The sequence below is a fragment of the Contarinia nasturtii genome, unplaced genomic scaffold (genome assembly GCF_009176525.2).
Source record: "Contarinia nasturtii isolate CC-2019 unplaced genomic scaffold, AAFC_CNas_1.1 Cnas_scaffold_78, whole genome shotgun sequence".
NCBI classification, from domain to species: domain Eukaryota; kingdom Metazoa; phylum Arthropoda; class Insecta; order Diptera; family Cecidomyiidae; genus Contarinia; species Contarinia nasturtii.
Window position 1 is genome coordinate 572,470 of NW_022197436.1, and position 54,123 is coordinate 626,592.

Genomic DNA, 54,123 nt, shown 5'->3' on the forward strand with positions numbered 1-54,123 from the left:
TGGATATTACTGAAAAGTAGACCTAGTATGCTTCCCGTTCAGATCCAATAATCCAACTACCAATTACAATTGAGTCCATGTAGTTCTATTTTCAATCTGGGTCCTTACTACATAAAGAATGAATCAATATTTTCGATGAATTATGACTGAGTATTATATATATGTATTAGTATTGGGCATGTGGAATTCAAAAATACATGAGTTTTGAGCAAAAAACATTGACGGAAGCATATGTTTTGGATGACTTTTTTGAAAATCGATGGGCGAAAAAAAATGTTGTCACAAAAATGTTTGTCAGCAAATCTAAAATGTATTTTTGTGATGAGTATATCTTATAGAGCTCCTCTAACAATAATAAAATCAATTGGCTGTCATACAAATTTATTGAAAAAAATTCATTTGAAAAATGTCAAACTTCAAATTGAGCGGGGTGAAAATAGGGAGAGTGTTGGGCAAAGTGCCAGAACAAAATTGTTACTCTCGACCAGGTCTACAAAAGTCGCACTAGCCGTTTCTTTAATTTTCTAAAAATAAAAATCGATGCACCCTCATATGTATACAATCATTTTCAATATTGAGGCTGACCAATCATCTTATAAAATCAAATTTTGATTTAAGTTTTTGTTGAATAAGTTTTTTATTCATTTTTTATGTTGTTGACCATTTACTCTTTCTGGTGACCATTCCTTTATTTTGGTAACATTTTTATTTAAATCGGAGTCAATTACATTTCTTTTGGATCAAACTGGATTTCTTTGGAGACAATTTTACATTACATTTTTTTGAGGCCAAAAGACTTTTTTTCCATTTTTTTAAGTACCATTTTCCATTTTTTTTGCCGGTCATTTTTTTAACGTTTGGAGGCCAAATAGTTTTTTCGGAGGCCACTGTTCCCCTTTTGGAGGCCACTTTTCCCTTTTTTTGATGACTTTTTTGCATTTTTTTGGCGACCATTTTCTATTTTTTTGACGGTCACTTGTTCTCTTTTGGAGATTTTTACTGTTTTTTGGAGGCCAAAACAGTAAATTTGGTTACCATTCGATTAAAAAAAACTATCAAAAACCCAGGATCCTATTTTGAATATTTGTTTGCACTCTTAAATGTGTATAACAAATGTTTCTTTTTTTCTGTCTGAATCATCTAATTGGTATCAATAGAAAAGCCGTCTCGGTCTTATTCTAGAGGTGAACACAAATTTATATTATACGAAACTAAGAGCAAACTAGAAGCTGCTAGAAGATTATTTGTGAAAAAATGTTTACGTCGATTCATGCATATGAAAAGTATTGGCAATACATTTTGTATGGAAGAAATCCGTTGTAAGAATACGTTGGCAGTGTATTCTTTATGGTAAATTTCATTCATACAAACTACATTGCCAATACATTTCTTATTTATATATTTATTTATTCAATTTTAAAGTCTACTATAAAGCCGACTACATAGTGAACTTTTAGTTTTAGATTAGTTTTGCTTGGAAAAGAGGGATGACGGGATTAACGGTACATTTTTGTAAAAAAAAATATTTTTGATCAGTAAGAACAATGGATTCTATTGTATTTCGTATGGATGAAGAATACATTGGCAATGCAATGCGTTCAGCTCAATACCAGAAATACTAGAAGAATATTTTCATTTTTATTTGTATACTAAAAAAAACTAGAAGAAACTAAAAGAAACTAAATATATATTAAATGAAACTAAGTATACTAAAATTGGTGTCTACCCCCTAGGTCTTATTTGTCCCATATAAAATAAATAAATTTGTTCAACCAATAAATGTCGATTTTCTAGTTTAAAGAATATAGATTCTCAATTACTTCAATGCTTGAATACAAAATAACAGTTCAAATAATGACAAACGAAAATTTCCATTGTTTACCCTATGAATTTTACAGTTATGTAAACTCTTTGTCGCCAACTCATCGTTTTATATTTTGAACCTCCTTACTATACATTTACTGCCTATCAATTATATTGTCAAATCATATGAAAGGTCTGAATAAAGTATGAATTTTTGAATAGAGTATTGGACTTTGTGTACGAGCAGTTGACTCTCACTGTTCATGTGAGCATTCTGACCTAATCCTTTCTGATTAGCGCTGTTCATATATTGACTAATAAAGTTGCCAACGAATCATTTGTTCAAAGTTCGGTAGCCTACATTTTACATGGGCGAACAATCAAGAAAAAACAATGTTTGAATGACCGTGTATTTTTCATGATTTACAGTGAATGATCATTTTCTTGTTTTACATCATCCACGGAATGAAATTTGGGTGTGTTACAAACACCAAAAACAATATCAATTTTCGGAATTTTCGAGAATTATTATTCGATTGGTTTTACTTTCCAAAGAAACAATGCATGAAACAACGAGAATTTTTTTTGTTCAAGTAATATTATGTCTATAATTTCAGATAAGTTAGGTATGTGAAAAAATGCTTTTTTGGCATATGGTTTGAAACAATGAAAATTTTTATTTTTACTCTCAGTTTATAATTTGCTCCTCCGATATAAGATAAAATAAAATCAATTATGAAAAAATGGAGGCCGTTTCAAGAAAAACTCGGGATATTGAGTGCGTTAAATTGCATTATTGATCATCATAACCCAGTTGATGAACAACAACCGGTTCATGTGGACCATCTGCGCCCTTTAACTTGCAAATTGTTGTGTGTATATCGATGCAAACTCTCTGAATAAACTCTTTTGCAATATTCGACATTTCTCTGTAAAAGAAATAAAATTAAATGATTATGATATCATAATAACATGATTATGTCATACGGATTGTTATCGCAGCGTTGCCTTAACTCATCTCCAATTTGTTCAAGTGCGCCAATATCACTGAAATTCAAAATAAAGATTGAATATTTGTTAAAAGTCGATTTGCAAAATCACCAACGAACTCATAAACTAAGCGCAGGAGATAGTGGTCCGGATAAACTGCATCGAAATCATCTATTACACTATTTACTCGTTCAATAATGGGATTTAAGAAAGAAAAAAAACCTCTGAAATGGAATTTAATTTGAAATTAAGTCATTTTGACAAGTGGCAATGTTTTTCTTCAAAGATGAATTTACTCGTCTTGAGGATTCACTGGGGGTCCATTAAATCTTTTGAACACTTTTGAATAGTTTGGAATTTTCATGCCACAGCATCTGAAAGTGTTGAGATCGACAAACTAAATAGGTACAACGATTAAAAATCAATATGTCCGGGTTCACCTTTCCATCCATGTAGTGCCATTGTATTCGCTTGCAGCTTTACCAATATTTTCAATGCCAATGTCTGTTGTCATCTCTCTAATCTTTCCACTTAAGGATGATACTGGGAAAAAAGGCTGTGAAGCCGATATGACGTTCCCACCTAAAAATTTTCAAACGTTTTAAAACACAAAAATGTCGTTGAATCGAAACCAGCGGGAACCTCATCTTACTTTTATGTTTGCGATTAGGGGAGCTGCCAGGCGAAGCACAGATCTCCTATTAAATAGATCATTTTTGTGCATAATAAAATATGTTTATCTATAAATTAATTCAAATTAAGAGTGCGATTTTCCTAGAGGCTTTTATGCTCAAACGTATACTACTTTTAAGGCAAATATTGAAATATAATGCCGCATATCTAGAATATGCGCAAATAAATGTGTATAGCTGCACATATTTGGCGTATATTTTGCATATATCTCGTATATATTTCTTATCGTATGGCATATTTTTTCGTTCTCTTTTGTGCGGTATTATTCGGTGCAGATTTATGCCGTATATATTTGCATATATAATGAATAAGACGCGTATATTGTGAATATTTGTGAATATTGTGTATATTTTGAATCATGAAAGCCCCTGGCGATTTTCTGAACGCTAAAAATCTGTTTAAATTATTGGTGGACGGACAGACAAAATTTACTTTTTTCGAACACGTACGTCTATTTCTGATTCTAATTTGAAAGCTCTTGAAAATGCTTTAAGATCTGTTGGCTAAATTACAATTGTAATCCATGGACTTATGGAATTTTAAATAATTCCCCAAATTATTAGACCTTACTACAAATATCGAACAATATTCTAAGCCTACTCACCAAAGTAATAAAACACAAAACAATGAATAATTTCATCTTCAAATTCAAAACACTCTTTCGTTTGTTTAACATTTTAATATTATCAAATTTTAGCTGATGTACTACAATTTATATTAAAAAACCAGCATTGCAAATTTAATTTAAATTTTATTAAATTAGTATTTGTTGAATATGAAATATTTAAAATTTTTCTTTTTAAATTTTGGGTCCATCAAATAGAGTATTAAATTGCACGTGTGAAGCAATTGACGTATTAAATTGACGTAGTTTCTAAAACAAATACACAACTCATACGTATAAGAAGTTTACCATAGCTCTCCATGAACGTTCGTTCGTTCGTTTGTAGAATATTTTTTTGGTCTTTTTGTTCGTTCGTTCGTAGAAAATGAATTGTTCGGATTGTTCGTTCGTAGGTTCGTAAGAACAACCAACACGTTCGTTCGTTCGTAATTTTTGGAAATTTATTTTCTCAATGTATACAAATATTGCGATAATAAATGTAAATTGGGAAAACTTTAAATCGATTTTTCCCACCTTAGAAAAAACTACATAGTCTGCATAATTTCAAATGTGTTGCGTGAATTTATGTTAGAGTCTTGAACTGTGTATATGTGGAATGAGAGATTGAATGAAAAAAAACATATACATATAGGCTCGCGAGCGTTCCTGTTAAGGTTCGCGTTCGCTCCCTTATCATATTCGTTTATTTCATGCAATTTCGGACTGAGAGCAAAACACTTACCCAATTTCCACGCTTGCCTCTGCCTCTGTATTATATCACTTTAAGATTTTGCGACGCAAAAAAATATTTTTTTGAAAAATTTACTATAGAAAAAACTATAATATCGTTTTTGGAATTTGTGACGTATAAAATTATTTTTTTGAAAATTGTCGATTTGGCAGAGGGGCATTTGCAATTGAAATCATATTAGTTCGAAAGGTATTTATATGAAGGTTCAGCCAATTCTACGTACTAAAAGTCAAGATTGAAAGTTATACAAATGAGTGGTTACACTGAGATGCCAGCGAGAGTGCTCTGTAATAACACAAAACCTTCGAGAGTTTGGAAAAATATTGAAGTTTTTAAAATAATAAATATTTCGAACGGATTGATCGATTTTAACGTTTGAGGTATCGTTGGAAAGGTAATGACCTCTAGAATCATCGATATATCAGGGGACAACGACTTCATTTAGTGCTATGGCCGAATTTTGACCCTTTTCTTGAAAGAACCATATTTTGAAGACAGGTGGACCGATTTTCAAATTTTGATATTTTTTCTTGATGCGGCTTTTGTAGACCTGGTCGAGAGTAACAATTTTTGTTCTGGCACTTTGACCAACACCCCCCCTAATTTCACCCCGCTCAATTTGAAGTTTGAAATTGTTCAAATGAATTTTTTTCAATGAATTTGTATGACAGCCAATTGAGTTTATTATTGTTGTAGATAGACTCTTTTGAAAATCGATGGGCGAAAAAAAAATGTTGTCACAAATTTTTTTGTCAGCAAATCTAAAATGTATTTTTGTGATGAGTCTATCTTATAGAGCTCCTCTATCTTCAACAATAATAAAATCAATTGGCTGTCATACAAATTTATTGAAAAAATTCATTTGAAAAATGTCAAACTTCAAATTGAGCGGGGTGAAAATAGGGAGGGTGTTGGTCAAAGTGCCAGAACAAATATTGTTACTCTCGACCAGGTTTACAAAAGCCGCACTAGACGGTTTTTTAATTTTCAAAAACTAAAAATCGATGCACCCTAATGTGTATGTTGATTTTCCATCACTCTGGGACTGACACTTACAAGAAAAGTTTCCGCACTTCTGCGGTGCCTATAACAGCTCTGGGACTGCCATACCCTGTGATTTTATCGAACACGGGGAAAAATTAAAGCTCGACTATTGTGGATGAGCCTCAAATGAATAAACGAAATTCTGAATAGAATGTTTTATTCAACGATTGGAAACGCTGCAGTTCAGTGAGTAATTGAGTAGGGCGGCGCCACCGTCTATACATATAAATGTCCATTTAAATCAGCGCCATCTACGCTGACATACTTTTGGTTGAAAATAAAACGCCATCATATTCCGACATTGGTTTTATTTTTAACAACATTTCAAGAATCCACAAAATAAAACTGTTCTGATTTTTGTTTTTTATATTTTCTTACAATTTTACAATTGGAACATGTAAGATTCATTCAAACGGTCATACATTTTACACATATTTATACCTAGTAGTGTCACAGCATGTCAACAAAGCTTAATAACACAAATTCACTTGCGTAGATTACGTCAATTACAGGTGTAGTTTTCCACTTACAGATATCGCCGCTTCACCGCCAATTCTAACCTGTAAAGTATCGTGCACTTGTTCCCAGGATGCATGAATTTCACCATCACGTCCTATTTCAATGCCCTGTTCCGCGACATAGGCGCCAGTCTTTTCGTTGGCGTGCTTATATCGAACAATATACGCTAGTACTGATCCATTGCCAGATCCACAGACCGGATCTTCAGCGATGCCTTCACCTAAATTTTAAAATAATATTCACAAACTCTGGGGCTTATTCGAATAGTACAAAGAGAATTTTACCTGGAGCAAAGGTTCGCACCCGAATCCGAGGTCTATCGCCACTGGATCGATCCACGAATACGGTAACTCCGACCGCCTTTAGAGCTTTGCATTGCTGTGTGATGAGCCCAAGATCTGGATTCAAATCTGAAATGGTCGCAAAGTGCGTAAGTTCAACAATAAGCCAAGGTACACCCGTTGAAACCACTTCAAAAGGATGCTCGCCAAGATCTCTCTCTGCACAGCCCAGCATCATTGCCATTGTGTCGCGCGATAAATTTACCGAACGATATTCGGGTGTTCCTTGAGTCATTCGAAGTAAAGTACCTGAATCCGAGCGGATCACCTCAACAGGTACTATACCAATTCCACACTCTTGACGAAGTAGTTTGGTCGATGATTTCTCAGAGAATCGCGCCAAAACGGAATGAGCGGCGGCGACCGTGGGATGGCCGGCAAAGGGAAGTTCATTTTTCGGGGTGAAAATTCGCACTCGATAGTCAGCGTCTGGATGATTGGGCTTTAGAATGAAAACGGTCTCGGAGAGGTTCATCTCTTGAGCGATCTTCTGCATTGTTTCAGCAGGAATATCGTCTGCGTCAAACACAACGGCCGCAGGATTGCCGTATAGTGGACGATTAGTGAAGGCATCTACTTGAACAAAATCATAAGGCATGATGAATTAATCAAAACACGAACGTCCGACTAATACACTTTGTTTGCTCGCTTCTCTCTTTTACTTCAGTGAATCGAACAGAGAAACAAATATTTTAAATATTATAGCACAAATCGAATTGAATAACAATTTCGGTATTTTTTGTAATTAAAATTACGAGACAAAATTATCACTATGAAGCAATCGTTCGTTTTGAGCTTATTAATCAACTAATAAAGGTCACAGTGGTTATATTAGCTCTGTAATCACAATTTCACACAACAGATGTTATGTTCTTTAGTAGATCTATTATCTAAGCATACAAATACCGTTCGTCAGTTACGAAAACACGAAACAGAATCAGAAAAGTCTTCTTCTTCATTTTTCTTTTTAATTTATTTGCATACATGTTGGCAAGGGCTGCTTTGCTACATAGCAAACACACGAGACACATACATGTACTTGTATTTTTTATGTCTGGCTCTGTTTCGTGTTTTCGTAACTAAGGGCAAACGGTACAATTTGACTGATTTGATGATAGGCACAATCTATAGCGAGTTTACATTTCAATTTTCATAATTGATTAGATAAGATAAATAGTACAAATAAATGTTCGCAATAGGCTGATAACCGTCGTTTGGTGATTTAATTGCTGGCTTTTCAAAATTCACTGTAAACAAATTCATTTTTTGATTTCAGTTTTTTATTGAGTGAGGATAAAAGTGGAAACAGCTGAAGATGGCTACACCAGGCAAAATCATTAGTATGACCAAAAAATGGGGCCATTCTCTGAAAAATATTTCTTGGTACACTTCCAAACCAAATATTATATACTTACCTACACAATCGACCAAACGCATCGAACAACGAGTGGAATAAGCAGTGTCCGAATTGAGCCTGGCAATTGAAGCCCGTACTCAATTCGATCATTCGATGCGATGTGCCGATATAGCAACGATATTCACAATATTTAGTGATAATTCTATATATTATGGATACATTAAATTAAAATAAACTTATAAAAGGCAACAGAGTACTTGGATGCAGGTGATGAGAAAAATCACCGGTGATTTATTGGAGAAATTACCATCTGTCAGCCGATTTCATGTTATACCGGTGATAATAATACAATGATGTCAAATCTAAACAATTGAACTTTTTTGGGTTGGTCAATCGTGAAGGGTATCGCATTATCGACTTCAGAATTTAGATTAAAAACCTAATAGAAATACCTACTCTAAAGAAAAATTTCAAGAAGAGAAAACATTAAAAACAAATATATGTTTGACATTTTTTGGTATTTTATTAATATTTTATAATTTTTGTATATTTAATCGTCTACAGAGTTGTCAAATGCACCCTCGCAAGTGTGCACATTTTCAATTTGGGTGCAACTCTTCTTGGATACACGCACATGATTCCATATGAATTTTGGGAGTCGCACTTTAAAAATGTGTTTTTTTTTACTTAATTTTTATTCCATTTTAAATGTTGACAGATGAAATATGCAGATCACAGACGTTTTTCTATGTATTGTTATCTTTGTACAGATCGCCACTGTTGTGGTCACCTTGTTGTTTGCATATTTGTCAAAATTCAAAATGGACACAAATTAAACAAAAAAACAATAGAAACATTTTTGATGGTGTGGTCTTAATTAAAACAATAAACATTTTTAAAGCGCGGCACTCAATATTTATCAAGAAATCGGATGCGCGCATCCAAGAAAAGCTGCACTCAAACTGAAAGTGTCCGCACTTGTGAGGTGTATTTGCCAACTCTGATCGTATATTATACATAGTTTTGTTTTTCTTTAATGAGAATTTTTAGTTTTTTTTTTTTATTATTTGGTACATTGATGTAAAGAATCGAAAAATTATGTGGAAATTAAAGATTTGTTTAAGCTAAATGAACTGATGTTGTTAATCTGTTTATTTGTAATGAAGTTAATGAGAATTATTAGGTGATGTTGTTAAATACGGTGCATGAAATGAACCTCGAAAATTGCATTTGATCAAGTGTTTGTTCTTTTTGTTTTTTTAAATATATTTGTTTGTTGTTATTTAGTGGTTGTTGTTGATGTTATTTAAATTTAAATGTAAATACAATACATATGCCATGATGTTAATGTTATGTGACTGGTATTTAGCCTGTCCGCGTGTATGATACATTAAGGGATTATAATTAATAAGATTTAGGAGATACTTGACAGAATCATTTCAAAATCATAAGTTTGGTTTTTGCAGAGCTTACCCATAGAAGTAGAGTGATTGAGAGAAGAAGAAGGATCACTGATCAAAATCGAATTATCATGCCTATTTTTATGCACCGATTTATGTGTTTTGTTTGATTCTAAGAAGTGTGAGTGTGAGTGATTTTCACATATTATTTATAATGAAATTTCCCTTCTTTTCTTTTATTTATGTAAATACCGTAAAAAATGGCATTGGATTCTTTTTCCATTGTTCTTTGTTGGTTTTTTTTTTGTTGTTTTAAATCGTAGAACATTTTAATGACGATATTTCTCATAACTAGTATACAAATGGCGGTGTGATTAACAAGTGTTTGTTTGACCCTCTGTCTGTTATATTGTTTTGTTCAAATTTCGACGTGAGAAGATCGTATTTTATGTAACAGTTTTTTTCTTCTGTTTTTTTTTGTTTGTACCTTCCGTCATAGAGTTGAGTTGGTGTTGCAGTCAATTGTGTATCCATAAAATACTATTTATGACGGGAAATGCTAAAGTTTTGTCCATTTACCGTGTTCATTTCATTCATTTCCGGTTTCGACTAAATTATTTTCACACATGATTTGTTTTATTTATTTTTTTCTTTAAATATTCACTAATCTACGCATCATTTTGGTTAGAAGATATGTACTTAATGTCGAACCGAATCGCTTCACAAAATGGCATTCAATGTGCGTGTCATTTACAGTGAGAGAGTTTTGCGAGAAGTCATCACATGGGATGTATTTATCATATTTTCGGGTTCAAATTTTGTCATTTCGTTTCATCTGTTATTTTATTGTTTGCCATTTTATTTGAACGCGCGTTTCGGCCGAAAAGTTTCATTATGTTCCATTTTTAGCTTACTTATTTGACAAAAAAGTGTGTGTGTGTATGTTTGTTAGTTTTTTTAAACGTTTTTCATTTTGTATGTATCGAGCACATTTTACTACCAATTTGCTTTTCATCGTCAACATCATCATCAATAAACTGTTGTTTGTTTGAGTGAACAAAATGTATTTACAAACAAAACAAAAAAAAGCCCAAGTTGTTGTTGTGAATCTTCAGTCATTTGTGTGTATGTGTTTGTTTGTGTCACTATGGTCGATTTTCCATCCTAAGTCGAATACAAATATATTAGCTTGTACCGATTGTCCAGTTAGATTTCAATAACACAGTGGAGAATTGGCAATTGAGAAGTGTTTTCATTTTAAACTTATTTCCGTTTCACATCGTTTTTTTTCTTTGAATTTCCATATTCCATTGATAACACAGTTACCATTTGCCATTGATTCTGTTCAATTGAATGTTTTTAAAAAAAACGTGACTGGCGAATGTGAGATACAAAAATTCATACATACGTATCGATCATACTCCACAAAAGTGAGACAATTTGTAAGGCAAAAATTTGACTAACGATAGATTCTAATAATTGACTAATCATAGAAAATCGCCTATAGTTCATACATATTTGTTTGAATTGTAAGAATTAGGAAATTTTTGCCCAACATTTGAATGGGGTAGAATAAAAACTACTTCTCGAAAAATGTTCAAACACGAAACCTAAAAAAAACTTTCAATGAAAAGTGAATCAATTTTTTTTGTCCAATTGAAGTGAACCAAAAAAAATTTGTTCAATAAAAGTGAACCTAAAAAAAAAATTCATTTTAGTGTATTTTGCACTGAAAAAACCGAGTGAAATTTTTTTTTGGTTCACTTTTATTGAACAAATTTTTCTTGATTCACTTCAATTGGACAAAAAAAAATTGATTCACTTTTTATTGAATTTTTTTTAGGTTTCGTTTTAAAATACCTATTTTTCGAGAAGTAGTTTTTATTCTACCCCATTCATTTGGGAACCGATGTTTTTTTTACTCTTCTGGTGGTTCACCCAGTGTTTAGTCAGATTGAAAATAGATTTTTTTTTCCTTTTCATTTTTTCTCATTAAAAATATATTTGCTAATTTTGATATTTAAGATTCAATTGTTTTGCTTTTTCAAATGATTTAACGAGATATTCTCCCCGGCTTATCTTTTAGAAAAACGAATGTGTGCTTGGAAACATGTGGCTTTGGAACAGAGAGAAGGGGAGAAAGAGAGAGAGAGGGGGAGAATAAAGCAATGGGGAGAAATCGGAGTTCAGATAAAGATGATCATCCAATTGGATGCACTTATAGTGCGCTTTATTCGCATTCGAATAATGATTCGAATCATCTTGGTATTCACTGCAGCGGGAGAAATAAAAATTTCTTTCAAGTTTTCTCTCGCAAATTCACCACGTCAAATATATGCGCCGCGTTTGATACAGTATATATAGATTTTTTTTTTCTTTATTTCTGTTTATTTCAGGCAGACTTTATAATATTTTATTTCAAACTTTTATGTTTAATCATCCAATCAACTACTAACCAAACAAATAATTATCTAACATAGTGTGTATGTTCAACAAAATTCATCTTAAATTTTTTTGTTCTTCTTCTCTTTTTCATCGGTTTTAATATTAAATAAATCAGTTAATTTTCAATTTTTGTTTTGATTAAACCACTTACAGCATCTAGAGTTTTATTTTCACACGAAAAAAAAAATCGTCATTTTTTTATTCACCTTTAATAAAATTCAACAATACAATTGATCAAAAATGTGTCAATTTGTTGGTTGGTTGGTATTGTTGTGGAAAGTACGATATTTCTTGTCCATATCAGTTTTTTAACTGAGCTGTATTCTTTGTGTATGTGTGAGTGTGTTTGTTTTCATTTTTTAAATATTGAATTTAGCAACAATAAGCATTTATATAATAGATTTATATATATATATATTTATAAATTGTCATATATTTTATCTATTGGGTTGTGATAATAGTTTCCATTTGTTCATTAGCTTATTCCTATGTTTTCTGTCTTATGGTTTTGTTGTTGTTGTTTTTTATCGTTAAATTTTACTCGTCAAATTACAATATATAAGGTATTTTGCATAATTTTTTTTTTGGTTTGCGTAATTCATGCGAACCGAAATTTACGTAACACACCGCATGCGATGCCTTGGTATGATTGAATTGTAATACGTTTTCGATTCATATATTTATGTCACATCTTTTCTTAGCATCAGATTAAACAAGTACATTGAATTCTGAATTGAACACATAGTTTTTTTTTGTTTAAATTTTATTTTTATAACATAATTATTAATCGTTATTACAACTAGTGTTTTATTTGACTAAATGCAAACAAATATCATCTTGCCATTTGGGTATATTTTTGGGTTTAGTTTTTATTCAATTTCAAAAATCAACATGTATCTTCTTCTTTTTTTGGTTTGTGGTTGTTAAATTCACTCAAACGGAGTTGTGTCTTGTTTGGATATGCGATACAAATTTAATCTATATATGAATATTCGTGGGAATAAAGTGTAGCGAAGAAGAGGAGAAAGGATATAATAATATAAGTGTGTGCGAAATTGAATTTACAGGTAAAATCGAATTGATTGGAAAATGCGACGAATGAAATGAATTAATAAAATGTTTTCGTTTGTCTGCTTCAATTGGCATTTTACCCGTACGAAAAAGATCCAATTGGTTAATGTTTCACTTTTGGATTTGTAAAAATAATAAAGAAAAAGGTAAAAGGAATCGCGACACAGTTTCAGGGTGTCGACATATCAGATAAATATATTATTATTCATTTTATTGGAGTTTATTTTTTGGTATCAATGCAGGTTTACTTGTTTAGTTTCCCTTTAAAAAAAAATTCTGGGATAACTAGTTATGTACACTTGATTTTTTTTTCTTCTACAATTTTTTAAAGTTTTTTTTTATTGTCTATATTATGTATAGATTTCTTTTTTATATTACATTTTGAAGACTTTTAACAAACAAAAGACTTTGAACAGAGAAGCTTTTAATTACTTGGTATTCTCATCCAATCCTTATTCACGTGCATATTACATTTCATTCTCTTCAGCACACATGGTTTTTGCAACACATGATCTTGCCATTTGCCGTGAAATATTGTTTCGGTGACGACATACATTTTTTATTTTATTTCTGTCATTTTCCTTCGAGACAAACAAATAAAACACCAATCACAATCCTCTTTAAGGGAGAACGAAGTAGATTTAACATACGCTAAAACAAAACAATTTTTTTAGTACCTGAGAGTTTTCTGTTTTTCTCTGTCTTTGGATTAAGTCATATATTCTTCTTCTTTTTGAACACTTTTTGTGAGTGTGTATATGTGTGTATGTGACACAGAGCTTTAAGTATGCGTTCATCGCGATGACGCCTTTTTTAGAGGGGAAGGGGGATCATCATCTGAGCTAAATAAAACAGATTCATTAGAATTCAGTATATTGAATTGTTTTCTCTCGTTTTCCTTTAACACAATCCTTTATAAACAATATCATTTCAGTCGATTTTCCACATCAGTGCATTTTAAAAGAGTCAAAATGTTATTCCCAACAAAAATTGATTGTTATTGTTTGATATGATGAATATTTGGTTGGATGTTACGTTTGTTTTTTGCATAAGAAATTAGCATGGACGAAACAAAGTGCCAAGTGAAGTAGAAAAAATCAGCGTGTTGAATTTTGTTTTGAGGTTAAAGCGGTGTTGCATTTCAAAAGCAGACCTCACTGCAATTCTCAAACAACATTTCGAAAGAGAGATATAAAAAAAATTGCAAAATTTCCAAAATAAATGCATAGCAAATTTTGTTTTTCTTGCAAATATTTTGAAACATTTTTTTCTTCAGGCAATACGTACTCTTTTTGTTTGTGTAATTGGAAAATGCCTTTCAATTTAAACCAATTCAATAACAGACACTCTTATTCATTGTTCGCCACAATGGTGATAGACCCCAATTAATCGTAGCATAAACAGATCGTTTTTCTTATGAAAAATCTTATAGTTGAACCTCGAAAGAGATTTTAAACCGAAATATTCAATCAAAAAACCAATCATTGGATAGGTTAAAATGTTACTCGATGAAAAATCGTGTTTTCTTTTTTTTTTTTTTAAGCCGGCTCAACTTTCAATTATTTTTGTCACACTCTGTTCGCCAATTCAAAGCAAATAAACGTTCAGTTAGAGTGTTTGTGTGCACATTTGGTGTAATTTGATGGAGTATCGAAATGCATAGAGTGCATTTTATAAATGAACAGCATATTTGAATTGTGCGATTTCATAATAGGAATTCTATGGTTTTATTCACTTTGTTTTGTTTGTTCATTCGGTTGTTGGTTAGTTTTTTGTTTGTTATATTCAATTATTTTAAACGTATAACAAGTTGATTTGAATGTAAAACGTTCATAAGTGTCTTAAATTTTTTTTTCTTCTTTTGGTTGGTATAAAACTATGGTAACATTTACTTTTATATGCGATATGATAAAGATCAAAGCCGAAGAAGAAGTGTGAATGAAAAAAAGAAGAATAAAAACAATACAAGTATATTGTTAATGTGGTCCGAGAAGCTCTGTAATACTTCCTTCAGCCTGATGAATGTTTTTTTTTTTCATTTGAGAAGTCGTTTCGAGCGGTATACATACACACTGAAACAACAATCAACCGAAATTGAATTCATCGCTATTATTGTTATTGGTTTATCAATTCGGAATCACACTGATCATGTACACACAATAAATTCAATTGGCCATTTTCTAATGAAACGATTTCAATTTTCTGTTTTATCTTTTGTTTGGCAAAGCAAATGATGAAGAGAGACGGACCGGCGACAGGTATGAAGAAGAGAGATGAAATGTTATGAAATTTGGTTTGTTTATGTACAGACCCTGCATTTTAACAATTTGATTTGATGACATTTGTTCCAATGACCCAATGTGGAAATAATGTAAATATTTTGTTGATTGGTTGATTTTAAATGGCTTTTGATTTATTTACATATTTGAGATTTGATTTTTTGCAATTCGGAAATTGCACTTTCTTTTTTTTATTATGATATGAAGGGATTGAAATGACAATATATATGAAATGATTATACTGATTTTTCAGTGTTTTCAAAATACGCGTGCACACCCATAAATCTCGGTCTTTATTCATTCATTTTCTATTTAAATATAAAAATGAAATGACATACTTGCTTGTTGTTTACATCCTATTCCATTAGATTTGTGTTCAATCTTGATTGTAAGTGTATTGATTGAAATTTCCATATATAATATGTTTTGGCTATGTTTCTCCATCATTGTTTTTTTTTTTTTCGTTAATAACAAGAATTCTATTGATATGACACATTTGTTTGTTTGAAATATAGAAGAGTTAGAAAGTTACATAGAGATTGATTGGAATCGATTTTTGTTTCATTTGACGTTTATCGTTCCATTTGAAATGTTCTGATCCAGTGTGTGGCTCCTGGCCCGCAAAAAAACAACAACACATTTCATTTTTTGGGAGCGAACATTTATCTCGCAACGTCAATAAATTTTCTATTAATTATAAATGTGATGTTCCACTTTGGTATCGCAATTAAATATAGTCTTATTTCGGTTTTGTTTAGCATTGTTCGCTCTTGTACTTTGGCTGGTCACTCTTTTTGCCATAAATTGCAATTACTGTGGAAAAATGAAAAGAAAATCTAAAATGAGAGTGACTCGTCTTTGTCATAGTTCATATGGCGGGCATATGGTGAACACATACGTTAATTTTTAAAGTTTTCAATTCAATTGAAGGGACCATGCGTTAAATAATCCTTGCCTAATTATATTGGTTTTGCCTGAAATGTGAAAATGCTTGAAATTAGAAGAAAAAAACAACACATATTTATTAAAGTGCATCAGCGGACCTATTTTTGCCAATGATTGCCACGTTTTTTTTCTGCCTTTTTATATATCCTCATGCCGCTCGGACATATTAGGCATGTTCCATCGCGTATCAAGCTCTTTTTAATTTGAGGGAGCGATCGAACGGTTTTTTTTTCGTTCAGTTTTGTAAGTTGGTCGTATGGTTTTTTTCTCTGTTGCATGTTTAGCTCTAAAATGTGTATTGCAGTCGAAGCAAAATATTGGTAGCAAATTATTTGTATTTGCGCGTGTTTGTTCAATTCAACTATACGTAATTAATTATATTTTTTTTTTTCAATTAGGTTTTTTTTTTGCTTTTTACTTTACTCCAGCAATGCAAATTAAAGTCAAATGTGTGTGAAATCATTTACACTTAGAGTCTATTTGAATAGAGTCTGTTTTGTTCACAAAGGCCATTTTAAGGATATACTTGCTTAATGGATAAAAATTAGTCGCTGTTGTTGCTATTTGTTCTTTGTTTTCAATAAAGTTTTAAACTATGGTGTGTTTTAGAAGAGAAAAAGAGTGTAATTATTATTTATGTGTGTTTGTTTTTGTTTTCATCTTCGTCGTTTAAATGTTGAAATTAGATCACACGTACTCTAGCATAGAAACTTGGTTTTTTTTTATTTATTTATTTTCAATCAAGAACGACGCGAATGATTTTAGTCACACTTTTTATTTTAAACATCATAGTTTTAATTTGTTTGGTTTTTGTTATTGAAAATTGATGTTTTTTTTTTAAATATAAACTTTGATTAGAATGAGTATTATGAGCATAGATGAAAAAAACATTTTTTTTGTTGGTTATTTGTTGTGGTTGTTGTTGCTTTCGCAGTCAGTACATTAATTTTCCATTTCATTGCCAATCCTTTTTTTTTGTTTTCGTTAAAACATAACATTTCAGTGTATACTTTTTTCTCGTTCTTTGTCGAATTTGTTTTTATTGGATTGATTATTTATTAAATGTTCACTTTGGACAGTTCTAGTTTAGATTTAGAAAAAGCTTTTGAGGAATCCAGCTGGTCCAGCAGCCTGTGTGAAATGAAAATAATAAAAGGTTTAATGTCGGTATTTGACTCGCATAATGGTAAATTCATATTGCAAAAAAAAAACAGACGAAAAATGCAATATGGTACAGACCTCTTGTTGTTGTTGCTGTTGATTTTTCAATTTGGCCTGTGCATTCTTCAATGCTCTGAAATTGAATGAAATTTTTGTTGTTATTTGTGTTTTTTTTTTTGCTGTTGTCATCAAATTGAATTTTAATGGAACGAAGAAAAAAAGGACTACTCACTGTTGTAGGTCCATAATGGTTTTTTCTTTTGCGTTTTGTTCTTCCTGTGTCATTTGCACCACTTGCAATAGACGTTCGGTTTCTTTTGACGCATTGGCCGCTTCTTCTTTCGCTTGAATGTATTGCTCTTGAACACTGTAATCGCAATAATAGTTTTTTTTTTTAAATAAAAATTTGTTCAGCCGATGGAATACAATTGAATACTTACGCTTCCAATTGTCGCTGAGTGTCGGTGAGTTTTTTGTTCAGTTCGCCTGCAGCAGCAGCAGTACCACCGGCCTATAATAAAAAATAAATATTCATCAATCTCTATGCAGACTGCGGCTGACTTCATTTGAACTTTACTTTTTGCAGAGATTTTTCCAATTGATCCATCTGCTCTTTGCGCTTCTGTAATTGTCTATCGAATTCAATGAGTTTCTTCTCTTTCTCTTCAAGTTCCTTTCGTTTCGATTCTATCGCTTTTCTAAAAAACATTAATTACCGAACAAAACATTGAAAAGGAGTGTTTGTGTGTGAAAAATGCTATCGAAGCTTTTCATATTTTTAAAACGAAAAATAAAAGGTCAAACCTTTGCTCCTCGAACAATTTGCGTTCACTTTCGATGGCCTTTGCTTGATTATCTAATTGTTTTTTGAACTCTTCCATTTGTATGAGCTGAGCTTCGATCTCTTTGCGTTGTGCCTCATCAATACCACCTTTAGCCGTATTATTTTGTTGAGCGGATGTCAACTGCTGATGTGTTGTCTTCAGTTGATTATTTGCTTCGAGCAGATCCATCTGGCTCTTTTCCAATTCTTGAACTAACATTTCAAGCTAAACAATAAAAAAAAAACGATGTTAAAATGGTGTTGCGTTAATTATTTATCTTTTTTATGCATACCTGCGATTGGAATCGATCGCGTTCCACATTTGCCGTTTGTAGGTCTTTTCGCAATTTTTCCATCTCTTGAGTAGCTTGCTGAGTTTGGGCAGTAGGTTGTTGCTGTTGTTGTTGCTTTGGCAAAAATGGAAAGCGAACAATTCATTAAAAAAAAGTTAAAAGGAGTTGTTTTAAACCTTTTGTGGCCAAAAGGAATTTAATGTTTCAAATAGTAACATGTTAAATGTATTGCATTTAGTATTTTCGCAATTATTGTCTATTGTGTTAACATTTTTGTGTGGTATGTTGGCTAACCTGTTGTTGATTTTGTTGCTGTAGATTGGCAATTTGTTGCATATGCGATTGCAATTGTTTTTCCAATGTTTGAGCACGTTTGTGTAGCTCTTGTGCTGCCTTTTCAGCTTGATCGGCTCGTCCCTATTTTCCATAAAAAGTGAAAAAAAAATGTTAACATTTCGAATAAAGAAAGAAAATCATGTCAATTGTTGACGTACTTTTTCTTGTTCGACCATTTTGCGCCATTGTTCGGCTTCATTTTCGCTGCGGGCGCCAGTTTCTTGTAATCGTTGTTTAAGTGCATTAATTTCGGCGACAAGCCGCTGTTGATCGGGTGTGGGCGGTAGATTGCGTTGACCCGGTTGTTGCGGTTGTTTCTTTTCGGACTCTTGTAATCTCTTTTCAAGTTCTTGATGTTGTTGTACAAACCTTTTGATAGAGAATAAAAACGAATATTTCCAATCATAAAAAATATCGATTAATTCGAGTATCGGTACCGATGATTTCTTTTCTTTCTTCCATTCTCTCTTGGGTACCATCCTCGATATTTTCCACTTACCGTTTATTTTCTTCACGTTGCCGTTGCAATTCTTGTTCAGTAGCATTCAGTTCCTGTTGGAAGTTCATTAGCATGTCTTGGCTCTTCTCCAATTGTTGTATCAATTGATCTCTGCAATGGCAAAAAGAAATGAGAGGAAAAATCATTTAAAATGTTGACCCAGTTGGAGCGTGTTTTTTTTTTGTTTAAATTTCGTTTGCCAATTACCGTTCGAGTGCCAATTGTTTTGCGTCAGTCTCCAGTTTCATAATATTCTTTTCAACTTGATGGGATTGCATGTTTTGTCGCTGTGCTTTCAGTGCTTCTCGTTCAGCTTCCGATCGTTCCAAGCGCTCTTGGTATCGATTTAGTTCGGCTGACATGCGTTCAAATTCGATGCGCGTCGATTCATTGGCCTCTTGTTGTTTGGCCAAATGCATTTGTGCTTTTTCCAGTTCTTTGGCCAATCGGCCCGCCTCCAAATCGGTAGCGTCACGCGTTTGGAATTGATTTTGTGTATGCTTCTCGAGGAAATTGTACAACAATTGATTAACTTGCAATGCCTTTTCAAGTCGATCACGTAATCGTTCATTTTCGGAACGTTCAGCCGGATTCTGTGGCAATGAATTTGCGCCGGGGCTTATTGCATTTGGTTTGGCATTCGGTCCAAGTTGACGCATTCGTTCGGCTTCCTTAATCAATTTCTCATGACGATCACGCACCTTTTCGCATTCAATATGCGCACGTTCCAATTCAGTTCTTTGTTTTTCCTGCAAAAATATCAAAGTTACACGTGAAAAGTGATGAAAAAATTAATAATAATCGGCAACAAAGAGTCTTACTTGATTCGAAATCAATTTGGCCACTTCAGCCTTTGATAGTTCCAATTGTAGGCTGGTCTCATGTAGTTTGGTCTCCAAATTCTGCCATTCAAGTTCACGTGATTCATACTTTTCTTTGTATTTCAACGATGATTCTTCGTCGTAAGCGGCTTTACCTTTGATGGCATCCAATTCGAGCAATGTCTTATCCAAACGTTCACGTAATCGTTCATTTTCTTCTTTAACACGGCGCGTATCACGTCCGTATGTTTCTTGCTCTTGTAATCGACGCAATTCGCTTTGACTCTTTTCATATCGATCGCGCATTTTGTCCAATTCCAAACTGAAACGGGCCGCCTCTTCTTGTGCCGATTCCATGGCCGCTGAATGTTTGGTATTTGTATGTGTTGCACGATCCACTTCGTATGTGAGCCGTTCCACTTCGGTTTGTAGCATATCTTTTTCCGATTGTAATTTACGCACATCATTTTGTGCCTTCTCCAAACGTTCACGATTTATTTCCAATTCTTCGCGAGCTTTGTCTTCAAGCTCTTTGGCTCTGGTCAATTGTAATGCAATGCGATCGCATGCCTCTTGCAGGCGTGAACTTTCATCTTGTAATTTACGTAGATCTTCACGTGCCTTGGTTGCGCTCAGTGTTGAACGTTCAGCTTCAACTTCCAATCGAGCTCGATCGGCTTCGGTGGTATCGACACGCGATTGCAAGCGATAAATTTCATTCTGTGCTCGATCATGTTTCTCCAATAATTTCTCATAGTCTTTGTTCCAACTATCCTTTTCATCGATCAATTTTTGACTGGCATACAGAGCTTTATCTAGTTTCTCCTTCAGAATATCAATCTCTGTGAAGGCATCATCACGTTCAATCTGAACACACACAAACACAAAAAAAAAATGGTAAAAACAATGGTTGTGAATATTTGTATGACACTGCAAAAATTGAGAGAAAAAGTGTACCTGTAATTTCTGGTGTATGCTATGTGCCTTCTCCCAACGCTCTTTGACCACTTCGAGTTCAGTTTGCAATTGTTCACGTTCACGTACAGCTTTAACGGCCATTGCTTGACTATTTTCTGCACGTTCTTTGTACGAATCAATTTCATCTTGTAATGCATCTCGTTCCTTTTGCAATCGTGTCAATGATTGTTGTGCTTTTTCCGCTTTATCTTTGTATCGTTCAATTTCCAAACCGAGCGATTCACGTTCCTTTTGAACGCGTGACGATTGTCCAAGTGCTTTGTCAAGTTGTGATTGTAAACTTTCAAATTCGTATGCTTGTTTCTCTTTTTCCAATTGCAAACGTCGCAGGTCGGCCGTTGATTTATCCAAACGCTCTTGCAAATGATCGACTTCGTTTTGGGCTTTGTCCAATGAATTTTGTAATTTCTCTTGTGCCAATTGGGATTTGCCTAAACCAGCCTGTGATCGTTCCAATTCTTCGCGTAACTTTTCCAATTCGGTTAATGTCTAATTGGTCATAAAGAATAAAACGATTTCGACGAAAACAACGGGGGAGAGAGGGAGAGAGAAATTTGTTGATTTGATTAGTCGTTGTGTTTAATACAACAATGCATGACCATGAGTTTCAAATATATATATAGACAGTGGAACTGAAGATTGGGATCCATTGCATGCGAATGAAATCACCATATCACAACACTCTGTCTGTCTCTATATTACAATTCACACATGAACGGAGCATGGATTGAACGAGTGACGCATTTTTTTCGCATTCATTACCATTTCGTGCTTTGTTTTCGTTTTTGGTTTGAATTATTTTTTTTTTTTTTTGCACAAATCCACATGGAACAACATAAATTGAATGAGAATGGAAATGGAATTAGTCGACTCGTTCAATACTCAATGCATTGTATGCAATCAATTTCATCTAAAACGGGGCCACTCAACATGCAAAACACCACATTCAAGATGGAACTGTTGTTTGGTATAGATTTATATGAAGCTTTGACCGTTGGATCATTCTTTCTTGATTTTGATCACATTTACAATAGATTTTGTTACAATTATTTTTGTGTAATTTTTTTTGTTCTGGTTCGATTTAATTTTGTTTGGAATTAATGTGGTCGATTTTATGAAATGAATTTATAATCGAAAAAATAAAAGAGTTTAACGAAAAACGAAAATAGAGAAAGACAGAGAGATAGACAGAAAGAGTAAAATTGAAAGAGAGAATGAAACTTATAGATTTTGTTTTAATCTTGGGCTTACTTTATCTCGTTCGGCGTGTACTCTTTGCACGCTACTCTGTACGCGTTCCATTTCTTGGCGCAAGCTTTCTTGTTCACCTTGTGCATTTTCGAGTTTGGCTTTCAGACGATACACTTCACCTTGGCTCTTCTCGAGCTTTTCTTGTAACGATGCAGCCTCGCCACGAGCACGTTCAGCATCCGACTATTTTATGAACAATACATATGAAAATATTTTTGGTGGAAATGTGGTTTCGAGTGTTAAGTTTTAGATTCTTGGTTGGTTGGTTTTTTTTTTGTTTGTTTTTGTTTTGGATAAGAATATGGTTTGGTTTTGGTTTTGATTGGTGAGTGAGTGAGGGGAAACAAACGGGAGGAACGACAACGGGCAAAATCGATTGTTTATTTAAGTTGTTTTTTGTTATTTTGGTTGTTATTTCAAGAAATATTGTTATTAGTGATAAAGAAAGTTCGAATAAATGTTTCATAACGATTTTGTATTTTGATAGAGGCGAAAAAGTTCAAAAGAAAGTTTTGAATGTTGAATAATATTATGATTATTACATTTTGAAGTGTTAGGAGCAAGGCAGCGGTTTTTTGGATTTTGTTCTGATTTTTTTTTTTTTGATTTTGATTATAAAAAGCCAAACGATTTTTTTCCTTTATTTTATACCCAATTCATCATTGCACTGCATTTCCAATCAAATAATTTTGTACTTATTCGAAACAATTATTTTTAATCATTCGATTAATAAAATATGCTCTATCGAAGAGTAAAGCTCTTGGTATAAATAAATATATTTAGAAATATTAATTATCGAATCGAAATTGTTTGGTGATAGACACATTCACAAATGCATATACACAATATTTTATGTATATATTATATCAATAAAAAAAAATACATGAATTCGATGCCAGATTCCATCTCAATTGTTTAAATCCAGTGTATACACCAAAAGCTCTAAGAACTTCCTATTATATATAAATATTCCGTGTGTTACAGTTTGGTGAATTTCAAACACAGTTTGATAAACATCCACTCAAAGTTCAAAACAGTGTGCGACTATTGTCTTTATCTCATTTGCGATGTGCGGTGGCGCTTTGTTTTTAGTTCAGTTTCGAATATGCAATCAAATTGGTCAGTTAGTTTATAAACACAAAACGAAAATTCAAACTCAAACCCAAATCCAAACACACTGACCCAATCTGATCGAGATAAAAAAAAGAATGAAAACAATTGAACTCGCTCACGATCGCACACCAATTGATTGAAACTTTGCAGTGGTCATTTTATCAAACCAAAAAAAAAAACTAAAAGTTGGTAAGTGCATATTGGCGGAACGAAAATTAGTTTCATTGTGTCAGATAGTTGCTAAGATTTCCAAAAACAAATACAAGTGTCGATTATTATTATTATGTAACAAGAACATTTTATTTGTGTGTCAAACCCAATGGCATTATTCAAAGTGAGAGATAGAGATAGATAGATAAACTAATTAGTTAGAGAAAATATTCTAAACAAATAAAAAGAATAAATCATATGTAATTCATACGGGAAAAATAAGTGTGTGTTGTGTGTTGATGTGTGTGTGTGTTGAAATTAGAAGAGAGATGGAGAGAGAGAGAGAGAGCGAGAATAAGAAGTAGAAGGAGAAACCCAGCAGCAGGTTGAATGAGAGGTTGAACTAGGGAATGAAATAAAATTGTGACGAGAGAGGTCATAAAATGGGAATGAGAAATTAAGATGGAAAAAAGAAAGAAAATGAGAAATGGGCACGTGGTAAAACAGCCTGTATTAGAGAGATGGAGCTGAGAGAGAGATAGAGCGAAAACATTCACAAAAACGAGAGCTAGAGAAAGAGAGAGCGCAAAACAGAACAAACACGCCAACGAATGTGCCGCCAAAAATCGCTGTAACCGTGTTTGTTTGTGTGTGTCTGTGTTATGTGTGTGCGCGATGCAAAATCGAATGATACAAATGATTTTTGGCGGTCACGATTCGGCATTTATTTATTTTCTACTCACAAAATCTTGTGTAGGTGCTCCCTAAAAGAAAACAGATGGCATTTGTTTAGAAAATGAACAGAAAACGAACATAATATAATAATCAAGAAGAAAACACGGAGAGATAGAGAGCTGTTATCATTGTTGTTGTTTTTGTTATTTTTTAATGGGATGAATTTGTCTATTTTCTAAAATGGGGGCATTCACCAAGTAAATGATGATTGGATGAAACTTCATAATGCTTGTATCAATCATTTTTTTTGTTACTTTGGGTATTTTTTGTTGTTGTTGGTTTTTTTTTTTTTAATTAATTTGTTTTATAGTTTTGGTATTTTCAATGGATTAGCCACTTCTGCACAAATAGGTTCACGACAAAAAAACACATGGCATACCGATCAAATATATACTAATATATAGAATTGCACATTCAGTACTTACGCGTGTTACACGAAGTTCGGCTTCGGTTCGACGAAGATCGGCCGCTGTTTTGTCGGCACGCTCTTGTGCCCGATCCAATTCTTGCGATGTGGTCAATGTCGAACGGCCGAATGTCGTCTAAAGAAGAAAGAACCGACAATATCAGGATCACGTAATGAAATGATGAAAAGCGGAATTATGATGAAAATCCACGTTTTGCGGAAAATTGATAAATACCGTTACCTGTGATCGTTCAAGATCATGACGCAAACGTTCATTTTCGAGTTCTAAACGTGCCAAACGTTGTTTTGTTGTTTCCCAATCGCTTGTGCTGCGTCCAACTTCGGTGGCCACTTTATCGTATTCGGCCTTCGATTTGCCGAGTTCACTTTGTGACGATTCCAAACGCGTTTCAAGTCGCTCTTTTTCGATGTGAATACGATCCAAACGTGAATTCAACTTTTCAATATCACATTCGAGCGAATGTAATTTTAATTTATATTCGGTCACTTCACGTTCATGCAATTCACGTTCTTCTTCTTTATCCTTTTCGGCACGATCACGTTGATCGCGTAACTGTTGCATTTGCTTATCTTTGTCACCAAGCGTCTCTTCCAAACTATACAATGCACCCTCGGAATTACAGTGATGGGCTTGCATTGCAGAAATTCGTGCACGCGCCATTTCAACTTGATTATCCTTTTCCTTAAGCAAATCTTCAAGATTTTCGATCTAAATTTTGATTTGGATTGTATACATGAAATTACAAGTGATCAGGATCAGGTGGACACAACCGATTTAAAAAAAAGGTTGGATGCGGGGGGAAAATACTTACCTTTCGTTGGAGTACATTAATTTTTCTATCTTTAATGTCCATGTGATCCTTAAGTTCGGTTAGTTCATTTTGAATGCGATTACGATCTTGAACCGCTTGAACAGCGGCCTGTGTTTTCTTTTCAATCAAACGATTCTTTTCTTCCATTCGAGTTCGAAGCTCTTCAACGTCCGATTGAAGCATATTGTAGTGCTCCTCTTTGGCACACAATGATTCCTTCAATACGCCAATGTGACGTTGATAATCCTACACAAATGTGATTTCGATCGATTATGTTAGTCATTTTTGTACGAGATGAAAATTAAAAATTTAAATCTATGTTCACACATATATCAATATAAATAGAAAAATAACACTCACTTGATGGCCACTTACCTGATGTTGTTCTTCAAGTGTCTTCATCTTAGCTGCCATTGCCAATATTTCTTGATCGCGGCGTTGAATTTCCAAACGAAACTCGTCCAACTGTATTGATGATTCGATTTTGATTGGGATTTCATTTAGATATTAATGTTGATGGAACAAAAAGAAAACAACACTTAATGCTAAACAATGTTTTCTATTTCTCGGCATTTTTTTTTGGTTCAATTGAGCAAAACGAAAAATACAACAAATTGAGCCGAAACGAACAACAAATATAAAAGAATGTTGGAACAAAAGGTGACTCGAGTGGAAAATATACATATATAAAATTCAACTTGCTAACAAACACACGATTTGATTTTTGAAGAACGAATAACCAAAATGAATAAAAAAAATATATGTTAAAATAGAAACAACGGAACAAGAACTAGATATTTTATGTCAAACAGTATATTTTATATCACTGCAACATATACACAGAACTTAAGACTGGATGATGAATATAAAAAAGTGGCTGTTTGGCATCATTGAGTTGAACGAAAAGGTGGGGTTTTTTTGTTCACTTCATTCTCAGTTTCGGTTAAATTAATTTATTTCAGCAGATTAGTAGACAAGGATTTCTATGGAGCAATTTATATACATTGTAGTTGAGTCGGACAATCGAGTGAAACAATCGAGTGAAAAAGTGTAACAAAAAATAAATTAACAAAACGAATCAAAACAAAACATTTTATATCGTCACGAGACCATATAGATATGTGTGAAAAAGTGCACATTATGTTTGCATCCGAAATGTTCATTCTTTATAGTTTTTGACAATATTCTCCATTATTTTGTTTTGTTTTGCACAATATTCAGCACATACGTGAGAGAGATATATATATAATTAAGTGAGAAGGCGGGGGAGATGACCGTGTATCGCAAAGGAAAAGAAATAAACACCCAAAAAGAAATCATTAAATCCAATTTTTTAAGTCGAATTTATTGAATTTTTGTTTTTTTTTTAATTGCATTTTTTTTTCTTTTTTTTATTTGGTTTCAACACACGTGTTCTTTTCAATAAGAGAAAAGAGTGAGAGAGAAAATATCCGTTTTTTCTTCTTCTTCGTCTCTAAAATGGTTTTAAATATTCAGTTGCGACCTATGGTCTCATAGTTGTTTTTTTTTTTCATCGTAAAATATTATTCTTTTTTTTTATTTTTGTCTTTGATTTTATATAGTTTTTCTTTTAATTATTTGAATTCTCGCTTGACACGGTTATTTTGTCAATACGGAGCTTATCGAATAAAATTGGCTCATGTTTTCAAGTTAATTGAATCGGTTTTTAAATCTACAAAACGAGAGAGAGAGAGAGAGATAAAGAGAGAGCAAAAAACAGTTTTTCCGCCTGAAATATACTAACAAATTGAATTTGTTTTAATTGTTACTTTTTTGTCTTTTTCATCATTTTTTCATTTGCATTCGATCGTTTTTTTACTACCAATGCGCCCAAAACATAAAGAGAAATATTCATCGATAATAAAGCTCTCGGAAATTTCGCAAATTCCAGGGGTCCAAAAGATCAAATTAAACAGAACTTAAAAGCCACAGAAAAATTACACTTTTGAAGAAAAACATTGGGTGAATGATTCCATGATAATGAATTCATATTTTGCGCCACCCATGTTTTTCGAAGAGTTTTGAAACTACCCCTGTCTTGAACTGTATATCGTATCGTATACCATAAAAAATCGAGGAATATCCAAATATCCAAAACTGGGTTCCGGACCTCTTACTTTTTGCACGTTTCACTTTTAAGCAAATCTAAAGGCCCCATTTCCTGGGAAATTAATGGAATTAATCTGAATATATCTCTATATATTCCGGGTGCATTATTTTTTACTACATACACATGATTGTACGATAAAATTCTGTACAAAATCACAATGCCCGTAGTTAATGGTAACATTTTGTGAAGTTGACAACAGAAAAAAAAATATACACACACATACATTTAACTACATAATAACATTAAAACAAAACACATTTTCGTATTATTGCCATTCTCTTATTGTTTTTAATTGGAAAAAATGAATGTGATTGTCCCACTGTATTTTGGAGCATTTTTTATGCATTTTTTTCTATCCTTTTTCTGTTTGCTTCTTTAATTTTCTCTATTTTAGCTTATATTCTCACGATGTATGTGTGTCTCTCATCTTTAATAAAAAATGATGAACATAATCACTTTGCACAAATGTTAACAATATATATACTAGTTACAATCAGAATACATGAATATGGTTACCCAGATGGTTACCATACAGTACAATAAACTATAAGAAAAGCGTATTATTATCTTTGAAGAACAAACAAATAATCTCAAAAACAATTTTATTCTTGTCAAAATGAAAATTCTAATTTTGTTCAAAACAATAAAAATTCAAACTGTGACATATGACGTGTGCGTATTTTCTATCATTTAACTTGAATACTCTTTTGTAGTATATTTTTGTTTTTCTTAATTCTCAATTTTGTCATGAATTATTAGACCTGAAGCAACACCATTTATATATGTTTATATAATATGTATAATAATAACTTTATATAACTAAATCAGTTCGAAATGCATTATTTTTCTCTATTTTTTGTTAATCATTCGTTTAATTAATTAATATTGTGTATATAAATTGCAAAATAGTTCAAATAGTTTGCTTTCGTTTTACCGACGACACAAGCATAGTTCATCATTTTTGATCTGTCTCTGTTACTTTGGCATTGCGATAATTGTCATTTTGACTTTATTATCGTTTGCTTAACGAAACTCTCTATGAACAGGATGGTGTTTTGTTCACTACTTTATTTTTACTTATTTGTATTGTTTTCGCTTTTTTGTTTTGTTTAGAGTTTGATGATGAAATGCAAATGAGAGCTAAAGTTTTGTGATTCTAGAACAATGCAAAAAATGCTATTATTTAACGGAAAGAAGAGTGTTTGAATTAGACGTTGCTAGATTTTATTTTAAATTTTCTTCATTTAAAAAAAAGAAGCATCAATGGCATTAGTTTTAAGAGAATATTTGATGAAACATAAAATATTCTAATTAAATTTAGAAAGTTTATTTTCGCTAACAATTGAATTAAAATTTAAATGGATCTAATAACAAGAAATATCATAAAATTTTGTGATTTTTTCTTATCCCACTTCAATTAGTCTTTCTTTTGTTTCATAAAAATATACATATTCATATAAATATTGCTGTCGATTTTTTGTTTCTGTCGAAGAATCGCTAAACTTCAACATACTTACCAAAATTAGAGGAAAAAAGTGAAAGAAAGCATTTACATAACGAAAATATGATATCGATGCCATTTGAAAATGAAATAAGACACATAATGATTAAATGTTCTCATTCGATGTACATTCATACATTTGAATCGATTCTTTAACTGTTCAAATTAATTTGGTTTGAATGAGAGAAACAAATTGGAAAGGCATATTTGTAAACAAAAACAACGATAATAATTTTACGACAAGGATGTTATTTGAAAAGTTCCGTGCCCGGAAAAATGTTGAAGCAAAAAGAATAAGCTGGCCCAAAACGTGGAGTTGAAACTTAACTGATCCTATAATTTGATTTTTTTTGATTTTTTTATTCAAATTATAGCTCCAGAGCTTATGGAATTCGTGTCATGAAGTGTTGCTTTATAATACAATAGTTTTTGGCTGTTTCATCAAATTTTAGTAAATTTTCATTCAATTCACCAAAAATGTGTAAATCGTAGCGAAGTAATTTTTTAATAAAAAAAAGTCCAAATAATGGGATCAACCAATTTTCAACTCACCCGCTATACCTTGTGATTATTCTTCAAAATTACTCACACATCATTATTCATTATTACTGATTTAATTGAGCTCGTGACATTTCTCTGCTCACTAACTTTGAGTGGATGCGCAACTCACTCGAAGTGCTCGTCTAAAATACAAGTGTGAACAGCTCATTATTACGTGACATTATTACGTGACTTAAGTGCTCTGTGTATTTTTAGCACTGCTTTTTTGGTCAGTTGGACTCCAAACTAGGTTTCAAACTGAATTTTAAATGGATCACCACAATAATTTGAAAAATCAATTCAAAGCTCTACTTCAATTTATAGAATTGGACATTTATCCACAAGTAGAGTGAAGGACAAATGAACATTTAAGAAGACTGAATATGGATTTAATTTAGATATATCAACATAGGTGTTAACGTCATAGATAGAGGCGCAAAAAAGAGACTCTTGGAATAAATCCAGAGAGTGTCCTGACCAAAGTCAATTATATTTTGTAAAAAGAGGAAGAGTGGTTTTTGGTGACCGGCAGGTAAATTTGAGTTTAAAGCGAATCGAAAGAATTAATATCTTAAAAGTTGTTCGAAAAAATTATCCACTTTTCACGGAAACTCATTCATATTTTGGGACATATTATATTGCATAAATGACAATGATTGCAAAATAGCTGAATCAATAACAAAAATTAAACGCAAAAAAAGAAATAATAGCGAATCGTTCATTCGATTGCATCTAATGAATAAATTTCATTCTGAAATATAGCATAAAAATATCTATCGAAAAAACTATATCCTTTAATATATCTTACGAAAATATCTACATTTCTAAGGATGATTTGGTTGTCTGTTTTCAACTTTAAATTCATGTTTCCAATAAAACTTGCCATTTTATGAAATTTTTGTTTATTTTTGAATTTTGGCGCGCAAAAACTTCATTTCTTATTTTTTTCATGAAAACTTTTTCGCCGATATCATTTGGAAACATATCTCGATGAAGAGACAAACATTGCAGACTACTAAATTGTCAAATTCGTTTCAAATATTTGTCATTTATTATTGGTTTATGTCAACGTCCTTACAAAGTAAAACAATGCACTAAAAAGTGGTATCGGTGTTACGAACACATTGCATGGTGTGTGTGTATGCTAGTTAGGCCAAAGTCACGCATGATTGCGTCGTTCGGTACAAATATTTCTAGCAATTTTAATGGATTAATTTGTATCAGGTCAGTTGGTGAAATTTATCTAATATTTATACGCTCACACATAAGACATCATTTTCATTGTAAATTGTTATAATTGATCAGACATTATATTGAGATATTTTCAGCCAGATGAATCAGCCCAGGCCGAACTGATGTCAGCCGCTGAAACGTAGCGACAACAATGGAAATGATTGTTAGGATTGTTATAGTTAGAAAAACACTTCCATTCTTACAAAAAACATAATAATCACTTCTATTGTTTTCACTCCATTTAAGCTGCCCACGATATCAGCCTGAGCTGATACAGCTGGCTGAAAATATCTCAATATAATGTCTGTAATTGATTATAGTATATAAGTTCAATTGTCAATTTGGTGTTTATATATCTCTCTTTCCTCAATATTTTTCATTTGTTATCGTACCGAAATTATGCCCAAACTGTCACACTGCTAGCGCCACGACGGAATTCAGTGTAATCTACACTAAGTTGCCGCCAAATAGTGAAAAGACTTTTGCTCAGTTGCAAACAACAGACTAGAACTTCATAGTTGTCCGTAGTGGCGCTAGCAGTGCTACAGTTTTGCATTTTATACAGTCTCTTATGGGGCATAATTTCGGTGTGTTTGTTATTCACATTCCTATCGCTGCAGACAAGAAATTTTCTTCTCTCCATAAAATATGGCGAACAAAATGCCGAATGAAAAAAAGAGGAATAAGTCAATGGAATTTCTATGTAATGCAAGGATCTTTTTTTAAACTTCTTAACGTCTAATTTATATGTGAATAACAATTATTTATTAATGTCATAAGAAAATCTAAACCGATTGAAAATTTATCATTTTATCGCTTTGTTTAAATTTCACATGTTGCTTTTAATTAAATCAATTGTCTAAGTATAAACCGTGTAAGGCTTTTTTGTTTCAGCTTTTTTTTAAAGAACACAAATAGTATATATTTGGCGTATGATAAACATTTTCTCATTATATTTGCATATGTAATGCGTTTTTTTTATATCGGATGCATCATCAACAATGTCATTTGTATTAATTGCTTCAACTTTTGTTTTGTTTTCCGTTTGCAATTTGGAACAAATGAATGAAGAAGCTTATTTATTAGACTGGACCGTTTTTTGCATTTTTTAAGCCATCAAGCTGTACAATGAATATATGTTGTCATTTGATGTCCCCTTCAAAATAGCATGCTTGTTTTGTGTATATCTTTCAATATAAGAGGGCGACTTCATCTCAAAGGTGACCAATTTTTTTCAATTTCTTTTATTTTTTTAAGATCAGAGAGATAATGCCTCTTTTAATACTATATCAATGTTTTTTTACCTAAAATCATTGTGTTTTTCAAGTTTCACCTTTGAGAGGAATTGGCATTGAAATATATGCACAAAACAAGTATGTCTTTTTGAAGGGGGACGTCAAATGACAACATATACTCATTGTACAGTTTGATAGCTCAAAAAATGCAAAAACGATCCAGTCCATTATTTATTTCTTTTTAAATGTCTTCTGCTTGGCCAACGAATAAATTAATGAGAAGAGACACGGAAATGTGGGAAATTCGCTGAGGTTTTATTTCAGTAAAAATAATTGACACCACTAATCTATGTTTCAGTAAATTACATAGGGAATACACGCTAAATATTTATGTATGCAAGATGAAATTCAAACTACGAGTAAATAGTCTAACATTCTAAATAAATTGAATTGCCAATAATGTGTTAAAATTGAAAAAATGAATGGAATTTTCAAAAAAAAAGAAGATTAATGCCTTAACCTATGCTTTACAATTGAAAAATGGAAGTTTAAAAAAATGTAGAGAGAAAGAGATAGAGAGAGAAAGAAACAATTCATTATTTTAAAACTAACACACTACGACAATTCAAACAATGTGGCTATGAATAGGTAGTTTATGTTGATTTTTTTTTATTTATTTATTGTTATTGTTATTCATTATGATTGTTGATGATAAGTGAGGTGTTCAGACTGGTTGATGCAATGGTTTCATATATAAATAGATATGGTTGTTGTTGTTATTTTTTTTTCACAGGGAGACTATTTAATAATTATATTCATTCCGTTGCCACATGGTTTAACTAATTGGCATTTGGATTCTTGTCTATATGTTTTATTTAATTGGTTTTCTCTTTGGTTTTTTTTTTCAAATTGATTTAAATTTGCGTGTGTGGTTTTTGAATTGTTTGTTTTTGTAATATATAGTTTCTTTTGTCTTTTCTGTATATTAAGATGTTTAATTGAAATTTACACACATCAAATATATATTGTATATATATATAAGTGTATATATAGTGGTATATATATTTATATATATATAAATATTCATATAAGTCGAAAAGCAATAAAACGAAAGAAAAAGGAGTGTTGTGAAAGAGAGAGACACGCAATCCTTATGAAGTAATTGATAAAGTATCTACGTCTATATTGAAACTTACTTGTCGCTTAGTTTGTTCGCTCTGTTTTGTATAATCTACTAAATCTAGTTTCGAGTAGCAATTACTATTATTCAAATGATCAAAGTGTTGATTCGAGTATCCACTGTATGGATGTTGATTTTGATGATGTAAATACGAGGCAGATGTTGACGTTTGAGCGATCGACGATGCATTTGGATTTATCATTTTATTATGAATTTGATGATATTGTGGATGTTTGAAATAATAATTCGATGATTGTGATATCACCGGATTTGATGTATAATGTAATGGACGATGAAAATAATGATTGGCGTTTGGTTGTTGTTGTAGTTGTTGTTGCTGTTGATGATGAATGGTTGCGGTATACGGTGGTGGTGGTTGATTATATTTTGAATTATACGTGGACGATTGATGATGCAATGGATAATTGTACGATTGTTGATAATTATTATAGGGCAATGAATGACAATTGGCATTATAATTCATCACATTTGTATTTAAATTTGAATTGAAATATGGATTTGTGTATGCGGTTAATATTGGATTGGTTAAATGGGATTTGGCACCCAATGTATAGTTAAGTGTTGAAGCACCGCCAATGCCACCGCTAATGCTACCATATGGTGCTGTCGATCGTTTAAAACGTGACATATACATGTCCGTTGACATATGACTATTCGTATAATTTGGTTGCGAATAGTAGATATTTGGTTGTGATGAATATGTAATCGGCATTTGATTTAGAATATTTGCACCGATAATAGCACCATTTAAATCGTATTCGTTAATCAGATGACGATGTGATAGATCGGCAATTACATCGCCGGCCGCTGCCGATAGCATTATGTCACCGGATAAATCTTCGCCACGGCTTAAAATTTGTGATGATCGTGTTATCGATGTTTTTGCCTCGTTCAATAGATTCGATAGATGCGCGTCGGTTGTTTGTTGTAAATTTAAATATTCGGTGGTTGATGCCGATGGCAGTCCTCCGATGCTATATCGACGACGTGGCAGTGTCGTGCTGTTCATTGGATTATACGTTAAATTCGGATCGTACGTATTGAATGGTGGCGATGGTTTAAAATAGTTTCCACTACCTCCGACCGCATCAAATACACTGGTATTTATCAAATCGCCAGCCGTTGGACTTCCGAGTCGATTTAGGTTGTATGAACTGTTCAACATCTGAAATTATTCATTTCAATATCTTCCCGAATCAATGGAATGTCTTTTCATTCTTTCAATTTTTTTTTTTATTTAAATTTTTTTTTTTTTTTTTTTGGTGTGAAGTCGTTTTACAACAAAAGAAATATAAACAAAATCACAAATCGAAAACTAAAACAACGTTTTTAAGAACAGAAATAAAGAATAAAAAAACGAAAAATTTACAAAACCAATAAGAAATGTTCTCTATTTTCGCAATAAGCATAAAAAAAACAATATCTAAATGCGGTGGTTAAGCATCCGAAATTGTTTGGATTTGCACAACACTCCTACATGAATGCAGTAATGGTAAGTAAAATTGCCATTTGAATGTTCAACAAAATTGGCTAATTTAAGATGAATTTCACCATTACTCAATTCAAAAGGAACAGTGGTGCACAATTCAATTCCCTTCAATTTCGCATACAGCTGACTAAATTCACTCTTCAGCTTCACAATATATGCACTTTATGCTTGTTTTTATGTTTTCATTAGCGTTTTGCGACATTATTTCGGTGAAACAAAGAATAAGAAAGAAATAAAAACGATTGTTTGTCTTTGTTTGCTTCTAAAACTCAATGCGAGACAATTGAAACGAAACGAAAATGAAAGAAAACAAAAATGAACAGAGCTTAAAATTTTTTTTGGCTAAACGAAAAGAAAATGCATGATGTGATCTCTAACAAACAAATTAAAAGAAAAAAATAAATCGAAAAAAAAGAGACGGCAACGTTTCTTTCTTAAATATATACTATTTAATAAAGAGATGCTTGTAAACACGTTCTATACAAATGTGTGATTGTGTGTGTATTCATTGTTTGTTTTGTTGTTGCGCCGCATTCACGCGAATGCCTTGATGCTAGTACTCAAAATCCATTTCGAAGCGCCAACTATCCGGTGTGAGAGGGCTAGGGGTTCGAAGGGGGTGTACTGAGAGTCTGTCTCAGAAAAAAAAAACAAATTGATTCGAGGGCATAGAAACCAATGGTGAATCAACAATGATCAAGCAACCGTGATCGAAAAAATTGAAACGAGTGAGATCAAAAAGAGGACAGAACGAATGGACACGATCTTACAGAAGAAAAGGCCATTAAACGAGTAGCTGTAATAACACCAATATCGAAATTGGATTTTTTTATAATTCAAAAAGATAATACACTTTGTTTCAGCATTATGGGCCATTGCACGTGGTGGTCCTTTCGCCACAGAAAAGTTTAAAAAAAGCTCATTCAATAATGCGACACAATTCTGTTTGCAATCCAATGTGAGATATATACGAATTTAGAACTTTGAATGCTAAATGACAATCTGCTTGGGCTGTGAATAAAAAAGATACACTCACTTCGTTTCGATAGCATTTCGAATTTAGAATAATAAATAGCGATAATAATAGAAAGAGAGATAAAAGGAACAAATGGTTGAACAAAGATAGAGAGAGAGAAATAAAAGATAGAGAGAGAGAAAGTGAGGAACTAACATAATACACACAGACAATGAATAAATAAACTTCTTTTTCGATACGATAAAAAAACGAACTAGATTAACATTTGTTTTTATTTGAATACGAAACAGGAAGCGAAACAGAGAACACACATACAATCACATCATCAGTTGAGCGCGTGGTGTGCGATTCTTTGCTTCTTCGAACGTGCGTCATGTTGATTTGTTTGATTTGAACACAAACAAATCCATGATTTTCCGTCGACAGAGAGACAGAGACGCTATCGCATAACACAACAATGAAGAAAAAAAATGAACACAATGAACTAAAAAAAGAAGTGTGTGTGAGAGAGAGAACTACATTAAATTCGATGATTTTTGCCGAACACTTACTGACTATTTCTTGGCTCCGAATTCGATCATTCAAAATTCAATTATTCCAATTTTTTTATTCTTTACGTTCTACATGCTTTTTTTAAAAGTAAATTCCATTCTTTTTTTTTGCTTTTGTTTATATTTTCGGTGTATGTAATAATATGTAATATTTTTATTTTAGCTTTTGTTCTTGTAATTGTTTCAATTCACATGTCAATATCCTTTTCTTCCAATTTCCGACTTGAACATTAACGAATGGAAAACAAAACGAGAAAAAATTGCAAATAAAATAAAATATTAAATGAATCTAAAAATAAAAGAACCGTTCGCGTTGCCGTTTGTACAACGTCAACGAACGGATGATGATGAAACGAAACACATTAGACAGACAGAGACAGAGAGATATTGGAAACTAAGCCAAACTGAAAATTGCACAACATAAATCAAATAATTAATGAATAGAAGTGAAACACAAGAGTGTGGCATGAAGTGTAACAGTCAATTTGTTTGTTTTTTTTTAAAATAAAAAATGAAAGACGATGGGGGAAATAGTAGCCGCAGTTAGTTATTTCGGTTAATTTATATTACACAACGAATTTCGAATCGATTGCAATTTGTATGAATCCCATCAGAATCGATATACAAACTGTCTATTATGTTAGTGTGTTATAAATTGATGTGCGTGCATGTGATACAGTTGAATTTCATCTGTGGAATTGGGTTACTACTGTTTGTTCATGTTTTCATTTCGATGGGGGGTGCCATTTATTTTCCGGCCAAGTGTCAAATTCCAACAATTTGTTTTTCCCCATTTCGAATAAGCTTTTATCCATAACATCGTTTTTGTTCTGCGGCAGCATTATTTCAAACACGGTCACGCCACCACGTTTTATCCGTAATCCGATAGGGTTTTTTTAACAATAGCGATGAGGATGATTGCGTTTTTCGGCAATTTAATCTCGATCCTTAAAGCGTCAGTCCATTATCTCCCATATACTTTTGAATCATATCGAAGAATGATCCATCGACGATTTTCCATTTACACCAATTCGTCATTTAGATTATCGTTCCATTGCCCTTCTCCCAACATTATTGAGTGCTGCACACATATTCGCATTTTGGCACAGTCATTTCATCACATATGTATTTCATTTTATCTCGCATTTTCGTCGACATGATCATTATCAATAATAGTAGTTGTTGCTAAATAGACGGACTATTTTCAAGAGTGTGAATATCTCGGTGTACGAAAAGTAGGATGAGAAATGATATAAAATCCAAACCGCAATTTGTTCTTTTTTTTAAAGAAAGACCAACATATCATCATATACATGAAAATGTGTGAGTGTGTGTGTGAATCGTTTCTTTGTGTCTGTGTTTGTGTTTATGTGAATGTACTTAGGATAAAAAAAACCGTGTTTACTAAGAAAAGTTTTTTTTAGATTAGTGTTAACAAATGCGCGTATGTGTTTAATGTATTTAAAATGATGTATGGATCAACTTGATTTAAAGAGCATAGCAATGAATGTTTAAAATTGCAAATTTCTTTTTTGTTTTTGCTTTTTAAAATTTCAAAACTAAAAATGTATTGACAATCAAAATGAATAAATGTCCAAATAAATACGTACACATTTATATTTATCTATTCGAAGAAGAAGAAAAAAAAGAAGAAGAAGTTTGCTTTTGGATATTTCAAAGTTGTTCAAACCAGATGAAAAATAGAAAGTTCCGTTCAATTGTCTGCAGTTGAATTGAAAATGAAAAAAATGTTGGGTAATAAAACAGACGGAATGTATATAAAAGCGTTAAGAAAGAAATCAATTAAAATAGAGTGGAATGTTAGAAGGAAAAAAATGAAAGAAAAATGCAATAATTTGTTTGGTCTTATTTACAAAATGTAAGAGTTAAATTGGTTGAGGCGAATAAATACCGCAGTATGACCAAATGGGAACAATGAGAATTGTGAATAAAACAGACACGATCGCCAACAAACGGACAAAATGGATAACCAAATAATCAGTTTGCTTGAAATACGAGTGAAAAATAGTCATTTATTGGTTAATATAATGCTAAACATTTTGGGAAACCGGAAATTATGCATTGCAATTTACTTTCGATGCAATACTCTTTGCTATTCGGTGAAGTAATTGTGATAATAATAATTAAAAAAAAGACCACAGAATTGTTCGATGTTCAATTTTGCATTTCAATGCATAATATCCTCTTTTATGATTTATGGCGTAAAAATCGAGGAAAATTAATATGTTAGAAAATGGCAAACAGGAAATAAGGAAAATTAACAAAAAAAACTGTATTTTACAGTGGAAATGATTCCATTTGTGGAATTAGAAATGAAAGGAAAGTACACACAAATCATAAATTAGAAAAAAAAACATAAATAAACGAACGGAAGGAATTTGCGGAAAGAAAAATCGAACGAGAAACAGGAATAGAAAGAGAGAGAAAGAGAAAAATGTATTTTTGATTTTGAATCGATACTGCGGATATAATCATACCCGATCGATTGACATGACACAAATTCATAGTTCATCGTTCTGTTAATTACACACAATTTATTCCGAGTGTGTAATTTCCCTTTCCAATCAAAAATGCATTCCATTTGCCGGCACAGAATAATGAGCATTGCAAATGCAATGTGTGCAAAACACATACACACACATTCATCGAAAGAGAGACGACAACACCACCACCATCATCATCATCATCAACAAAACCAAAACGAGAGACAGACAGAATCAAATGTGTTCGTGTTATGAATTTCTTTAGGACGCAAACCGCGGGAGCCATAACGTAAGCCGATAAGTTTCGTCAAAAATCATTGAATGCGCATTCGGTTGTGGTTTTTGACGAAAGAATTATACTATATTATTATTCTAAACAATATCTATATCATAACAAACAAAATTCAACATTTGTTTTATTGGTTTCATTGCTTTTGCTTTTGCACTGACATCAAACAAAAAAGAAATGTTCATTTTTTCGATACATTTACGTTCTATTTTTGGTTTTATACACGTTTTATTATATTTTCTGTTTCCTTTTATGTTCAATATGTTGTTGTTGTTTTTTTTTTTACTTTTATCGTTTTCATTTCGCTTATTTTTCTTTTTCTTCTGATTATGTTCTCTTTTTTCTTTAATTCATTTTCATTCATTGCAAATTTAGTGCATTGGGGTTCAATTTATCGGAAAAGCAGAACCGAAAATAAAAATAAAAAAAGGAGCTTTGTGTATGAAAGAGAGAAAGAGAGAGAGAGAGAGAGATGAACAGAAAAAGAGAGAACGAGACTTTTTCGATCAGTTTTAAAAATTGAAATAATGCCAAACGAAACAAAAATGTATGGTAATAAAAGAGAACGAAACTGAATATAAAAAAGACAGAGGTGACTTGGACTTGGTTGTCATCTTCATGCCGCAGCATTTGGATGCTGTCAATATGAATCGTATGGTACTTTTTGAAACTGAACACAAGAAATAATGACACATATACACACAGAAAAACAGACATTTCCATTCAAGGTAAACAAACAAGGCCAAAATAAAAAAGAAAGAGAGAAAATTATGAGCAATACAAAAAGTAAAAAAAGAAAAACTCCAAAGAGCAAATAAATATCGTACTCTTTGTATCTATAGATTTCGATGTGGGTGTTTGTGTAGGTGTCAGTTTTTTTTCAAATATATATATGTGTGTGGGTGTCTGCGGATATAGAATGTCAGCTGTGATGTGAAATATTGTGATTAGAGTTTGTGTGTTTTGTAATTTCTTCGGTTTTCCGGTTGGTTGCTTACATTTTTACACGAAAATAAAAAGAAAATACAATTCGCAAAATTATTCAATCAGTTAATTAGTTTATGGGCGTCATTTTCATTTGATTGATCATCAAGTTTAATTTTATATTTTCAATAATATTTCTTCTTCAATCTCAAACTATGTTTTATTTTACTAAAATGATTAATTTTACAAATATTTCAAGAGCACTTCAAATCGAATTAAATGAGGAAAAAAAATCACAACATGTGCTGCAATTACATTTCCTGATTCAATTTCTTCTTTTCTCGAATGTTTGTTTGTCTACGTGCAATTCAATTATAACAAAGTATAAGCCAAGATGAAAAGAAAACGAAAAAAATAAATAAATAAGCACAACTCCATTTTGTGCAATGATTTTTGTTGAGCTTTTAATAGTCTGATTCGTTTCCTCTTATTTACTTCATTTTCCTCTTACTTTACTTATTATTTATTTGATTTTTTGTTCAATGTGAACACAAAATTAGTATTATTCATTTCGAATGTGTTTGTTTTGTTTTGTTTTTATTCGTTAGTTAATATATTTTCACTTGATTGTCTTATAATTCTTTCGCCAAATAAATCGGTTGTTTAAATTGATGATAAGCTAATTTCAAGAAAAGCTTTCAACAGAGCAGAAGATTCTACTTGTCATAATATAGTAAATATTTATAGTTACAAAATATCATAAAGTACCGTTGATGAGATGCTCTTTCAAACAAATTTAAAATACATTTCACTCCTATTTTTGCTCTTTGACCGACATTTGAGCTTATGAAATTCATATTATGTTGACATTTTTAAAAACGGATAATAAAAAAAATGCATTTAAATGCATTCCGAATGACTTCTTGAGCATTCCAATGGCTTATTTTCAACGTCTCATCAACAGACCTTAGATTCATATAAAATCAACTGAACAAAAAAAAAGATATAGAAATGAATGAATAAATGAATCACTTTGAAACATTTAAATAAAACAGGCGTTGAAATGTGATTTTTCGGGTGAAATTAAATGAGAGATGAATTGTTGTGTTAAATGTTTTCGTACAGTGAACGGAATATGTGTATGAAATGGATAAGGGATGATTTTTCTTTTTTTTGCAATGTATCGGCTCTAACGAAAGACTCATAAGCGTTTTTAGTGTGTTAACTTAAAGCGTGCACAAAATGTGCATATAAATTGAAATAGTTCAACGCATGGATTGGTTGAAGGTGTCACCACACACTTTCGATTGCGAAACACATTAAACAAAAAAAAGGCGAATACAAAATGATGAAAATCAGAGTGTCGAAGTAAAAAGAGACAGTGAAAGAGAGAATAGCATGTTTTTTTTTATATCGAATTTCGTTGAATGAATTTTTATCGTTTCATTGAGATGTGAATTGAACAGATCAGATTTTATATTAAATGAAAATAAAATTAGAGTTTTTCGTCTTCTATTTGTGACACTTACATTTTCGGAATTGTATTTTTTTAGCATTTGTAAAAAGGTGGTATCGCTACCAATACCGCCACCACCACCTCCGATACCGTGATAGTAATCCATTTTTTTTTTTCGTTTTTATTTGCGCTTGATTCACTACCAAACTATACAAAATTCCATTTAATTAGAAAAAAAAAGACAACAACAACAAATGTTGGTTAGTGTGAATCGTTTCACTAACCCCGTCCCACACTCAATTGTTAATGCACAACCTCGATACGACACTAGGCACTTTAAAGCACAATCGATATAACTTTCAATCCTTTGAAGCTTTTATAACTGAAAACCATTGTTATGATTCGGTCGGAAATGTTCTCTTACATATATTTCTATATTCATATCGATAGCGTATATTGGCAAGGCAATTTTTTTTTTGATTTTATATTCATGGCGATTCGCAATTTTTATTTGAAAATTTCTTTTTTTGATATGAAATTTTTCATTGTTTTACATTATGAATGTATGGGATGTATTTATTGTTTCTCTCAAAAGAGATCATATAATCGACCTATTGAACTAATTACTTTATACCAATGTGATATATACATATCGATAGATAATGAACCGTCACCATCGCATTCAGTCACATACATACAAAAGCACTCAAAACACTTGCACACATACACACACGAACTGAATTATCTTTTTTGATTCGATTGATCCGTCGAGTTAATTATACACAATTATTATTTTTTTTTTTTCTGCATATTAGATGTCATAATTTTCATTCGATTCGCAATTGTCGGTCGCGATGCACTTTTTTACGATCAATGAAAAAGGAATTTAGTAGTGCACACTTTGTGAACTAGTCACAGAGACAAACTGAGAAAAAAAATCGTGTTTTTTGGAGTGTTTCCATCTTCTTCGATCGCCAACACACAACACACTCTCTTGCTTCGCTCTTTAATCTACCGGCCACCGAAAATAACAACAAAATGCTGTATGAGGGAGGGTGCTTGTGTGTGTGTGTGTGAATACAACACGGGTGGAGTGTGTTTTGTTGCTTTTTCTTTTCTTTTCGTTTGCTTCACAATTTGGTGGTTCGTTGTGTGTTTTCGGTCGTTCATTCGCCAACACTCAAAAATTCTGACGAAGTGTACGTCATTTCATTGAGAATGTGCACGCACTACAAATTGTATGCAGCTTTTATGTGTGCCAACAACGTATACTATTCTATTTCCCCATCAAGCAAACGATTTTAGATGCAGAATTGTGCACTTAAACATACAACACAAATACGCGCAAGCAAGAAACATTTTTCTTTGTGTGTTCCCACACACACATCTGTACACTATATACCGATGAACGGGCATTACTTTTTCGCATTCCCTCCGCAATTCATGTGTATTTGTGTGGTTATCCATTCGTTCGGCACGAATTCTAGTTTGATTTTCTTCTATTCATTTTTTGTCTTTTAATCCAACAACTTTTCTTCACATTTACACACATTCGGTATGTAATATATGTGTGCGAGCCTTTAGCGTTGTTGTATGTGCTTTTTTTATTCGTGTGCCTCGCTTCATAGTACGCCATTGTCGCGTATACTAGTCGATCCTTTTTCATACATTCATTGCAATACACACATAGAGAGAGAGAGAAAAGCGCACCACGCGCCGCGCACACGTGAGTAATGCTCTCTCTCTCTCTCTGTGTATACGTGATAGAGAGAGAGAGAGAACGTTATTGGCTCGCATATTATATGCTCATACTGTGCCAAACGATTGCGTTGTAAAAATGACATTTGAAACCAAAAAAAAAGAAGAAGGAAAATATAATTTGAATTGCATGTCCTAAATATTGTTTCGTTCAATGAATTCCACACAGAGATGCACGCGCGCATCAACAGCGAACCAATTCATCTTGTTTAACTCGACGATGATTGGCACCTTTAAAATGTAAAATATTCATATCCTACCCTAGAAATGTGTGTCATTTCCTTCATCCATTGCATGCGATCATTCATTAGTGCATACATTCCATTGAAATCTATTCGATTATGTATATACGCCGGGTTATGCGTGAACATTTTCCTTTTTTTTTCAATTAAATTCTATTGAAAGCGCCCTCATTTGACACACTCAGAATACACACCACTACTATCATCAGCATCAGCAATTCAGCAGTGTAACATTCTACGAATGCCGACATGAATTTTGAGCGGCAACCGATTAAACTTTTATGTTATTTAACGTTGTTGAATGGTATGCTTGAGTGCACGGTGAATGGCAAGCGCCAGGTGCCAAATGTTTAACCAGTTGTATGACAGATTTTGTCGATTATGTGTCTGTGTATGCCTTTTAAACCATCAAACAGCACCGTCCACACCGTATCATCTATTGATATATTGCATCTTTTAAACAGTTTCATCGTCATTGTTGGCATCAACTATAACTATTTTTTTTTTTGTTTTTGTCCTACTTTCAATATTCGAAAAAGTTCGCGAACATAAGTTTCAGTTCGTTTAATAAGCTTAAATTGGTGGATTTGTACACAGAGAGAAAAAATGTGGTATATTTAATTCAATTTTGGTACATTTACCTTTTTTTGAGGAATGTTTTTCAAAAAAAAAAACATTTACCAACTCTTCGAAGCCACAGATGACGCTTGCCCATGAATTTGGTGAACGTAATGAAGCAGTCGGCAAAGTTTATTCAACAAATAGTCTCTTTTGAAAGACATGCCTCATAGATCTCGAAAATGGTAAGTATAACTCGTTTTTGGTTGATTTTATATTAAATCTACCAAAATTGAATTAAATATACCGCATTTTTTCTCTCTGTGTACCATTCCGATTTCGGTATGAACGAAAAAGAGAAACACGAATGCCGCGATAAAAATGTGTGACCTGTTTCGATGCTTAAATTCACATTATCGCTCTTTAGTCGCAATTAAAACACATCATCAGCGGTGATCGGACCATATTAAATTGCAATTGCATTTTATAATTGGTGCGGTATGTTCGATTTACCGCAGTTTTGCGTTTTGTTCTTTTTTTTATGCCATTTTCATATATAGATATTTATAAATAGATCTGTGTATTTGAAATTTAATTCACATGAAACGATAAAATCCACATACTCTGATTAAAATGTCTATTAATTCGATAATAAAACAAGAAATTTATATCAAGTATAGGGCACTTTGAATGAGAGAGATGAAATAAGATAAAAAAAGCGCTCAAATTTGTGGAATTTCTGCGGGCAGAATAGGGACGAAAATGGAATGCATAGAATGCATTTATGATGAGATGTTTTATTTATTATATAAATAGTTTTACTATCGACAATGTGAAAATAAATGGAGGTTTGCTGTGATGATAAAAAGAGATAGAGAAATGATATGGAGTATGGTATGGCACCTTTGGGTTTGCGCTTGTTCACCATGTTTTCGCAAACATGATGTTATGTCAAAAATTATCGAAAAGCAACTGTTTTAATGAAAACGCTTTAAAATTAAATGATGAATATGGGGTGAAATTCGAGGGGGTGGGTGGTTAAAATGGGACGAAGAATGAAAATGAAAACGTAAAAAAATGAAGAATGAAAACAGGCAATATGAACACAATGGGTTCATGCATAAAGAGAGACATATGGGCCTTCTTTACTAATTCTGTGTCATTTCTTCCACAAAAAAATGTCATTGAAAATGGAAAAATGATGAAACAGGAACTATATATGTATATAAATATATGTTTGAATGAATGAAACTCCATAAAATGTTATCAATTATCATAAAATCGAAAAGAAAATTGAATTGAAGAACGAAAAAAGAAGGATATACAACTCAAGCAATCCAGTGTGAAAAATGGGAGAGATATATATAGATACATAGATCAAATGATAAAAATAACGACGACGACGACGACGATGAACGTAAAAAAACAACGAGAAAGAGTAAAAGAGAAAGAGCAATTTGATAAAGAAAAGAAGCGAATGTTACCTGTTTCTGTGCCATAGCTTGCATCTGCTGGAACATTTGACGCTCTTCTTCTTTGCCTGTGCCGAGGATAGTGGGATGAACATAGATATATGGCGCAAGAGAAAAAAAAATCGTTTGATTAGTTAATTCATTTGCAATGAGTGTAAAAAAAGAGAAAATTATGTGAATAGTTCACGCCTACGCGGATATTATCCTTCATATTTAAATTTAATATATTTTTAAAATTGGGTACAGGGACACACACATTCGGTATATATGTTTGTGTGTGTTAGTAATAGAATGAATGAACATCTGCAGGCATATATTATATCGAGCTTTTGAAACTGTGACACGGTGCACACTTTATGTACTTTACACACATTTGTTGGTTTTTTTTTTATCCTCTATACCATCATGGCCGCAAAATGCGTTAAGTAGCCAAGAATATGTGCAATGAAAATAGAAAGAACACGAGCGCGAGTGACAGGGGAAAGTGTATGTGACTTCTAGTGAAAATTTTCATCTGCAATTCGGTTGATCGCGCTCTCTCTCTTTCTTTGGTTTCAGCACAAGCATGTTATGCGAAGAAGAACAAAAAGGGACAGATACGACGAAATTATCACATTGAAGAAAACCCAGAACTCACCCATTCCTTTGGTTTGTAGCATTTCCAGCAGCTTTTTAATGCTTTCATCGCGTGCAGCCAGCGTCTGCTTTTGTGTTTCTATTCTCAGTTCGAGTTCCTGTAAATTACATAGAAAATGAGAGATAGAGAAAAAGAAATGAGAGAATGTGGTGAGAAAATAGAGAATATAGCCGTTATATCGTTAACAAAAAGTCAGGTTGAATTTATGCTAGTGCCTATGGCCTGTGTGATTCAATCCAAAAAGATTCGTTTCATGAATAATTTGTAATCGGTCTCAGCGGTGCGCTTATGCATTTTCTATGGACAAACAATTTGTGTGTATGTGAATGCATATGTGTTCGGTATTTCGGTACAATTGCTGGCAACGAACGACCGGCAACATGAACTATGTGCATAGAGAACTTTCTTCAAAGTAAACTATTTTTCCAATTACAATTAAATTCGACAAATGTTTTTCACCATTTTTTTCTTCTTCTTCTTCGTATGATGTATTTTGTTTGGATTTTACCCAACACGACACGGAAGTTGTAAAACACAGCAACAAAAAAATCAAATGTTGTAACAGGATACAAAGTTCATTTATTGCTCACCTTAATTGTATCTCTAAGAATGGCTATTTCTCTTTGTAGATGCTCATTTTCGGAATAAAGTGCCTCTATCTGTTGTTGCATTTCAATATTTGGCTGACGCATTCGCATTCTAAGCTCTTCTTCTAATTGTCGGACCAACATTGCTTGTTTCTATACCAAATTTTCAAAGTTTGGTTTAATTTGTTTGGAAAACAAAAAAAAACGGAAAACAATTATAAAAATGATTTCGAGTGTGCGGTCCATCAACCATTTGATTGGGTACAATGCTCACCTGATTTTCACTGTTCAACAATTTTAATTGGTCGTTAATAAGGCTATATTTTGCACTTTCCTCTTTTCGAAGTGCTCGCTCTTTCTTTAGCTCAGGTGACCAAAATGTTTTAATGCTATGCATTGAACTACCTAATTTTTGGTTTGTCAGTTCCAATTCACGTTTTAATGTGCCTAATTCGCGCTGCAAATCAGTTTGCTGATGTTGTAAATCGCCCAGATAACCGCGATCGCTGGCCGCCATATTTAACGGATTCGGACTTTGACGTGCCGAACGACCATATAGTTCGTCTTCCAAATAGAGGCCACGCTCAAGTGAACGATCCCTTGATCGATCACGTGGTTCACGAATTGGAATGAATTCACGATCATGTACATCAACTAAACCACCTCGATCTAATGACTGATATCGTGTTCCTGTGAGAAAAATTCGAAATCGAAATGAAATTGTATTACATGAGGCAGAAATTTGAAACATAGATAGAGTGAGAGATTTGAAAAAGTACGACACTTACGCGGATAATCCATGGTATGTGAAATCGGTGGCCGACTTGCACTTCGGCTACGATGATGTGCACCACCAGCTGGACTAGTCGGTTCATCCATATCTCGATAGTACGGACTTCCCATTGTTGCTGCAACAGAATCAGTATAACGTTGATTTTGATCAAAAACGAACGATGGTCGGGTTGATAACTCTTTGTCTGATATGAATCGACCTCGATTCTGAGCGAATACTGGCGTTATATAATTTAGTGAATTTTTATCACCGCCAGATCGTGATTGCCTTTCTAATGTTCGCACAGACTGTTTGTAATTTTGGTTTCGTTTTTGTAACGATGATTGTTTATTGCGTGATGATATTGTTTTTTTTTTTTTTTTAATTTTTATGTGGGCATTTTTCCAGTATTGCAAAATGATAAGCATTGATTCGTTGCGTTGGAAGACATATTATGGCATACATTTTATAATGGTACGACATTTCATTATACAAGTGTAAAATGAAAATTAAAAAGAAAAATCAAACAAAATTGATTTATAAGATCGAATTCGACAAAATTAATATCGCTGGTTTTTTTTGTTATATATGGAATACAAGTTTAAGATATTTTATACGAACCGATGTATGTGAAAGTTTATACAATTGTGGTATCTTATACAGCCTATCTTGCAACACTGGAATGCGGTTTGAGTTTAACGGTCATGCGATGGAAATGACATGGGTTTGATGATGATGATTAGTGTGTAAGTGTGTGTGTGTGTGTGTGGTTTTTTATTTGAAGGGACAACGCAAAAATGATGAGAGAGAAAAGAAAGAAAGAAAGAAAGTAGAAATGCAAATCAATTCGTGCCAATTGAAAACTTATAAAAATGATTTGTTCTTTTCTTCATTTTTTTCATTGAATTTTCATTTGAAAATATTTTAAATCAACAAAAATAAAATGTAAATATGAGCTATAATTGAAAGCAATCATGAACGGTAATGTAAATAATAAATGAATTTTGTGTGTGTATGCATATTAATTACCAGAGGGACTGCCACGTGTTGCGTAATCTCGAGAGGGTGATCGATCTACCGTTGGCAATTCAGTGATGCGTCTGGTAGAAGTTGAACGAATTGGTCCGGTTCCAGGACTTCGTGTACCAGAATTAGCAGCTGCAACTGAATTGTATGGTTCTCGAGACATAATATACCGCGACACAGGCGCGGTCTAACCTATAATTGGGACCAATTTGAGAGAAAATACCAAAAATACCAAACGATTTAGTCAATAAAATAAAGTCACATACGCTTGTGACTATTTTAAATGATTGTTTTTCAGTTTTTTTTTTCGTTTAAATAGACTCGAATAAAAAAAATCAAGCCGACGAATAAATAATTGATTAAGATTCATGAATGCTAAATATGCTTTTTTAAAATGAATAATAAAAAATGACACAATTCGAAAATAAATATAGAATGAAAAGAGAAAAAAGCAGCTACCAAGCATGAGTGTATATTATGAATTGAACTTAAGTATTTATAAAAGTTGCACGATACAACGACACATCAACAAACAATAACGAAAAAAAGCGTGATATATATATAGAGAGAGAGCATAAAATCCGATTAAATTTTGATTAAATAATTTATTGATTTCGTTTCGTACGAAAAAGTTCGGCAAACAAACAACAAATCTATTGGTAATCGGCATTTTAAATGAATTATAAATCAACGGAAATGGCAAATTAATATGGCATAAAGTCAAAAAATGGAATGCAAGCTCTACTCCGGAAATATGAGCAGAAAAGTGCACAGAGAACGACAGATAGTTGAATTAGTGTGGGATTTGTTAATGTGAAAGTACGATCGAAAAAAAAGAATGAAAAAAACTCCACATATTCACACATTATTTGTTGGAAATATGTGTACACGAAGCCGAATGATATGCAACGCTCAAACTTATTAGATAATGCTGGGCCGTATACTTGAAAAGATAGTGGCGAGCGTTAAAAGTGACAGTTGATGTTGAGCATGTTATATACTGTACGCGAATACACACATATAATATATTGGACTTTTGAGCTAAACTCCGATTATAAATGTCCATGTTCGCAATGGTGACGGTGTATGCTTAAAGTTTTGCTCCCGCTTGTGAGTGGAGATTTTTTTTTGTTCTTCTGTTCACAATACCACAATACATGTAAATGTGTCTATTCATAGATTCCTCCACTACCAAAACGGTAAATATAGTACGCGCCCCGCGCGCAAACACCAGAACACATACACACACATACAAATATGCACACTTATACATAGGGAACGCGCGAGACAGAATCGTGTGTATTATTTTCGGATGTAATTATCGATTTTTTCAATTGGTATGTGTGACGAGAGACATGTGCGAAATGATTGGGGAAAAATCGAAATCGACGCCATCGAATGGTTACAAACCGTTTTATTATAATAATATATAAATTTCTTAAAAATCCAAGCACATACAATCCAATGATGTGTGGCCTCAGTGTGCGTGGTCATATGTGGGGATGCATATGTGTGCAGCCTCTTTGAATACAATGCCGATAAAAATTTAATGCAAAAAAAATGAGGCTATAGGTCAAAAAATTCCCATCAAATAAATTTCGTCTTGTTGAACCTTTTTTCTATTGACGATGACCGAACAAAAACCGATTGCTTCAGAAAAAGTTCAATAGAAATTTGATATGAACAAAAAAAAAAACTAGAGAAAAAAAGTTAAACTTCGTGCAAGACATACACACTCTCGTTCATTCACATTCTGTCTTCCATTCGTTGCAACTTTTTTTTCTCACCCGGTTACTATGTCCGATTCGAACTCGATTTTACCGTATCTCAGTTGTTACAGAGCATTTCATGCCAATACAACTCACAGTGGAGATTGTGAAACATTTTTAGTCATGAACATTTTGTAATGAAATTTCTGCGAAAAGTCATCATTTGCTGGAAAATCGTACATTCATCGTCACTTCCAAACAGTAAAGGCGAGAAATACAGAAAACGAGCAAGCGAGAGAGACAGAGAGTTGAAAATCCGAAGAGAATTGGAGTATTTTATGAATGTGAGTGTGTACGTAAGCATCTGCGCATATGTATTGATTTCAACGTGTGCAGAGAACTTCTTAACGATTCTAAGAACTTTACATTTACACATTTACACTTGGTGCCATGTATAATGTAATTATTGAACAAAAGAATAACACTGTTCGTGTGAAAGACCTCAAACTTGATTCAATTTTGAAGAACCAAAAAGATAATGAAAATTGGTTTAACAAATATAAAAAAAAGAAATGAACAGCAAAAGCATGTTCAGCGAAAACTACAGCTATATGAATGAATGCTATTGCACATATCGAAATATCAATCGCAGCACCTACACACACGATGGATAAACTGTTTGCAATGTATTTGTCAATGTTAGACCAATTTGAGTTCATTCTTGAATGGGGTTATATGAATTGGGCCAAATGACAAAAGACAATTAAAATAACGGCATTTCTTAGAAACCCCAAAAAAACACACAGGTAATTCGGTGTCGTGTATTCGTTTTAAGCCTCAATAATTGGGAGCGTACACACAAATTGAATACTGAAAAAAGGGAACGTACGAAAATGAAACGGGAATGCGAGGTTTTGTTTGTATTTGTCACCGGAACAAAGATGAAAAAAAAAATACGAAATATATTTTTCACCATTGAGTAAATACTAAATGTTGGGAAAATGACGTGATGCCAAGATATTAGCACAATTCAGTTGAAAAGTTACAGGTGCCTTTTCCATTTTATATGTCAATTGCGTTCATTGGCATCCGAAAACATGGAGCAAAAAAGGCGACGATGATGACAATGACGACGACGACGTCGAAACAAATGGCAAGCAATGAAACGAAGCACTACTAACAGCACTAGCTGCTGTAGTAGCAAAATAAAATCGGATTGTCGAATGAAATATACGTTATGAGACACAATATTTAAAGGAAAATCACATACACATGCACGAAACAATGTGAAACAATGGTATTTGTTGTATATATATAAAAAAATAATTCTCGAGTTTTTCCTCTCGACGAGAGTTTCGTGAACATTCAATGTTTGTTGCCTCTAATGACAAGCATATCAATTGAAAATATGCTATATTTGTTCACAATTTGGTGGCTGTTGTGTCAATGTATGTGTATGTGTGTATGAGAGAGTGTTTTCGTTTTACTTCTTCTTCTTCTTCTTTGATTTTCTTTACTTTTTTTTCCCTAATGACTTTTATCGATTTCTGTCATTGGTCTCGCTTCCATGTCATGCCTTTTACTTTAGTGGCCTATAGTTTTTTATTTTTCTCTTCTAGTTGACAGTGTGTAGTTAAATGAAAAGGATTCAAAGCGATCAGAGCTACTCGAACCTTACACAACATTCGAACAAATGTATAATATGATAAGAATCGATTCTGCGTTCGCTTCTCTTCATTTTTTTGCTCAATTTCTATCTCTCTATTTATCGAAGCGACACGCTTTCATACAATTTCATGCTCATACTATAATGAATTGTCAATGTGACAAATATTGATGGGTGGAAGAAACAAAAAAAAAATGTGCACGGTCTTCAAATCAAAACTAGATATGTACAATTGAATGGTGTGGCAAATAAACAATACCACAAACTACCACGAACATGAACTAAGCGTAACGATAAGAAGTGAAAAAGGTATTGAATTGGAGACTCTAATGCCGAAATGAACAACGAAAAAACACACAAATATATATATTTGTGACAAAAAAAGGGAACAAGAAAAATATAAGCGAAATTAAATGAAAACGAATAACTAGAATGAATTACACAGAAAATGCTTACATTTGGAACACAAAACCTTGTGATGATTTGTTCTAAGGAAAATATGCTTCAAATATTTCTCTCTATATATGAATATATATGTATATATGTATCACGAATAATGGCTAATACACTAAAAACAAATTAGTGAATATAAGTTTTGGTTGTTGTTGTTTTTTGGTCTGTCTGTTTGTTTTTTTAGTTTTGGTTGTATGTTTGTTTTTTTTTGCTATGGTCTAAAGCTATTGATCTTTACATCATTATTGTGCAGATAAACCACCGACTTCACTTGGCGAATGTTTTTCTAATTTACAGTTGATTGTGTGTTCGAGCGGGATGGGAGGGGGACTTTCAATTGTGTGTAAAGAATCCTTCGTTTTCACGCTATCTCTCTTTATGTGCGCTCACAATGCCTGTTAATGCTGATAAATTTCTTGTGTTGCCACCATCATCATCGTGCTAAAATGACACATTCACTACCGCTCGCATTGAACGAGATTTCTCAGGATATGGCAAATGTGTTCGTTACTTTTCCTTCGTGACTCTTGATTTTGCTTGATTTTAATATCCAGCTCCACCAAATTATTCATTCACAATTAAACTGAAACTTTTTTTCTTTCGTCTATACTTCATACACATTCCTGTTGCTTAATTGATGTCAACATTTAAAACTTGCTTTCTTTTTTTTTCGTACTTTTGTCGCTTTTCACTCTCACCACAAACGTTTTTTTCCTTCTTTCGTGAAACAATTTCGCGTACAAATTTGTTTCGCCTTCGATTTTATTTTTGTTTTCTATGTTGTGGATTCTGGTTTGGTTCAGCTCATTTGCGTATTGAATTTTATTATCGATTTTGCTCAGATTTTTCTTCTCATTTAGTTGTAACCACTGGATGTAACTCTCTAGTTTAATTCGTTCTCGCTTAGGCTTCTTCACGTCATTTCACTTATATAAATCACAAATCTATAATCAACTCTTCGCATTAACATTTCCTTTTATCTTTTTTTTTTAATTTTCTATACCACTCTCAACGCAACACAGGAAATATTCTAACAAAAGGAAAAGAAAATTTCGCTACATACGCACACACTTATCGCAATTTTTTTTTTATTTCAAAACTATTTTATCAAACAAAATTTCACAATAAATTTACGATATTCTGTGTGGTGTACGGTTGTTGTTGTTCGGTTTATTCCTTTTTTAACTTTCTTTTCTTTAGTCCAATTCCAAAAGATTCTCGCGACGGAAATCGACATAGAATTTTTTTTTGTCGTTTTAACAAGATTTACTACCGTTGCCTTTGCCGTCGCTTTACACACGAATTTTCGAATTTTTCACCAGAGAGAAAATTACATGGAAAACTTGAACGGAAAAACTCTCCGACAAACACTATCACACACGCGCTACAAATATTTGTATATTGCACAGTGAGAGGCGATGAGATACAACCAAAAATGAAACGAAATGAATGAGAGAGAATGAGCAAGCGAGACGCAGATATGGACCCATTGATAATATATACGGGTGATTGAGAAAAAAAAGAGGCGAATTTTGCTGTGGTGTGCGTATGCGCGGCAGCGTAAATTTTTCC

General features: G+C 32.7%; 3 protein-coding genes across 13 annotated transcripts; all 3 read right to left on the reverse strand.

The window, feature by feature from the left end:
- Nucleotides 1–2,455: 2,455 nt before the first annotated feature.
- Nucleotides 2,456–4,187, reverse strand: LOC116337015. The gene is made up of 7 exons (XM_031761293.1): nucleotides 4,091–4,187; nucleotides 3,446–3,491; nucleotides 3,234–3,375; nucleotides 3,090–3,167; nucleotides 2,913–3,017; nucleotides 2,791–2,850; nucleotides 2,456–2,732 (listed from the first exon to the last, which is right to left on the reverse strand). Exons 1-7 carry the CDS (start codon nucleotides 4,160–4,162, stop codon nucleotides 2,597–2,599), a joined length of 639 nt encoding a protein of 212 aa, XP_031617153.1. The 5' UTR covers nucleotides 4,163–4,187; the 3' UTR covers nucleotides 2,456–2,596.
- A 2,038-nt stretch (nucleotides 4,188–6,225) lies between these two features.
- On the reverse strand, nucleotides 6,226–7,530 carry LOC116337351 (uncharacterized isomerase CA_C3446-like). The gene is made up of 2 exons (XM_031761803.1): nucleotides 6,689–7,530; nucleotides 6,226–6,624 (listed from the first exon to the last, which is right to left on the reverse strand). The coding sequence occupies exons 1-2, from the start codon at nucleotides 7,341–7,343 to the stop codon at nucleotides 6,392–6,394; spliced, it is 888 nt and encodes a 295-aa protein (XP_031617663.1). The 5' UTR covers nucleotides 7,344–7,530; the 3' UTR covers nucleotides 6,226–6,391.
- A 4,578-nt stretch (nucleotides 7,531–12,108) lies between these two features.
- Nucleotides 12,109–53,839, reverse strand: LOC116338702 (trichohyalin). Of its 11 annotated transcripts, XM_031764157.1 has the most exons (29): nucleotides 52,555–53,839; nucleotides 48,727–48,915; nucleotides 47,714–47,833; nucleotides 47,200–47,615; nucleotides 46,929–47,078; nucleotides 46,339–46,435; nucleotides 45,714–45,769; nucleotides 33,478–34,647; nucleotides 26,002–26,106; nucleotides 25,642–25,887; nucleotides 25,044–25,538; nucleotides 24,828–24,944; nucleotides 22,405–22,587; nucleotides 21,133–21,642; nucleotides 20,176–21,042; nucleotides 19,562–20,103; nucleotides 19,355–19,465; nucleotides 19,014–19,224; nucleotides 18,814–18,936; nucleotides 18,520–18,633; nucleotides 18,208–18,452; nucleotides 17,981–18,101; nucleotides 17,844–17,914; nucleotides 17,636–17,770; nucleotides 17,482–17,536; nucleotides 16,341–17,373; nucleotides 16,196–16,271; nucleotides 15,636–16,110; nucleotides 12,109–13,860 (listed from the first exon to the last, which is right to left on the reverse strand). In XM_031764157.1, exons 2-26 carry the CDS (start codon nucleotides 48,884–48,886, stop codon nucleotides 17,335–17,337), a joined length of 6,459 nt encoding a protein of 2,152 aa, XP_031620017.1. In that variant the 5' UTR covers nucleotides 48,887–48,915; nucleotides 52,555–53,839; the 3' UTR covers nucleotides 12,109–13,860; nucleotides 15,636–16,110; nucleotides 16,196–16,271; nucleotides 16,341–17,334. The 11 variants fall into 11 exon arrangements, with proteins under 11 accessions (XP_031620017.1, XP_031619991.1, XP_031620034.1 ...); XM_031764131.1 differs by lacking the exon at nucleotides 12,109–13,860 and having other exon boundaries at nucleotides 15,044–16,110; nucleotides 52,790–53,839; XM_031764174.1 differs by lacking the exon at nucleotides 12,109–13,860 and having other exon boundaries at nucleotides 15,044–16,110; nucleotides 26,017–26,106.
- Between the last annotated feature and the right edge of the window lie 284 nt (nucleotides 53,840–54,123).

Coding starts and splice junctions, on each gene's coding strand:
- LOC116337351 (XM_031761803.1), bottom strand. CDS start 7,343: ATGCCTTATGATTTTGTTCAAGTAGATGCCTTCACTAATCGTCCACTA. Junction 6,625..6,688: donor GGTGCGAACCTTTGCTCCAG/GTAAAATTCTCT, acceptor TTTAAAATTTAG/GTGAAGGCATCGCTGAAGAT.
- LOC116337015 (XM_031761293.1), bottom strand. CDS start 4,162: ATGTTAAACAAACGAAAGAGTGTTTTGAATTTGAAGATGAAATTATTC. Junction 3,018..3,089: donor CCAGTGAATCCTCAAGACGA/GTAAATTCATCT, acceptor ATTCCATTTCAG/AGGTTTTTTTTCTTTCTTAA. Junction 2,733..2,790: donor CAACGCTGCGATAACAATCC/GTATGACATAAT, acceptor TTTCTTTTACAG/AGAAATGTCGAATATTGCAA.
- LOC116338702 (XM_031764157.1), bottom strand. CDS start 48,886: ATGTCTCGAGAACCATACAATTCAGTTGCAGCTGCTAATTCTGGTACA. Junction 21,043..21,132: donor GCATACACCAGAAATTACAG/GTACACTTTTTC, acceptor GTGTGTGTTCAG/ATTGAACGTGATGATGCCTT. Junction 18,937..19,013: donor AAATGGTCGAACAAGAAAAA/GTACGTCAACAA, acceptor TATGGAAAATAG/GGACGAGCCGATCAAGCTGA.